Source organism: Oryx dammah, unplaced genomic scaffold (genome assembly GCF_014754425.2).
Source record: "Oryx dammah isolate SB20612 unplaced genomic scaffold, SCBI_Odam_1.1 HiC_scaffold_8, whole genome shotgun sequence".
Lineage (NCBI taxonomy): Eukaryota > Metazoa > Chordata > Mammalia > Artiodactyla > Bovidae > Oryx > Oryx dammah.
In genome coordinates this window covers 39,553,142-39,606,907 of record NW_024070192.1, presented here as the reverse complement: position 1 = coordinate 39,606,907, position 53,766 = coordinate 39,553,142, and the positions used below count along the sequence as shown (strand labels likewise).

The 53,766-nt window shown below is 38.6% G+C and overlaps 1 protein-coding gene and 1 long non-coding RNA gene across 3 annotated transcripts; one reads left to right on the top strand and one right to left on the bottom strand.

Annotated features, from left to right (window-relative positions):
• Positions 1 to 13,802: 13,802 nt before the first annotated feature.
• YWHAE (tyrosine 3-monooxygenase/tryptophan 5-monooxygenase activation protein epsilon) lies at positions 13,803 to 51,091 on the bottom strand. 2 transcript variants are annotated; one of them, XM_040243811.1, is made up of 7 exons: positions 48,132 to 48,318; positions 25,899 to 26,098; positions 22,292 to 22,398; positions 21,427 to 21,633; positions 19,231 to 19,367; positions 16,404 to 16,450; positions 13,805 to 14,816 (listed from the first exon to the last, which is right to left on the bottom strand). In XM_040243811.1, the coding sequence occupies exons 1-6, from the start codon at positions 48,193 to 48,195 to the stop codon at positions 16,443 to 16,445; spliced, it is 723 nt and encodes a 240-aa protein (XP_040099745.1). In that variant the 5' UTR covers positions 48,196 to 48,318; the 3' UTR covers positions 13,805 to 14,816; positions 16,404 to 16,442. The 2 variants fall into 2 exon arrangements, with proteins under 2 accessions (XP_040099744.1, XP_040099745.1); XM_040243810.1 differs by lacking the exon at positions 16,404 to 16,450 and having other exon boundaries at positions 13,803 to 14,816; positions 48,132 to 51,091.
• LOC120866235 lies at positions 24,637 to 31,271 on the top strand. The gene is made up of 3 exons (XR_005721617.1): positions 24,637 to 24,737; positions 30,020 to 30,023; positions 31,260 to 31,271. It is a non-coding gene; the product is annotated as an uncharacterized LOC120866235 (long non-coding RNA).
• Positions 51,092 to 53,766: the final 2,675 nt, after the last annotated feature.

Sequence of the window (53,766 nt, the reverse complement as noted above, 5' to 3'; positions counted from 1 at the left end):
CAAGGGAGGAGAGGTAGATGGGAACAGATGAGACAGGGGACTGGATCAAGGAGGACTTGCATTCTCGTGAGATGCGAGCTAAAGCCGGCTCACCTGTAAACCTGTGGTCTGCGATGATCAGGTCCAGTTTGGAGGTCCCTCTGGTGGTGGCATGCCATCAGATCCAGGGTTCAAGATAAGTATCCAGAGCAGTGGTGGCTGGGTCCTAACAAGAGCCATGTGAAGCATGGATTTTGTTCATTGCCTGTCTTAGCAACCACCTCTGTACTGGCCTAATTTTCCAGGCCTCCTGTCCATTCTCTGAAGTACCTGATACCTTCCCAGTGCATTCCTTTTCTGCTTACATTAACCAGAGTCAGATCCCATTATTTTCAACAAAGAAACCTGCCTGGTGCCTTGATGCAGTCTGATCATCTAAGTCTCAAGCATCACCCTTTGTGAGGCTTGTGTTGACAACCTCAGTCACTTTCCCCTGCATCATCCTGCTTTCTTTTCTTAACGGCACCTACCACCAAAGTTGCCTTGTGTATTTGTTCGGGCCTTTCTCCCTTCACTAACTTTCATGAGAGTAGAGGCCCCCGTCTGTCTCGTTCGCCCCAGTAACCCCAGAACAGGACTGAGCCCAGCGCAGACCTCTAATTAAAGTATTTGCTGAATGAATGGATGAAAGCTGCCACATGGACACTGTTCAGAAGGAGCCAGATCCATGTGTCTGGAGCAGGTGATTGTGATGATGTTGGGTCTGAGCCCAGGTGAGTATGCATGACTCCTGTTTAGCTCCACAGACTTCTGGGGTACAGATGACAAAGGACACCAGATACCAGTGTTCTCTGAGTAGAGAAAGGGAGAGAGTGAGAGAAGCAAAGCAGAAAGGAAGAATGGGAGGAGGGTCAAGGTGGTAGAATAAGAGCTCACCTCCCCCCACATCAAAAATACATCTACATGGGGAATAAACCTCACCAGAAACTAACAGGAAACTGGCAGGACTCCTGTACAACCAAGGCTGCAAGAAGAGTCCCACATAATCAGGAAGACTGGGAAGAAAAGCATTGGGTCAGGACCTGTGCCCTTGGAAGGGGACTAAGGGAAAGTGAGATGGCACAGGTGGATACTCACCTTGGGGAGTGGGCAGGTTGAATCACTGACTGGGCGTCCCAGTCCTCGGGTCTTTGGCAGAGGATGCAAGAGCCCGTGGTTGCACAGAGAATGACTGGGACAGATAGTAGGCTGGAGAGGCCTAGACTCCACTGGTGACGAGTGGGCAGTGCTGGCTCACCACCAGACAGAGCAGAAAGAGGTCTGCCCTAATAACTGCCACCTTGCCACAGCCCCTGATTCGAGCACTCCACACCACAGCCTGGCACTGAATCTCGGGGAGCCAGATCTTGGGAAGAGATTTGATGGAGGGACACAGAGGTGGCCAGGGGACATGGGCCACTGTAGGCACTTAAACAACACTGTGGAAGCAGCCCAGACTTCTGATGACGTCGCAGCCACTTCAGTCCTTGCAGCCACAACACCATGATTGCCAAGCCGGCCCCACCCACTCCATGCCACAGCCTTACACTAGAGCTGAGACCACAACCAGGTTAAAGACATCGCTGATCAGGTTTTGAGCAGGACTGCAGATGCTTACACACGCAGCCACTGACTGTAAGCACACTGACCCTACTTACTTCAGCACTCCCGTCCTTTGGGGGAAAGGTTGCAGGGCGGGGAGAAGGAAAAACACACACTTGAAGGGAACAGAGCCAGCTCCAGCCCAACCCTCAGGGCTTTCGCTCCAGCAGCCTGAGAGCAGGCAGGAAGTCTCTCCTCACACCTGCAGTCTCTGGCTCCTCCAACACCAGCCATGCCCACTATCAAGGTGACAGCTGTCAGCACATCCTCAGGACAGACAGGTTGGCATTCACATCAAGTTCAACCCTCACACCAAAGACAGCACACACTGTCCACACAGGGATGCTCCCACAGAAAAACTGCCCTTCAAGACCACAAAAAGTAACTGTTCCACCTAAATCCATAAAGACAGAGAAAGTTAAGTAAAACGAAAAGGCAGAGGAACTACTCTCAATCTAAAGAGTAAGAGAAAATCTTTTTTTAAAATTTTAATTGGAGGTTAATTACTTTACAATATTGTGGTGGTTTTTGCCATACATTCATTTGAATCAACCATGGGTGCGTATGTGTTCCCCATTCTGAACCCCCATCCCATCTCCCTCCCCATCCCATCCCTCAGGGTCATCCCAGTGCACCGGCCCTGAGCACCCTGTCTCATGCATTGAACCTGGCCTGGCGATCCGTTTCACCTATGATAATATACATGTTTCAATGCTATTCTCTCAAATCATCCCACCCTCACCTTTTCCCACAGAGTCCAAAAGTCTGTTCTTTACATCTGTGTCTCTTTCACTGTCTCGCATATAGGGTCATCATTATCTTTCTAAATTCCATATATATGAAGAGAAAATCCTTGAAGAAATAATGGAACAGAGATAATCAGTCTATATACAATGAATATAAAAGGTCAGTAATAAAAATGCTAACTGAATGAACAGAGTAGATCCAAGCACAGATCAGTTTAACAAGGGACTAGAAATTACAATAAAGACCCAATCAAAAATTGATAATGCAATCGCTGACATAAAAAACACTCTAGAAGCAATAAATAGCAGACACTGATACTTATGCAATGTATGACACAGAAGAATGCGTAAGTGGTCTGGAACACAGAATAATAGAAATTACCCAACCAGAACAGAAGAAAGGGGTCGGGGGGAGGGAAAGAAAGAGAAAACAACACACAAGATCTATGGGAAAATATAAACTGTGCCAACATTCACATTATAGGGATTCCAGAAAAAGAGAAAGGCATCAAAAGCGTCCTTGAAGAAATTATGGCTGAAAACTTCCTAAACCTAAAGGAAACATACCCAGGTACAGGAAGCACAGAGAATCCCAAACAAGATGACTCCAAACCAGCCCACACAAGGCATAAAGGGAGCAAGGAAAAAAAAGTCGTATACAAAGGAATCCCACAAAGCCATCAGATCATTTCTCGGGCAGAAACTTCACAGGCCAAAAGGAAGTGTAATTATATTTGTTTTAAACTGATAATCATTTAAGTTCAAACGCATTCTAAAAGATCTACATTTTTTTACTCCATTTTGTGTTTTTGATATCATTTTACCTCTTTATGCTTATCCTTTTACTGTTTATTGTAGTTGCTTTTACAGTTTTTTAAAAAATTTAAGTACTGGACGATTTAAGTGATATTTCATCCTTACTCCATGTTTGCTCTTCCTATTGGGATTTTCCCTTTCCTATAGATTCTTCTTTTCCATTTAGAGAAAACAACAAATTTCTTTAGGGTAGGTTTAGTATTACTGAATTCTTTTAGTTTTTGCTTGTTGGAGAAATTCTTTCCTTCTATTCTAAATGAAAATCTTGCTGGGTAGAGTACCCTACGTTGCAGGATTTTCTCTTTTAAGATTTTGACTATATTATGCCACTTCCTTTTGGTCTGTGAAGTTTCTGAACCCTAAAGTCTCCACCTAAAAAAGTTATTAGAATAAATGAATTCAGCAAGGTTGCTGGATACAAGAGTAATACATAGACATCTGTATATGTGGAATCTAAAAAGTAATACAAATAAATGTATATGCAAAACAAAAACAGAGAAAACCTGTGGTTACCAAGGCAGGGAGAGAAGGGAGAGGGACAAATCAGGAGTATGGGATTAACAGATACAAACTGCTATATATAAAATAGATAAGCAGTATCTTATATATACTGCATAGCACAGGGAATGAAATGCATTACTGTATAACCTATAATGGAATATAATCTGCAAAAACACCAAGCTACTATCCTGTACATCTGAAACACAATACTGTAAACCAACTAGATTTCAATTAAGAAAAAGAGTGAAAGGAGAAAAGAGAAAGCAGGAGGGCTAAGGAGAGTCAAGAAGGGGAAGGGTTGCACAAATAGGCCCATGAAGGGCCAAGGCGGCAGGCAGGGGTCAGGAAGGCCAGCTCCACTGCACATTCAGAGGCCAAGGGGAGGCGGCAGCCCAGGATGGGCAGAAAATGTGGATTTCCATGTTATCCAGTGGCCAGGAAGAGTGCTCTAAGAAGGGGCTGAGGAGGAATCTAGAAATAAATCACACCAGGAGGGACATGCCCACACATCCAGGGCCAGCAGCAATGGACAAAGGGAAGCAGACTCACAGGTGTGCAGCCAGGTTTGCAGTAAACAACCTGATCACTAAGATCCACTGGGGCATGGACAGGCCACTGCACTAGGCTCTTTATGGGACTATTAACAGGCCATCTCCCGGCCAGGAAAATGCCACAGAACAAGTCTGGATATGGGAAGATGGGGCACTAACTGGCAAGACTGATGAAAGGCTGAGAGACTGTTAAAGGCTCTGTGAAAGGGTTCTGAAGGGCAGGGACAGGTGAGGGGCAGGACGTAGGTCAACGTGGCCTCCCGGTAGTAGGACCATCTTCCATGGACACTGAAACCTACATAAGGACACTCTGGGAACAGTCCCCCAACTCTCTAGCACCAGCAGAGGTTACGGTGGACTCTGCTCTCTCCCTAAGTATTTCACCATGATAAAGGCAGCAGCCCCACACATCTGGCCCCCATAAGTCCTGAGTACACAAGAGGGGGCAAGAGAACTATTTGGAGGCAGGCAGTTCCGGTGCTATTTGAGTGTGAAGGGAGTCCTTGGGACTTCCTTGGAGATCCAGCAGTTAAGACTGCACACTTCCACTGCAGGGGGGCACAGATTCAATCTCTGGTCAGGAAATAACCACCCACAGTGTAGCATGGCGAAAAAAAAGGCAGAGGGGGTTCCCTAACGACTGTAGTACCAGAATTACAGGATCAGCAGCAATAACACATACAGAGATCTCAGTAAGATTTGCAGCCTGCTCTGCACGTTATACCCATCTAATCCCCTAATTATGTCTTGATCCTCATCTTACAGACAGGGAAACTGAGGAACAGAAGACAATGCTCAATTACGGGGTAAATGTCAGGTTCACCGATCCTTCTGTTATTTCCCTTCTTACTCTATTAAGCCCACTCAGTGAATTTTTATTTGATAATTTTTTTTTTTTTTTGGCTATGCTGTGCGTATTGCAGGATTTAAGTTCCCTGAGAATTTCCTAGCCATTTAAAAAACAAACAAACCAAAATTAGTTATTGAGCTTCCAACCTCTCCTTAAGAAAAGATTTAGAAGTGCAACTGCTCTTGTCCTCTTCTCTCCTTTGAATCTCATAATTTTTAAATTTCACTTATCTCCAGACTTTTAGCTATACCTCTTTGCATTGTTTTTATATGATGCTTGCCCTAAGTATTACCATTCTATGCTGTGCTATGCTTGGTCGCTCAGTCATGTCCGACTATTTGAGACCCCATGGACTATAGCCCGCGAGCCTCCTCTGGTCCACGAGGATTCTCCAGGCAAGAATACTGGAGGAGGTTGCCACGCCCTCCTCCAACATTATCTTCTCAACCCAGGGATCAAACCAGGTCTCCCACATTGCAGGTGGATTCTTTACCATCTGAGCCACCAGGGAAGCCCAAGAATACTGGAGTGGATAGCCTCTCTCTTCTCCAGGGGTTCTTCCTGACCCAGGAATCAAACTGGGGGTGTCCTGCATTGCAGGAAGATTCTTTACCAGCTGAGCTACCAGGGAAGTCCAAGTATTACCATATATATTCTCGATTTCTCAAGGTTCTTCTCAGAATATAACATCACTTCCAGTAAAATACAAGACATTTACAATCAAATGTACCAACTACCAACCCTTGACTCCCTCTTATGCTAGTTACCATATGTATGATATACCTACATATATTAATCCCACAATGCATTTAAAAATTTTTGCTTCAGACACTTGTAAGATATTTTAATTGAGAGAAATGTCTTTTACTTTTACCTTCACATTACCATGTCAAGTATTCTTCCATTCCTTCTTGAACATCTATTAAGAATGCCAACTGTTCTCTTGTCCTTAGCACCACGGAAGAGAAACTTTTGGCACTGTTAACATTTCATCATTCCAAAACTTTCAGGCTCATGAACATAAATGCAAAAAAAAAAAAAAAAAAAAAAACCTTAAAATTTTAGCAATTCAAATCCCTAAATATTTTTAAAGAACAACAGGGGTTTATCCCAGGAATGCAGGATTGGTTTAATATTTAAAAAGCAATTATTATTCATTATATTCATTACATTATAATTCATTATATTAATACACTAAAAGAAAACCCACATGACCATTTAAATAGAAGAAAAGGTACCTGACAAATAAAAACATTTCTGACAAAAAACTCTTGGCAAATGAGGAAAGTAATTAACTCCTCAAACTGATAGAGCATCTAAGAAAAGCTTGCAGCTAAAGTCATATTTAATGGTGTAAGAATGCTTTTCTCCATAAGATCAAAAACAATATAAATGTCTGCCTTTACCATTTCTATTCAACATTGTGCTGGAGGTTCCAGCCAGTTCAATCAGGAAGATAAATAAAAGCAGGAGAAAAAAACTTTCTATTAAGACAAGGTAATTATCTAGGAAGAAAATCTGATGAGTTATACAAAAACAACAAAATACCACTAACTAAATGAGTTTAGCAAGGCTGCAGTATGCAAAATCAATTCACAAATATCAATCTTATTTCTACATACTAGCAATGAGCAGTCAAAAATTGGATTTTAAAAAGCATACAAAAACAAAAACTCATACTTAGGAACAAATATGACAAAAGATGTGAAAGACTTGTACACTGAACAGTACAAAACACCGCTGGAATTTTAAAAGCTTAGAGTCTTCACAGATCAGAAGATTCAATATTGTTATTATAACAGACACCTCATTGAAGAAAATACACAGATGGCAAATAAGCATATAAAAAGATGCTCAACATTAGTCATTAGGAAAATAGAAATCAAAAACACCTATTAGAATAGAAAAATTAAAGAGTAAGCCAGCACTACAGTTCAATGAATAGTTAAAAGGAAACCTTCAACCTTTGGAGGTTGAAGGCTGTATTGATTGTCTTGGTTATGATGGTTTTATATGTGCGTAATATCCCCAAACTTCTCAAACTGTATAGTTTATATACTTAAGTCAAATAGAGCTGCTTTTTTATGGGAAAAAGCTCTCTTTCAAAAGTTTCCTAAAGACAGTCCAATACACATATAGAATATTTTCCTATTTTTATTTGGGATATTTTCTATCTATTCTCATTAACACTATATGCAAACAAGTTCCTATATTAGCATAAATGTTTTAACTTCACTTTTTTTTAAAAAACAGCAACATAGTACACACAGTAAGGCCACACAATTCAAGCCACATTGATGGGTGTTAAAGTTATTTCTAATTTGCTATTATAATGCCTAAGTGAACAATTTTGCATATATTTGTAAATAAGGATACACACACAAGCAAAGGGTGCATTCATTTAATACTTTTTGTCCAGTCTCAGGATCTACATAAATCTGTTAGAATTAATAAGTTAGTTTAGCAAGGTAATAAAATACAAGGTCAATATATAGGTAGCAACATCTGGAAAATCAAAAAGATTAAATATGACTTAAAATAACATGAAAAGAAATCAATATCTAGAAATAAGTCCAATAAAAGATATCAGACCTCCACACAGAAAACCACAAAACATGGAAATCTCCTGGTGGTCCAGTGGTTAGAACTTGGGGCTTTCACAGCCAGGCTTGGGTTCTATTTCCGATGGAGGAATCAAGACCCTGCAAGCTGTGTGGCACAATTAAAACAAAATACAACCCACAAAACACAGGAAAAAAACTAAAGCTCTAAATAAATGGAATAGACTGTGTTCATGGATTAAAGAACGTAATTGTGTGAAGATTGTGTGAATTCTCCCAGCTTTATTTACAGATTCAATAAAATCCTCATCAACATACCAGCAGGTTGTTGTTGCTGTTCTACTGAAATTACCAAGTTGATTCCAAGGTGTATATGGAAATGCAAAGAGCCAAGAATAACCAATACAATCTTAAACAACAAAAAATGGAGGACTGACATTACCTGATATTGAATTATTTTATACCTAGTGTTACACGGGCACTAGGAAAAGACCAATGGAACAATGTTGCTGGATCAGTTAAATATCCATATGAAAAATGTTTAACACCCTATTACCATGCACAAAATAGATTCTAGATGCTAATCTAGATATGACAGGTCAAAAGATTGCTTCTAGAAAAACAAGTTTAACAATCTTGAGGTAGAGAAGTATTTCTTAAATAGGACACATAAAGCATTTACATTACAGAAAAATACAGATATATTGGACTACATTAAAATTAAGAACTGCTCAAGACATCATTCAGTTCAGTTCAGTTCAGTCGCTCAGTCGTGTCTGACTTTGCGACCCCATGAATCGCAGCACTCCAGGCCTCCCTGTCCATCACCAACTCCCGGAGTTCACCCAAACTCACGTCCATTGAGTCAGTGATGCCATCCAGCCATCTCATCCTCTGTCGTCCCCTTCTCCTCCTGCCCTCAATCCCTCCCAGCATCAGAGTCTTTTCCAGTGAGTCAACTCTTCGCATGAGGTGGCCAAAGTATTGGAGTTTCAGCTTTAGCATCATTCCTTCCAAAGAACACCCAGGGCTGATCTCCTTCAGAATGGACTGGTTGGATCTCCTTGCAGTCCAAGGGACTCTCAAGAGTCTTCTCCAACACCACAGTTCAAAAGCATCAATTCTTCGGCGCTCAGCTTTCTTTATAGGCCAACTCTCACATCCACACTTGACCACTGGAAAAACCATAGCCTTGACTAGACGGACCTTTGTTGGCAAAGTAGTATCTCTGCTTTTGAATATGCTATCTAGGTTGGTCATAACTTTTCTTCCAAGGAGAAAGTGTCTTTTAATTTCATGGCTAAAGTCACCATCTGCAGTGATTTTGGAGCCCAAAAAAATAAAGTCTGACACTGTTTCCAGTTTCCCCATCTATTTCCCATGAAGTGATGGGACCACATGCCATGATCTTAGTTTTCTGAATGTTGAGCATTAAGATACTAAAAAAGCAGGGCACAGAAAGGGAGATGACGATAGTAACTATAAAGACACACTCTAAATATATAGGTATTTCCCCAAAAAATATAAAGATGCCCTACAAATCAATGACGACAACCTACAGAAAAATAGGCAAAGATATCCAAACGTCCGTAATCACATTAAAAAGTACTGTCTCATTAGTCGTCAGGAAAATAGAAATTAAACCCAGAATAAGGTATCACTACACATCCACCAGACGGCTACAACTAAAAACAGTGACTATACCAAATGCCAGGGAAGATTTAGAGCAAATCAGAGTCTCATACACTGCTGTAAAGCAGTAGTGTACTGTCAAAACAGTACAACCACTTTGGAAAACTGTTTTGTACTATCTACGAGGCTGAAGCTGTGGTTTTTCCAGTAGTCACATACGGACGTGAGTTAGACTATAAAGAAAGCAGAGCACCAAAGAACCGATGTTTTGGAAGTGGTGTTGGAAAAGACTCCTGAGAATCCCGAGCTCTGGGAGTTGGTGATGAACAGGGAAGCCTGGTGTGCTGCAATCCATGGGGTCGCAGAGTCGGACACGACTGAGTGACTGAACGGATGAGGCTGAACACATATATTCTGACACAGCAATTCCATTTTAAGATATTTATGCAACGTTAATTCACACACATACATATCAAAAGACATGCACAAAAGTCCACACCAACATTATTTGTACCACCTCAAAACTGAAAACTCCCATCCATAGAATAGGTAATGGTATACTAATGTAACAGAATACTATCATACATGGCCATGAAAATACACTATTACAGGCAATGATATGTACTCAACCCACAAACGTAATGTTGCGGGGGGTGGGGGGGAATAAGCCATTTCATTTATGTATGTCTAGCATTTACATTTAAGTTTCAAAACCAGGAAAAATTTATCAATAGCAATGATCCAGATACTGGTTCCATTTGTGGGGATAAGGGGGTAAATTAAGGAACGGGCATGAAGCAGACCTTTATGTTGGTCCTGTTATCATTAAACGGTGTGTTCCCTTTGTAAAAATTAAAATTCTAAGATGTATCCTCACAATGAAGTATTCTACAAATCTGATCTTTGCTAACTATAATCTTACTCAAGGTGAAATTGGCATCTCTTGTTTTGGCTTACATTTCCTTAATGATCGACGAATGATGTTAAGTGAAAAAAAAAAAAAAGTTTTTAAAGATTCCTAGAATTCTGCTAAGAGCAAATTCTGAGGGAATGCAGCAATTACTGTGGTCTGTTAAGGCTACAAATGAACCACTAATTAACGGAAAAGCCGCCTTAGGTGCTAAAACAAGGCCTACCCCAACTCTATAGCACCAGAATTCTAAACGGAGGAGTGTCTTAGTGGAAGACTCACAAACCATACAGGACAGAAGCACAAGTGCTGAGACTTTCAGCACAACTGAAAAAAGTGGTCACTAATAGCTTTAGACAGAGAAGAGTGCTCCTGGACATGACTCACAATGTATGGGTTATACAAGCACACATCCTTAACATCAACTGTGTGAGAAACAAATGCCTAAAACCCAGAACTTTTTCTTACCCGCCCCCCCCAAAAAAAAGACCACAGAAAACAGGTTATCTGCAAAACTCAGTCACAGCACTGCAGCAACTTGACAACCCACGATCACTACTTATTATCTATTTGGATCATGGCTCTACTTGTCCAAGCTAACTTATTTAAGTTGGGAAGAATGGCTCCACTTGTATTAAAAAAAAAAAAAAAAAAAAAACTTTTAAATTTCTAAGCTACTAGAAAAAAATTAATCTAGTCATTAACACTACAGCTTAATTCCTACTATAGCTTTTCAAAAAGGCATGTATCAGTTGCAAACCATATACTGATCTCAGAAATCAAAGTATATTTCAATAAAACATTAATAGCCTAAAAGAAAAAGAATGCTTAAGGGTTAAGAGCATGGGCTCTTCAGTCATACAAACCCAACTCTGAATTCTGTTTTACTACTACTATCCGTTTTCCTATTGGCAAAATGCAGATGGAAAACTAACCTGAGTCCTATGCACTACCTAATGGCAGTGCCTTGAACACAGCTGATACCCAGTCTTAGCTGTTAGCTGTCAGTTATCAATCACAAGTCTAGGATCTCAAAGAAATGAGAGCTACAAGACGACAGGGTTGAATTTTGCTGATCTGGGTTGGATCCATTATCACCACTTCCTCTAAAAGCTCACAATTCCTTTTCACTAGTGGCGGGGGCAACAGGGGGAAGGGGCAAGATAGGGGTAGGGAATTTAGAGGTACAACCTACATATGTATATGTATATGCGCTACGCTAAGTCGCTTCAGTCGTGTCAGACTCTGTGCGACCCTATGGACAGGAGCCCACCAGGCTCCTCTGTCCATGGGATTCTCCAGGCAAGAATACTGGAGTGGGTTGCCATTTCCTTCTCCAATATATATAGCCAACACTGTAACTACAGATGGGAGTATAACCTGTGACTATGTTGCACATCTGAAATTCATATTATAAATCAACTATACCTCAAACACAAAAAACCACTCCAATGGGGAAAAAGAAAACTTTAAATTCAAAGAAAAGCAATTCCTTTAGTGAAGCTTCCCAGAACTTTACCAGGGAACCCAACGAACATGTTTAAAATTTCAAAGATTCATCTTTATTGCAAACATTTAAGCATGCTCACCCCTCTGTCTTAGAATCAATAACATAGCAGCTAATTGGGTATTTTTGTTTTTTATAACTCACAAACAGCATTCATCTGGAGCAAGAGTGGCAGTGTTTATACTATTCCACCAATACGCCCTTACAACAATCTAACTTAAAATTCATTCTAGTCTAACTATGCAACAAAACTAGATTTTCTTTTCTGGCCACCCATCTCAATACCCAAGCAGGGGTATAAACCCATTGTTACTACTAAGATTTCAGAAAACTCTGGGTTTAAAACTTCATTTTTAAACCAAAAAATCAAAATGAAAAGATTAATCACATTCAAGTTTGTAATGGTCAAGTTCCTATTTAAATCAACTGATCCTCACAGATGACTAAACCAAGAACTGAAAAAAAAAAACAACACTGCACCTTCCCAGACCAGACACAGGAAGTGGAATGACACTGTCACACTTCTGCAGTCTCCACACTTGACTGCCTTCCAGTCTTTTGATAGGATCTTTCTGAAGACCTATAACCAAACAAAACTCTCCTTCTGATGTCTCTTCATTGTTTTCTTTGGATGGCAAGCTCTTTTCTCTCCATACCTAGACTGTCACGTCACTGAAAATGCTCACAGCATCCTGAATTTGCTGAATACATAGGCAACCAAGGAACTCTTACACTTAACAAGTTCATGTTGTCAACTCAACTGAACAGAGAATCACCTCCACAAACCAGACTATTTTGTAAGAAGATTACCTATTGGTTCATGTGAACTCTTCCAAGTCCAGGCATCCACACATTAGTGTGGGAGCAGCCTGCAAAACCCTGATTAGCAGCTTCTTTAAAAATCTGGAGGAAGGGTTTTATGAATTCCTCTAGTGTTGGACTGAAATGCAGCATACAGTTGGCAAAAATACTGCTGGAAAAAGAACAAATCATCTGATTAGCTCTTAGGGGTAGCTCCAGAGAGTGTAATTTGTATGTGATCATCCCCAACTATCTGATAAGAAAAACAACTCACAAAAATATGATTGTTCACTCTACATACTTAAATAGGAACTACTAGTACATCACTCATCTATTAATTTCCCAAGTCTTAACGACAAAGAACTTAAGTCCAAGAAACACTTTTGGTATATGTCATTTAGCAATGAATTGAGCACAGTGAAGCTGGTACTCTCATACGTTGCTGATGTGGCTATAATGTGGAATAACTTGAGGGAAGACACTGGGTTGGCCAAAAGGCTAATTCAGTAAAAATAAAAGACGTATTTTCACCAATAACTTTACTGATCAATGTAGTCACTAACAGAATCAATGTTTTGGCCAACCCTATAGTATTTACCAATTGCAAAGTTGTTTTCTAACACAGGGAATCTAGAAATGTATCACAGATACACAGGCAACTATTTAAGCAGACCATTAACAAAAATATTTACTGCAGCAGCATTTACAAATGCAAAGCTGGAAATAAGCTCAGTGTTCAAGAGTAGTCAACTCCACTCCCACCCCCGCCAAATCAGGAGTACATCAATGTGAGACAGTCACTCAAATGAGATCGACCTCAATGCCTGACATAAAATGATCTATATTAACTAAGGATCTGTACACACTGTTACATAAATTCTCTAAGATATTACTTACATCGAGTGTTTCTAATAAAGAGGACCACTGTACTACTATTTCACCATGTGTACGTGTACTACTGAGAATCTATTTAATTCTTCTCTATTCCTGCCACTCATTGGGGCAGGCTGAGAGTAACCCCAGCCTTCAGTTGTACAACTCCAAAAATCACATGTTATGATCCTTAAGTCATTCTGTATTATAAACAAACACTGGCACTTTAATGATTAAAATAAACATCACACTGTTACCTGATTTAGAGGACGGGATACTTGCACTATTTATACTCCCTGTTCTTCAGAACCAGGTTACATACAGGTAATTTTCCTCCCAGAAACATACATCATTTTTGGGAAACAAGTGATTTATGGAAGAAAAAAAAACAAAACAAGATCTTCTTCACATTCAGGCAAAAACTATAATCAATGTATTTAGACTAGAGATTTTATTATAGAAGGAAAAAGGATAGAGGCACAATAATGTTTGGCATTTTTAATTTAGGTTTGTTTTATTTAAGTTTAATGTTAATCCATGCTGTGTTTCAGTAAGAACAATACAGATTCTGTATCTGTGGCTCCAGTCAGATATCCAGTAGTACAAATTAGCTTCAAGTTACACATACTGAACAAAAGAGGTTGAGCGAGCGAAGGAGGGGAGGGGCGGGGCCCGGGGGAGAAGGGAGGAGAAGAAACGAAGAATTGAACACGCATGCAGGCTTTTCCATACCACCTTCAACGCTAACCTGCTTCAGAGGGAGAGTAAAAGTAGGCAAGAATGAGCAGCCACGGATTGTTGAACTGTTACCAGCACCATGCTTTTCAGCAACTTTTCAGCAGAGTTTGAAACACTTTTTTTACAGCAAAACCATTACAACAAACTCTCCAAAAAACCTTTTACCACCTCAAGCTAACATCCAATTAAGTTTAAACATTGGTATAAAATTCAATTTAAACAATTAGAAAAAGAGAAAATGATACCACATACACCAATATAATGTGATTAACCTTTCTCTTAGATGCTTGCATCACGTAAAATTCTAATGGCTTTCGAATGTAATTTCCATTTCTAATGGTGATCTTGCCACATCTGGCAGGAGACAATACAGTAATGCTGAAAAAGCCTCTATGCAGTCCTGTTAGTGTTCTTAAAGAACCTAAAAGCTGGGACCAGTAAAATCCACAGAAATTCACTCTTGCCTTTAAGAACTTTTGAAAACTGTTTAAAAAAAAAAAAAAAAAAAAAAACCAACAGGGCAGGAACCTAAATTCTGAGACCAAATGTAAAAGTCAGATTTGGTGGTTCTCAGTGACAATGGGGGAATTTCCAAGAGGGGTGGGATGGGAAGGTCTAGGGTGGTCAGAGATGGTTTCTCTTGTTGGCTTTTATGTCTCACTGATTTTCATCTTCCACATCCTGCAGCGCTTCTTTATTCTGCTCTTCACCTGCAAAGAAGAATGACAATTAATTTATAACCTACTAAACTAGGTTGCTGTGGGGACAGACAAAGGTATCATTCCAAGCATAAGACTCCTTATATTTGATACAACTGGTATAAACACAGACAGGCAAAGGACTTCTACCATCCTTGACACCTTAGATGCCTAAGCCAAGAGGTGCTGCTGGATCAAGGTCCTGAATGATCAACAGGATGAAAAAAAAAAATTGATGCATAGTAAAAGTCAATGTTTTTATGCTAAAAAAAGCTCTTAAGTAGACAGCCAAGGTAACCACATTATTAAAATGACTTTCAAGCTTTCATGTATATCTTGAGTCAAAATACTCTTTCTCAATAACCTCACCTCTTCAAGAACCGGGAGTATTTTATACATTTTTGCAAAATCTAATTGATCTGAAGGTTCATTGAGAACTGAGCAGTAAAATGATTCAAAGGAGTTGGGAGGATTCTGCTTTTGTAAATAAATATTTTACACACTTTGTATCTTGGACAATCACACCAAACCATAGACCAAATGTCTCACTCCAGAGTGGAACAGCATGCTCAAAGTAAATAAGACCATTGAGGTTATTAAAGAAGGGCATTTGGACCAGTTCTCTCATGCCACTTTTCTCTTCCCTTTGAACATGATTATTAATTAGCCTGAGGAATTTCAACTGCACTATGACATGCAATCGAAAGCCAGCCTATTCACCAGTCATCTACCTATTAATAAGCATAAGACAGCCATAATAAGGAAGCATGCAGGCTTTTGCCAAAAAATAAACAGATAAAAGTTACATTATTTTGTGCTGTAATAAATCATTAAGTCCTAAGTAGTTACTAGTTTGATCAAAATAAATGAAAAATCAATGAACTAATCCAACAATCATGATACTTCAGATAATTCATCCATTCATACTGCTTGTCAAATTACTTATTCAGAATGGACAAATGACACTAAGACCAGCTCCCTACAGACATAAAGCAAAACTCTGAGGAACACTTTTAAATGGTCTTGTCTTAAAGACCTTGATACTATAAATGCTGTCATTGCAGTAAGTTTTAGTCATTTCAACATTTCTTTCGTGATAAAAATGTTTGCCATTTATTGTTTTAAAAAAGTATTTAAGGTACATGAAGATTTTTTGACTCACATTTAGAAAGACATGCAAAGAAAAGACAAAACAACCATTTACTGAGGGAAGAAATGATGGATCACCCAATTGTTCTCCCAATGAACAATAATGTATTCAAACTTAAGAAATGATAAGAACATTCACACTCATTTTCAAGAGCAATACACTGCCAAAATACAGTTAACATACATCAATAGAGCACACTCTTAATTTACTTATAAGCAACCACTAGATTTGCCAAAAGTTCCAAGTAACTCTGGCGTAAAAACATTGTCAAAGAAGTCACACTCAACCAGAAGTAGACAGGGGTAGCAGATCATAAATGTCTTAAAAGGTTTTGCATCCTGGGATGTATAACAGGCAGTTTTTTAAGCAACAAGATGATGATATGCAGGCATGATTAGTGAAGAACCAAAACTAAAAGCAGAATTCACTGTGCCATGATAATGACTTACAAAGTAGAGTTTTTAGGAAAGGAAGAGTTGGATTTTCCTTTAGGAATCTATATTGTAAGGAGAAAGGGAGGGAGAACAATCATATGAAAGCAACATTACAAGAAAAATAAACCAAGAGCAGGACAAAGGAAAACATCAATGATTTACAGGAATCAGATTTCAGAATCTTACTTTGTATGAACTTCCCTCTAAGAAATAATCTGTTCCTTTTTAAGAGGATGAAATATCCTCTTAAAAGGTATACAGAAGGGGGAAAACGTTTCCTCAGATATGTATTTCCTTGCCCAGTTTCTGGGTTGGGAAGGGAGAAGGGAACAAGCAGAGAGAACACATTTCCTCTCTATGAACATGTGTATTAAACAGTCCTCTGATCATAGGTTAAAAGAAAAAGGACTGAAATTGCTTGATGAGAAAAAGTGGTGCTCCCTTTAAAGAATTATGTTTGAACACACCCAGACAGACATTAACATTCTGCAGGCAAAAAGAATACAAGCATGTATAAGTAAAGGTTTGTGAACAACATAAATTTCATAGATTTCTTTGTTTAGAAACCCTCAATTCAAATGGCTTTTTACACCACTTTTCATTTAAAGTAAAAGAGGAGAAAACAATCTAAATAATCCTTAAACTAAGTGCAAGTAACATCCTAACTTCATAACCCAAATTCTTCTACATTCAGCATTGATTCTAAATCACAAAACCAACTTAACATGTAATACCTTACACCTTTTAGCAAAACTGGCAAAAAATTTTCTAGTATCAACAATTTGTAATTTCCGACAGTTTGTTTATTTTGCTAAGATTTCAACAGACTACTTGAATTTTTCAAGATAAACTACGTTTCATAATTCCAAATATTTTGTAACACACCTCTTAAAGGAAAATTAATCTGTCTCAATGAAATTTAATTGGTCGATCTACGAAGTCATAAGGAATTGATGCAACTAAATTTCACTAGTTTAAGTGTTTAAGATTAAAGAGAAATCTACCCTAAAATATAATTAAACATTTGTACAAAGAACATTCCCAACTATGAAAACATAGTAAGTTGAAAGATATTTTTAAATAATCCATTTAATAAGACATGCTTGATAACCAAGAAAAAGAGTATCTTTGATTCTGTATAAATGGAATCACAATCTACCTTAAGTGATTCTTGGTTATGAGTGATAACAGAAAATCAGACCTTTTTTATTTTTGGAATCTAACAACTTTATAAAAGGTGACATCTGTACCAAATAATGTGTCCAAAAGAAAAATCACTTTTCAAAATCACCTTTTTTGTTGTTGGTATTTTTCACCCTCAAAAAATATCCCGAGAGATCAAAGAGGTATAGCTTACTTTAGGTCAATACCGCTTACCAAACTCTCCACATGCTTTTTCCTTTTATCCCCTCAAACAGGCAGAGAGATATTAGTCTTCTCTGAGCTGGGGGTGACTATGAAGAGTCCACAGCTATCTGGCCATTCTTCTTAGTAGTTATTGTTAGAATACAATAGAATTTAAAGCTGGAAGGAACCCCAGTCATTAGTTCAGAGATGGTTTAGTTGGTTTTGAGTCCCACAGACTGATAGTGGTTGCCTGCAGTGCTGTGCTGACAAAAAGTAATCTGTGACTCCATCTGGCTTTGTTGGTGAAGTGCGCAAGTAAGTCACATGCACCACAAATCTCAAGCCAAAGCTAGTCAAGTTCTAAATAGTTCACAGAGCTACTGCACTTTAGCAGCAGAGTCCCCTAATTCTCACTTACCATAAGATAATTCTAAAATCTGACTCTGTCCTTTCACTGCCAATCTACATTTCCTGACATCCATTTTCAGAGACATCTTTAAAAAGTTATGTTTCCAAATACAATATATGTTGGTCTGACCAAGAGAAACTACATCTAGCCTCAAGGAATACAAAACATGCTTCAGTTTGGGTAATACTCTTTTAAAGGATTTGTAACTAAAAATGACAAATGTTATTTCCACTCCCTGTATCACCAGAGCCAGTTACAAACACTCTTATAATTATCATGTCACACGAGTTTGTGTCCATCTCCCCGTCCAGTTCCCCCACCCTTTCAATGATCTATCATGGGTAGAAACAATTCTTTAGAAATGAGTAGAATAAAATATTCTTTAAAATCAATAAATGTGACAAATTGGGTCCTTTACATCTGGAATAATCATTAAGCACCTACCCTACTCCCAACCACAAGATTAAATTTTATAAAATGCTGTAGTAACTATTTACAACTGCAATATTAGAAAACAAAGAGACTGTATCAGATCTCTTAAATAAGGATCTGTATGAGCAGGGTGTTTCATCTGTTGTACAGAATAGAGAGGGAAATTAGTCTTTTTTTAGATAAAAGATTTCCACACAGAAAAGATACCATAAATATCTACTTATAACCATCTAAGTTTTAAAATGAGGATTGCCACTCAGCCAAAACAGTGACAACAATAGTAAAATATAATTAACCTTAGACCCCTAAAATTGAATCTGAGGAATGGTAAATATGAACTGCTTCCTCGCCATTTTTCAAAACTGATAGAACAGAAAACTAAGTTTAGCCCATGTTATGACAGGTAAATCTTTAAATCTTTGATTATTAACAAAAGATCTCCTTTTCCAAACAGGCCTTTTACATTATTATCTTACAGACCAAAATGTAAGGCTGTACTTTGATACCATTTCCTGAAAAGGTAGTAATTAAAATTTGATAGTTTGGAGGGTAGGCTGAGTCTAAATTATAGCATAACGTAAAGAAATCCCAATTTTCTAAGAGTAAATAGATCCAACAACTGAAAGAGACACATTTTAACTTCAGTCTCCTTACCATCACCCTGCATGTCTGAAGTCCATAGTGTCAGATTATCACGTAACAACTGCATGATAAGTGTAGAGTCCTTATAGCTTTCTTCACTCAGCGTGTCCAGTTCTGCAATTGCATCATCAAAAGCTGCTTTTGCCAACCTACAAGAATTCACATAATGTATTATAAAAATAAGTCTGAAATAAACTAAACAAGTCCAAAAACAGATTCCAGAAATGACAGTTAAATCTGTGTCTTTTCTTTAGTTATCACTACTAGACACTATTAGACACTGAATGCTTGGCACTGCAATGCTTTAGGCACTGAAAACATGTGTCACTAATGAAACGCCTTTTTAAATTTTGTAATCCAGCAACTGTGGAACTAGTGAAACTTCTGTTGGAGTTCCACTTATTACTATGCTTTTGACAAGCAGACCCAATCCCATCCAAGCCACCATCAAAATATATGCATGTGAAAGGTATTTCCAAATTCTAGTCACTTTAACTTTATTTAATAAAGTTTTAATGCAAAAAGAAAAAATTCTGGGACAGTATCTCACAATTTAATCCAATAAAAAAATGAATGTTAACAGAGCAAGAAAGGCAAAAAACCCACAAAAATGTCTTCATATAAGCCATTTACTACAGTTAAGAAACAAAATTCACCTTTACTTTTTGAGTACTGTGTACTATGTACATCAAGTGATGCTGGGAACAGGTAGGAAAAAGAGAAAGGAGACATAATATGAGTCCACAATGAACTTTTTAAAAACACCTAAAATAGAGGGAGTGACATAAATAGCTACTGTAACATGAAAATGAAGTGCCAACCTAGAGAAAGTACTTCAGGGACCCAAGAGGGTAAGCAAAATAGGAAGCTTATTTGAACAATCATATTTGAATAATCTTAACGGGTAGAAAAAGCACAAGTGGCATACTTCACATTAAAGCAGAAGCACGGAAAGGACTTAGGTTGAAGCTGTGTGTGCAACGGCTAGACTAGAGAATGGCAATCAAAGAGCCAACCAATACTATCCCTGAACAGCGATAGCTTCTTCAGTTAAGATACATTACCTGCTTGGACTCACTCAACTAGCTATTTAGAAAGTTTTTAGATGAATTAATATTGACTTTTCATTCAAAAGAATCCACCTGACAGCTGGAAAATCTCTTTCAGGGAATATCTGATTCCTACATACCCAAGAACACCGAGGTTACTTTGTAACACGTACTCCTATTGTATGATTTATCTAAAATAGGCAAATTCATAGACAGAGATTATCAGAAAATCAGACAGAGGTGTATATAGTGTTATTGTTTAGTGGTAAGTTTGTTTCAGGTAATAAAAAAGCTTTAGAAATAGATGCAACAGACAATACTGTGGGTGTACTTAATGTCTGCCCACTCCAGGACTCTTGCCTGGAGAATCCCATGGACAAAGGAAACTGGGGGGCTTCCCCGGTGGCTTAGTGGTAAAGAATCTGCCTGCAGTGCAGGAGGAGACCTGAGTTCAATCCCTGGGTTGCGAAGATGCCCTGGAATAGGAAATGACAACCCATTCCAGTATTCTTGCCTGGAAAATTCCATCGACAGAGGAGCTACTGTCCATGGGGTCACAGAGTCGGACATGATTGAGCACACATGCACACCCACTCAGTGTCACTGAACTGCACATTTAAACACAAAATGATAAACTTCATGCCATATATACTTAAGAAATAAAAAACCATGTACATATATTCCTTAAATTTATGTATCAAAATTGGGAATAACCTGAAGTATAAATGGGGTAACACTTTTAAGTACATCAATAAGATGGCAAACTTTACAACAGAAAACACAACACAGTATGCATCCTAAGAGCGTAACTGTATTGAACAGGAGACAAAGACTGAAAGCTAATATACAAAAATAAAGATAATTCTATTATGAAAATCCCTCATTCCTTACTCCTACTCTGTAACAAGATTCTTTTCACTCTACCAATCAAATTTTTCCTCATCACATAATTATCCTAACTACTATCCTAGTGAACTGAAATAGGTCTATCTTTGTATCATCCCAAACAGTTGTGTTAAGAGCCAAAATTCTTCATTACAGGGCCAAGTCAAGGAAGGAAGCCCCAGGGAACAAGACAGAAAAACAAGTAGCTATTTTTTGGGGGGTAACTTTTTTCATTTCCACAGTCAAGAGTTTTTTTTGCTCTTTAGAGACTTACCTGCAGGCACGGTCAGGGGAGTTAAGAATTTCATAGTAGAATACAGAAAAATTGAGAGCAAGACCTAAGCGAATAGGATGTGTTGGTGGAAGTTCTGTCATTGCAATATCACTAGCAGCTTTATAAGCCACTAGGCTGTTCTCCGCAGCCTCCTTCCTGTCATTTCCTGTGGCAAATTCAGCCAGATACCTGTGGTAGTCCCCTTTCCTAAAGCAAAACAACACAACGACAACAAAAAACAGAATTAATGCTTTTAAAAATAAGTTGTTAAAAAATTTTCTCTATTACATAAAATCAAGTTGTGATAAAAAACATGAAACAACAGATGTATATATTTCAATAATTCAAAAACTTTCAGGAATGACTCAGATTTCACATTTCCAAATATAAGCAAAATCCTAGAGAAATTAACTGAAAACATTAAAAAAAATCAACAAATTTTATCACTTGATAGACTGGAATTAAACATAGAAAGTGGTTACAAGGAACAGCACAACAGTTTGTTAATGAAAAAAAAAAAAAAACTACATAAAATGTTAAGACTGAACTGTGTAAGGCATTGCTTATAGCTAGGCGGATATCCCCCACACAAATGAATATATAAACAGGTTAACATAAAATCTAGTACATTTTTTACAGCAATTGTCTGACCATCTTAAATGCAGTAATACTGATTGTTCTTAGCAGTGAATTTGCAAATGAGTATTCAAAAACTAAGTCTTGAGAATCACTCCTCTTTTAACTATCCTTCCAACATTAAATAAAATGTTGAAAAATCTATATGAAAAATCGATGATTCTAAGACAGCCAACATTTAATCTGATTTATTTCATCTGATTATCTTCCCTTCTAGTATAGAACCTACATTTTATAATAGAAAACCTTGGACTCGCCAGTGTTAGCTGCTGGAATGAGGTGTTTGTCCAGTACATCCAGAATGTCACAACAAATTAACTTTAGCTCAGTCTCAACCTGAAAAATAAAAAAGTCAAAAATGATTTAAGAAATTACACAAATTATCACATTCTATCTCTGGTTTTAGAGAAGAGAACCATATTAAAGAGAACATATATATCCCTCTCCAAACCTCCTTTTTCCACTCTTGATACAAAAGCAGAGAAAACCTGTCTCCAGTTTGTGTAAAGTATTTCTTCCTACATGCCATTAGTTAAGTGATTGGGCGGGGGGAGGGGGGGCGCCCACAACTCACAGTTCAGCTATAGAAGACTGTGATTACTACTTACTGAATGCAACATATTAACTAGCTTTTTTTAAAAAACTAGCTTTTGTCTCCACTTACACAGGAAAACAAAGATCACCATAGTTGACCAAAGATAACTAACTTAAAGAACTTAGAAGCAGGGATTTCCCTGATGGTCCAGTGGTTAAGACTCTGTGCTCCCAATTCAGGGGACCTGGGTTTGATCCCTGGTCAGGGAACTAGATCTCACATGTGACAACTAAGTGTTCACATGCTGTAACTAAAGATCCCACATGCCCTAACGAAGACATGGTACAGCCAAATAAAGTTTAAAAAAAAAAAAAAAAAAAAAAGAACTTAGAAGCAGAGTGAAAACCTGAACCCAAGTAGGCTGCATGGCTAGGCTCACAGTTTCTAAGGGATGGAATAAAAACTCAAAGCCAGGCATTCTGCCTCCGGGACTCACATTCCTTAACCACTATTATAGTGAAAGTGAAGTCGCTCAGTCGTGTCCAACTCTTTGGGACCCCATGGACTTTAGCCTACCAGGCTTCTCCGTCCATGGGATTTTCCAGGCAAGAATACTGGAGTGGGTTACCATTTCCTTCTCCAGGGGATCTTCCCGACCCAGGGATCGAACCCAGGTCTCCCGCACTGGAGGCAGGCACTTTAACCTCTGAGCCACCAGGGAAGCCCAACCACTATTATGCTCAACTGTAAATCACCTTACTGATAGATCCATAACCAGCTACGACATCAAAAGTCCACAGACTGAAGTAAACACTGCCACTCATTTCAATTCGTTTATCATGCCAAAAACACATACTACCTCTTAACACACATACACATTCTGCTCTCAGTTTTGTTACTACAATGTCTTCCCCGGTAAAGAATCTGCCTGCAATGCAAGAGTCCCAGGTTTGATCCCTGGGTCAGGAAGATGCCCTGGAGAAGGGACTGAAATCCACTCCAGTATTCCTGCCTGGAGAATTCTGTGGACAGAGGAGCCTTAAGGGCCACAGTCCACGGGGTCACAAAGGGACACAGCTGAGTGAATAATACTCTCACTCTTTCACAATGACATTGTTTAACCTTTCCAAATTCATTTTGTGCCCTCTGCAACCTTCTTTCCATTGTAAATAATTCTTCCACTAATCTTCTATAATCTTACTGAGTCTAAGTAAAACCAGCTCTCTCCTGAATGAACTACCTTCTTTATGGCTTTTCAAGTAGAGGTAGATTGCTCTAAGAGGAGGATGATTTCTGAATTCAGACTCAAGTCCTCACTGACTCAGGATGACTGTTTTAATACTCCAAACCCTTCCTCCCTTGGAAGCTCCTCCACTATGTTTTAAAATATCAATTTCTGTCATCAATAGATCTCTGCAAGCCCTTCACCCACATTCACTAGTATCTACAGCTTACCTCTCCAATTCCTGGTATCACACACCAAGGCATTATCATGTTCCTTTCAATGTAGTTCTTGATCTCAACTCCATGACCTTTATTTGTGCACTCTTAACTGTGTTATTCTAGCCTGGAATTTTTAAGTTCCAATATTTTACTACTGGATTACAACTTCTTTTTTCAGTTCCTTTACTCCTGTTATTTATACTTAGAGACACATCAAGACCTCTCTTGACTCTTTCATCTTCTCCCAATTTATCAGTTCCTCTCTTTGCTTCCTGCTTCCTTTCCTTCTTACCCCAAATCCCACAATCTAGCACACAGACTTCTCCCTTCAGCACTCTCAACCTCCTCATCTCCTCATCCCTCTGAAACACCAACCTGAACACTGACAATCTACGTTCTTTGTTCCAATGTGTTTGAAGGTAATGGTCACACTGGTACCAGCTCCCCACTTTCTATGTGATCCCAGGTATGTTAATCACTCAGAACACCATTTTTATCTAGGAACTAGAATAATATCTACCCTTTACAGGGTCATTTAAAGATTAAATACAGTAACTTGCACACATATTTTGTAATTTAGAAATATCTCATGTAAGTCAGCAAATGCTGTTTCCCCTTTCCCTCTATCCGCCAAATTCACTCCATGCTAACTTTGTGACAGTTTTTTTAATTTCTCCCACTGTACTTTTAAAAGTGTGTTTAGAATCAGTTTCTCAACACTCAACAGTGCGGGGGCTACTCTATGCCTAACAGGATGCTTAGCAGTAACCTCATCTCTACCCACTAAAGTTGTGACAACCAAAAATGTTTCTACCAAATGTCCTCTGAGGAGCAAAGTCACTTAGAGACACTTCTGGTTTGAGAACCAGTGCACTAGATTAAACTTTCTTGACCAAAAGCCACAGCAAGAAAAACGTTACATATCAGCATAAACTCACATATAATATCTGAGACAATAAATTTACCAATATCTGACACCCTCTGATATTTTCTATTCTATTATAAAAACAATGATTAGACCTATCTTCCGTAAGGATATTAACTGTCTCATTTTTGTACCCATATTACCTATCAACTCATGTACATAACAGGCACATGAATATTGGTTAAGCTGTCCAGAATGGTAATTTCAAGTTACTCAATGAAGTATTTTGTAGTCACCACAATAGAAACAATGATTAAATTAGTTGTCTACTTGTGTGGTGCTCTCTGCAGCTTTCAGGAAAAAAATGTCTTCTCCTCTCTCCTAAAATACTGTATAGCCTATAATTCTCAACCCAGATGAGTAAAAGATGCAAATCCAGTAAAATATAAAATATACACTACACAGGTATACAACAATGTGTGTACTAGGCTATGGTCTAAACAGTCCTAACACCTCAGATATCATTCTTTGGGCTTCCCTCACAGCTCAGTCGGTAAAGAATCTGTCTGCAATGCAAGAGACCTGGGTTCGATTCCTGGGTTGGAAAGATCCCCTGGAGAAGGAAATGGCAATCCACTCCAGTATTCTTGCCTGGAAAATCCCATAGACAGAGGAGCCTGGTGGGCTACAGTCCATGGGGTCGCAAAGAGTCGGACACGACTGAGCGACTAAACCACAGGATATGACAAGATATGTCTAGGATATGCAGGCCACCCAGTAACTCAGACAGTAAAGAATCTGCCTGCAATAGAGGAGACCCAGGTTCAATCCCTGGGTTGGGAAGATCATCTGGAGAAGCGAATGGCAACCCACTCCAGTATTCTAGCCTGGAGAAGCCCATGGACAGAGGAGTCTGGTGGGCTACAGTCCATGGGGTCATAAAGGAGTCAGACACAACTGAGCGACTCTTAACACTAGGATGTAACATCTCACCATTTGCCGATATTCCCGAATCATTTTTAGTTTGTCTTCTCCTCCCTTGTTTTCTTCTTTCTGTTCAATGCTGCTGATTATTCTCCAGGAAGCTCTTCTAGCTCCAATCACATTTTTATATGCAACAGATAGGAGGTTTCTTTCTTCAACTGTCAACTCCACATCCATCCCTGCTACTTTCTTCATTGACTCCACCATTTCTATAAGTGAAAAGAAAAATCAGACCTTAGAAACTAAGTTTTGTTAAAACATCCCTATCACAGTAAATCTTTTTCTGTCCAGCTAATGTAAAACAAAAGACACATTTTTTAGCAAAATATTACTTTCACAATCATCAAACTAGCATGAGCAAAAAAACTAAAAAACATGTAAAAGACAAAGTAAATTAAGAGCTCAGAACAAGAGGATCTAGAATATAAATTGTATGGAACCAAAATGACTTCATATAGTACCAAGTATAATTTAGTATGGCTTGGAGGCATCTCTCTCATGTAAGTAAGACAATTAGGCATGTACACCTACCCATTTCCTAGTAAAAGTAATTCAGCTGGCCATTTAGGACAAAAGTTTTAAATTTACAGGCTCTAAAATGCATTTTTCAAGAAAAGTGATAGAAAATGCATTTTCTCTCAAATTATTTCCCAACTAAATAATACTGAATATCTACCTCCCCCTCAAAAAAAGTCATGGGAGGAAAGGGCATTATTTATATAGCAAACATATAGTGAGCATTTTCGTTAGTCACAAACTTATCTTTGGATTTTCCAATCCTTCTTCCTCTAGAAGGGGACTGTCCACCACTTATGAATTCATTCATTTGGGTGGTTTTTACTTGTTACCACTAGATGGCGAGCAAACAAAGGGGCCCAGATAAACATTGGGAGATCTTGAGTACAGGGGAAAAAAATGTGATAAAATGCATGTGAATGCAAAGGAAGAACCAAAATCCCCTCAAGAAACACTAACTGAACAAATATATTAATGAAGGGACTTCCCTGGTGGTCCAGTGACTAAGACTCTGTGCTCCCAATGCAGGGGGCCCGGGTTTGATCCTTCATCAGGGAACTAAGATCTGACACGGGCAAAGAAATAAATACAAAGAAATGTTGCAAAGAATTAAACAAATATATTAATTAAAACTATGGTTTTGAAAATGACTAAATGTTGTTACCACCATGTGACTCTCCAACTTTACAGAGTAAGAACTTCTGGTAATGAGACACAAGGATCTGCATTTTACAAACATCCTTAGCATACATTCTATGCATAACAAATACATAATAATTATATGATGAAGATGGTGACTTTATGAAACACTGCTTAATGATATGCTAAATTATGTGTAATCCCACAAAATGATGTTTCCAAAAATTATATTTCCAGGAAGTATATCAGGGAGTTAATACAGGAAGTTAACACAAATATTAAGATGGTATGATCTCTAGAAAACAGTGCAGTAGTTTCTTACACCATAAAACTATACACATGTCCAGAGCAACTCTATTCATCATATTCAAAAGCTGAAAACAACCCAAGTGTCTATCCATACAATGGAATACTACTCAAGAATAAAATACTACTGATACAAGTAACAGCATGGATGAATTTAAAAAACACCATGCTAACTGAAAAAAGCCAGACCTAAATGGACTACGAGTCCACTTAAATCGAGTTAAGAGAAAAAACTGTAAAACTATAAAAGGAAGTGGCTATCAAGACATGGGGGTGAAGCGAGGGGCTGATGAGCAAAGGAGTACAAAGGAAATTTTGGGGAAATAGAATTGTTCTATGGTGGTTACACAACTGAACACATTTACTAAAACAGTTTTATGTGTAAAGTAGTATATTATAAAATCTTACCTCAATACCGCTGAATTTTTTAAGGCAATTCTGAAGCTTTAAAAAAAATATCAGAGCATATATGGTAATAAGACCATTAATTCATTTGTGGGAGCCTGAGAGCATTCATCTGAAACATCCAATTTTTTTAACCACAGCCATGGAAAAATGACTGTGGCAGTGTTTAGGAGTAAAGGGGGTATCATTTCAAGCTCACTGCCACACTAGTTCTCCAACAAAGCAATTTAAAAAGTAACCTAGGGCTAAGGTAAAGGTAAAAGCTAAGGTTACTAGGTAAGGAATCCACCTGCCAACGTAGGAGACACTGGTTAGACCTTGTGTGCCCCAACTATGGAGCCTGTGCTCTAGAGCCGGGAAGCCACAACTGCCAAGCTCTCTCACTCCAACTACTGAAGCCCAAGCACCCTACAGCCCATGCTCTGCAACAAGGGAAGTCACCAAAATAGAAGCGCAAGCACCACAAACTAGAGTAGCCCCTTCTCCCCCAACTAGAGAAAAGCCTGTGTAGCAACAAAGACCTAGAACAGCCAAAATATATAAATTTTTAAATAAAATTAAATAAAAAGTAACCTAGCTACACCAACACAGGACGATAATTCTTTTAAATTACAGAGCTTTACAACATTATATATAGAAAAACATTACTAAAATATCTAAAAATTGGGATTCCCCTGTTAACTCAGCAGTAAAGAACCCACCTGCAATGCAGGAGATGCAGGTTCAATCCCTGGGCTGGGAAGATTTCCCTGGAGAAGGAAATAGCAACCCACTCCAGTATTCTTGCCTGGAAAATCCAAAGGACAGAGGAGCCTGGTGGGCTACAGTCCATGAGTTCGCAGAGATGGACATGACTGAGCAACTAAACAACTATATATATCTATGCCACACTTTATTCACCCGTTCAGTTGATGTACTTTTGTACAATGACTTCCCACTTTTTAGCTATTATGAATAATGCTCCTATAAACATTTATGTAAGAATGCACACAAGTCTCTTGAAAACATACTTAAAGACGGAAACTATAAATAGGGTCAGCAAGTGAGGATGATTCTAATATCTCCATAATCTCAGCAACACTGTTTCCTTTTTTTTTTTTAAGTCATCCTAGTGGGCATCAAGAGGTATCTCAGATTTTGATTTGCATTTCCTTAATGATTAATGATGCTGAGTATCTTTTCATATGCTAACTGGCTATTTGTGCATGCTCTTTGGAAAATATCCTTTCGATGCTTTGTCAGTTTTTGAGTTACCTCCTTTTTAATTACTGAGTTTAAAAGCAGGGAATCCCTGGTGGTCCAGTGGTTAAGACTCCAAGCTCCCAATGCAGGGGACCTGGGTTCAATCCCTAGTTAGGGAACCAGATCCCACATGCTGCAACTAAAAAAAAAAACAAACAAAACCCACATGCCACAACTAAGACCCAGGGCAGTCAAATAAATTTAGTTACTTTTTAAAAGCCCAACACTACTCATAGCTCTTTGCCTTCAGAAATGTCTCCATTCCAGGAGGAATAAGACTAAGGGTAGTATGAATAAGAAGAGGAAAGAGCTTCATGATGCTGCTAAAAGTCTTACAACCAGTGCTTTCTATCAATTTGTGCAAATTATGACTATAGTGAAATTCTCATAACACTGGTGTCGTCCTTAACACCTTTTAACACTTAGCATCCGTTTAACAGCAGCAATAGAAACATAATCCTAACTACAATACACCCCCACCAAACCATGTGAAAACCCTATTTATCCAAAATTCTAGACTAGTCACACCCTTAAAACCTCCAACAGCAGAGGATTAACACTAGTTGTATTCACATAAACTTCTCAAACACAATTAGCATTTCATGAAATCACCTGTGCAGCAACTATTTTTATCAATGAGATCTCAGCACTTCTTGCATGAAGGGAGGCTGTCAAATCTCTCTGCAGCAGATATGTTCCCAATTTATGAACCAGAGAACAGCAATTTCATGATCAAATCACTATTTGTGGAGGCAGAGTTGGGTACATGAGGGGACTCTTGTATAATTCCTGGGAGTCCTGATAGTTGGAGGGACAATGGGTACCTGACTGAAAATCCCCACTGTTATAGAAACTCTGAAATATGTAATCCTCACAACTCAAAGGACATCTAAACCAAATACTAAGCTTGTTTTGTTCCAGGTCATTTCTCCTTCATTGAGTAACAGCCTAGTCCATTACACTGAACCAGCTTGCCTCTGTTTGTTACTGACTACCCTGCTGTGTTCACTAAACCACTTCAGTTGTGTCCAGTTCTTTGTGACCCCATGGACTGTAGCCCTCCAGGTTCCTCTGTCCACGGGATTATCCCTGCAAGAATACTGGAATGGGTTGCCATTTCCTCCTCCAGGGGATCTTCCCAACCCTGGGATCGAACTCTTGTCTCTTATGTCTCCTGCCTTGCCAGGCAAGTTCTTTACCACTAGCACCTCCTGGGAAGCAGTAAAACGCCTATACTACATTCAAATAATATTCCCAATTAACAAGTCTATGGAGAGACTCATAGTATTACATGATCTGATCTTGAATCCTGTACATGAAATGACTAAAGAAGACCAAAACTCTTTCATAATACAAAGTCAAGGCATCTGGGTATATTCTGAGAACTTGGTATTCCGTATTCTAGAAGCCTTATGGATTCATCTGCTATAGATTATCCAGAAGAGGCACAAAGTATGTGAATGTGAAGGCTACAGACTTGTCTTTTATATGGAAAAGTGACAGGCTGGTGAAAAAAAAAAGGAGGGGGCAGGAAATAAACCCATCAAAGCAATCTGTAACAGAGGATAGAAAAGTGTCATTTTAAATAATAACCAGATTTGATTTCCAATCAAGAGCACCTTAGGGTATAGGGTATGTTTACAGAAACAGTCAAGAGGGGAAAAAACCCAGCTCTTCCTTTTATCTATTTAAAAGACTAAGATGACCTACCACTTCACACCCCTTAGGATGGCCACTATTAAGAAACCAGAAAACAGGTGTTGGCAAGAATGTGGAGAAATTGGACCCCGTGTCCTATTAGTGGACATGTAAAATGGTACAGTTGCTGTGTAAACATGTATGGTGGCTCCTTGGAAATTTCTGAATAGAATTACCACATGACCCAGTAACTCCCCCTCTGGGTAAATACCGAAAAGAACTGAAAGCAGGGTCTTAAAGGGATATATTTGGGTATTTTTATAGCAGCATTATTCACAATAGTTAAAACGTGGACGCAACCAAGTGTCCATCAATGAATCCATCAATGAATTAATAGATAAGCAAAACATAGTATACACTTGCAATGGACTATTAAAAAGGAAATTCTGCAATATGCTACAACAGAGATGAACATTGAGAACAGTATGCTAAGTGAAAGAAACCAGTCACAAAAGACAAATATTGTACAATTCCACTTATATGAAATACTTAAATTAGTTATAAAGTATAATATTAGTTGCCAGAGGCTGAAGGGAGAAAGTGAAGTTACTGTTTAATGGATAGTTTCCACTTTACAAATGAAAAGAATTATAGGGGTGGATAGTAATGGCTACACAAAAATATGAATGTATTTATTTACCACCACTGAACTATACATTTAAAAATAATCAACATGGTAAATTTTGTTATTTTGTGTATTTTCTTTCTCTCTCACACATACACTAGCCCACACACACAATGAAGATAAACTAAGTAGCTCTGTCCCAAACTCTGTAGTCCCCCTTTCTCAATGAAAAGTAATCCAAATGACAGACATGATGATAATAGCAGAATTTCAATTAACTGGGGAGTGGTGAAAAGAAATGCCTCCATAGACCCAACATGAGAATAAACTTAAGACAATAAATTTATTTCTAGCTTACATGAAGGCAAGCTTCCCAAATCACTATGTCAAATGGAAAGAATGCAAAGTTATCGTGATGCAGAACTATCATGGGGAAAGCCAGAGGGGAAAAAAGCAAAGTACCTCTGCAAATTGTAAAACTCTGTAAAATTCACCTTGTTGTAATGATAAAAATCACCTCAGTAAAAATCTCTCTAGACCAATTTTTAATTATCAGGCATGGCTGTTTGAAATTATTAGTCTGGGATCTATCAGAATGTATTTTGTATGTATATATCTGAACTAACAGAGAGGCGTTTACGCCCCCAAGACACATTAATATTTCTATTACAGAGAGTACTTTTTCAAAAGAGAAAGATCTATTGTTAAATTAGAAGTAGCTGTGTAGGATCTGTACTTTTCAATATAATGCCACCATTTCCCCCTATTTAGCTTTTTTACTTTACCACACGACTATTATCTTACAGACACTTTACAAAATAAAAATCTGGAATAAGGATAATACAATAAAGAGAATCACCAACAGAAAAGCCATTCTTTACTAAATGAGAACAGCAAGAGGGAGAGAATAAATATCTCAAGTAATTTCCAAACTGCTGAGAAAAAGTTTTGTTTTGTTTGGCTCTGCCGCATGGTGTGTGATCTTAGTTCCCCGACCAGGGATCAAACCCACACTCCTGCTGTCTTAACCACTGGACCGGAAAGAAGCCCCCAGTGTCAAACAGTTTAAACAGTTTAGAACATTCTCATCTTATGATTATCAGGGAAAGGTAGGATATATGAAGATAAATGGCTCTTGTACCATACACAGAAAAAAAAATTTGTGTCATCTGGGCTAAAAGAGGGAAAGAGAACACCAGCAAAGGAAAATCTGACGTCTGCGTTAGGGGGAGGGAGAAGTTCCCAAATGAATAAAAAGCAGAAAACCAGACTTGTATCAGCAACAATATTTAGAGAGTAGCTACACTGAGGACAAAGAAAGAACTAAAAAGCCTAAGATGAAAGAGCTCTAGTTGGCCAAAGAACTTAATGTGATGAATGTCTCCCTTAAAATCTCATTACTTAGCTCTGAAGAGATATGGTTTAGAAATTAAGGAATGAAAAGAAGGAACTCCACCACAGACTCAGTTTGCACAAAAGAGGGGAGTGTTATACCCTTTAATTATTCATCCACATTGAGGCATGCCACAAATGCAAAATGCTTTTCATATTACAGCATGTACATACTTAACCTAACAGCCAAAGGATGATTTTATTCATCTTTAGAGAATCCGGCATATAATCTTGAGACAGATCAGCCTCCCCTAAAACTTTGGAAAGCAGAGAGGCCTGGATGTAATCTATTTAACATCTCAAAACTGAAAGTACAAAGAGAAAGTCAACATGTTTTCACACGAACTGCAATTGATAATTCTGTATTCCCAAAGGATAGAGCAGGTGTGCTTGGGAACCAAATTATTCTCCAAGTCTCAGAGCCTTGACACAACCAAAGGTTTCCTTCTCACTCAAATGTTTGGGCGAGGCCACCATCTTTAAGCTGTACCATTTGATACTTCAGGCTTCACTTCAGCCTTGGTACTTCAGTCCAAGAAGCAAGGGGAGAAACAGAAGAAATCAGGAAAGGGTGTGTCACTACCTCTATACAGTTAGACAGACAAAAATTTCTGCTCATGTTTCACTGGCCAAAACAACTCACATGACCTCACTGCTCAAGTACAAGAGGCTGGAAGAAGCGGGGAGGGCACACCACAGTGACTCAATATAGCTTTAAAAAAAAGCCAATGAAACCACATTAAGATTTTTTAAAAACTGTCAAATCAGACATTACTTATAAAAGCATAGATATGCATTGGAATTACAGGCAATTAATTAATGCAGATAACAAATTTTGCCTATGGTTAATGACAACAGAGGCAACAACTTAAAATTTCCCTAGTTAAATTGTTACTGTATTTGATAAAAAGAAGTTTCAAGTGTGTTGGGAAAAAATTTCCAAGGTACTAAATCTAAGAGGAATTTACCATATACTGCAGATCTTTAAGTAAGAGTCACAGAAAATGACCAATTTACATAAGAAGCAGTCTTCACTCAGATACTTCTGATCTCATGAAACCAATGACAGTATTTCTATAGAAAGTTACCTTTGTGAGAGGTTTCCCTGGTGGTCCATTGGTTAAGAATCGTCTTGCAATCCAAGGGACACAGGTTCAATCCCTGGCCTGGGAAGATCCAACATGCTCGGAACCCACTAAGCTCGTGTGTCACAACTACTAAGTCCAGGTGCTACAACTACTGAGGCCTGTTTGCCCAGAGCCTGTGCTCCACAAAAGAAGCTACTACAGTGAAAAGAGTAGCCCCCACTCTTCACAACTAAAGAAAGCTTGCACTCAGCAACAAAGATCCACCACAGCCAAAAACATAAATCTGTTTTTTTAAAGGAAGTTATTTATGTGAATGTCCAGGTATCATGCTGTTTTCAGATGATCTGATGGACTCATGACTTCTGTGAAGTTTCTATGATTCATTTCTTAGTAGCAATGACCATTAATATTTAGGAATATACAGAGAGCCATATTTTTTCTAAAACTATCCTTTTCCTGTGTCACAGTGACAAATACACTACTGGCACCAACAATTATGTACCATAAAGCATAGAAAAGAAATCTGATTTGGGTAATTTTAAGGACAGGTATTATCAGCTAACCATCAAACAAATTCAGTATTATCCCTAGGGAACATGGTTTTTGACAGAGCTATATTTTCATAAACCCATCAGATTAAGCTGGTTACAAAATATATTCTCAGAAAAAAAAATATATATATATATATATTCTCAGAAAGTAAAAGTGACTTATATTGGCAATTGAACATTAAAAATCCCTGCTGAATTTGACAATTTAGTTTTACCACTAATAATTCGGCTACGTCACAAAGTCTGTGATACATCACTTTAAACGGTTTTTTGCAGTTTTACGAGTGTGCTTCCAAATCACTAAAGAGTTCTATGTGGTGTCAAAACACAACTTAAGATTTTACATTACTCAAAATAGTAACTCAGTCCATTGTAAAATTCTTAACTGGGAACTCCCTGGCAGTCCAGTGGTTAGGACTCCATGCTTTAACTGTCAAGGGGCTGGGTTTGATCTCTGGTTGGGAAACTAAGATCACAAACCACATGTTGCAGCCAAAAAAAAAAATCTTTTAATTCCAATAGTTAATGTGGAAAAGATCTAAAAACACAATAAGAAGCTAATGTGTGTAGTTTTAGGAGTCGTCTTCTATCACTGACATGTTCCTAGAGAAATAAAAAGCTACAGTAATCACTAGTTATCTTTCATTAAAACTGACCAAAATATCGACACATATCTTACACGTATTAAGAAAAAAGTAATCTGAGTAAACAGTTTGGTCAAGATTTGGAAGCCAATCCTGGGATTTTTCTTTAAACAAAAGTTCAAATGGCTTAAAGCAGACAGAATTAAAAATGTGACATCTACAAGTTCATTTTGTGTTGAGTACCAGGAAACAAGCAGGATGCTGAAAACAAAACAGGGGGTCTGGGAAGCCTCTCAAAGGGGTCTTATTTTATACTAGTTATCATTTTTACTATTCTTGTCATAGCTACACATAATTTTGACCTACGTCACTTAACCTTTATGAACCTGTTTCCTCACCTACAATTTGGAAGATAGTCACCACTTACTGGGTTATGAAGGTTAAAACGAGATTGCATCATTAACTCCCTGGCACCTAATAGGAACTCAATAACATGTTAAAATCCATTTGTTTGCCTCTTGTTAAGATTTAAAAACAAAAAGGAATCCAAGAAGATGTAAGCACTTGGAGTGTTGACAAAGCACTTGACACAGTAATGAGCTAAATAAAGAACACAGAACTTAGTCTTAATGGCATCTAGAATGGAGAATCCTTTCCAAATGGTTTTCAATTTACTTCACTCAGATCCACCAGAGGAATCACTATCTTCATAAACAATAAGACTTTAAACTTCAAATGACTCCTCAATCCATGGGCTGCAGAATGTATGTTGTGTCAGCAGGCATGAAAACACCGTTAATTTCATCGTATATCTCCATCAGAGCTCTTGGGTGACCAGGTGCATTGTCAATGAGCAGCAATATGTTGAAAGGAATCTGTTTTCTTAAGCAGTAGGTCTCAACAGTGGGCTTAAAATATTCAATAAAGCATGTCGTAAATAGACATGCTAAACATCCAGGCTTTTTTGTTCCATTTATAGAGTGAAGGCAGAGAAGATTTAGCATGATTTTTACAGGCCCTAGGGTTTTCAGAAATCAAGAAATGAGCACTGGCTTCAACTTCAAATCACCAGCTGCATTTGTCCCTAATAAGCATATCAGCCTGTCCTTTGACGTCAGGCACTGACTTCTCTCTTTTTCCAGTAGAAGGCTATGAGACATGTTTGACACTGGTCTTCAAAGTTCTTTCACAGTAATTCAGTAACAACTGCCCACAGAGGTAGTTAGCCTGATAATACATTTTATTGGCTATCAGCTGGCCCTCAGGTTCTAACTGATGTTTCCTTCACCAACAGAGTAAATCACTGGCTCCTAAATCTTTTGTTTCGGGGTCCACTTCTTGAGAAACTCAAACTAAGAAGCTGCAGTTGAAGAACATCATCTATAATCCTTGATACAGGAAGTGCAGTCTGCAGACAAGTAACATCAGGCATCAGCTGGCTTATGAAAAAGCAGAATCCCATCCACCATCACAACCCTCTGGTTATCATCTTTACTTAAAAGAAGACCTCTGGGTGATTTGTGTACCAATTAATGTAAAATTCAATGGTCTATAAGGATTACTCTTTCAAATTTGCAGAGACCTACTTTATGACTGCATAATGCATTTTTATAAATGTTTCATTTGTGCTTGAAAATAATGTATATTCTCTTACAGCTGGGTATATATTTTCTTTTATGTCCTTTCATTCAAGCTTGTTAACTGTGTTCAAAGCTTCTATACTTGTTTTTGTCTGCCTGACTTACCATTTACTAAGAGACGTTTACTGAAACCTCCCAATACAGTAATAGGTTTGTCAACTTCTTCCCATAGTTCTGTCAATTTTTACTATATACACTTCGGAGCATTACGTGCATTGTTTTATACTCTTGCTGAATTAAACTTTCTATCATTACAAAAAATACACACAGAACTTAAATCTAGTAAGTAAAGCCTCTTGTATAATCTGGCTTCATTTTTTTTCTTTCTGGCCCAGACATTTCCATTCTTAGGCCTCATATGCTTCACCCCATATCGTACCTTTGATGATACATCTGAAGCATTCCCCCTCTCCCACCATCCAAATCTTATCCACCCCAATGAGTACCTCATCTATTAAAACTAAGAAAACTAAAAGTGAAAGTGAAGTTGTGTCCGACTCTTTGCAACCCTATGGACTGTAGCCCACCAGACTCCTCCATCTATGGAATTTTCCAGGCAAGAGTACTGGAGTGGGTTGCCATTTCCTTCTCCAGGAGGAAAACTAAACTCCTAGTAAACTCCTTTATATTAGGTATCATAAATTATTTTATCATTCACAAGGGTGAACATTCCTAAGAAAAGTTAAATAAATACCTATTGATTAAAAAGTACAATGAAAGAAAAAGAAGTACAAGAATGGATATATAGGAGAAATCTTTAGGAATATCTGTGAAGAGGAAGAAGCGAACTCCTAATCCTATGAACTAATCAAAACACAGTATGAAAATACAGAGGCAGATACAGGGGAAAGTGACAGAAATCAATAAACTACATTAAATTAAGGGGAAAAAATAGAGGTCCATCCATAAGGTATGCAGTGCCACTCAAAAATAAGAATTGACAATTTTTTTTTTAAAACTAGACAAAAAACTATGCAGTATTGCCACAGAAATTTCTCATATTCTCAAACTCAGGGTGTATATATATATATTTATATTATATTTAATTATAATTATATTAATATGATTATAATATTTAACTCTGGAAAAATGGCTGAGAAAGTCTCTAAGAAGTGAGCTCTACAAAGTCATCTAGTCAAATCCAACTATATACCTGAAGTCTGTATTACAGTTGAGTACCCATCAAATGCCTTAAATTTTTAACTTTAAGTTATGAAAGTTTATGGGAGACTAGAAAAAAAAACAGGACAAGCTTACATATAGTTCCATTATATATCAAATGCCGTAAGAAGCATTCTCAGTGACTCTAATTCAGCAACATGTTTGAAAAATGATCTATTCCAGTGGTTCTCAACCCTGGCTGTACAGTAAAATCTCTTAAGAAATGTTTCCTTCCATAAAGGTAGACTGACAAAGGTGAACAAATGAGAAATTTTAAAATTTTCATGTTAGACTGGTTGAAATGGTCCAATTTTTATTTTAAAAACTTTTATATTCAAAATGTTTTGTTGAGGGAAAAAGGCACATGGCTGAACAAAACTTTTCAATGAAAGAATGTAGCATATTATGTATATATACTACAAATACATGTTTTAGGAAACTTTTTACACATCTCTGAAACCCAGATTTTTCTTAATCAATGGTACGTCATGATGTAGTTAGCATCTTTATTACTTTATGTAAATAAAGTAATACATCTTTTACAGTTGTAAAAGATAAAGGAAGAAGGACCATATTAACAGTATATATTAACTGTTGGAAAGAGGAAAAACTGACTTGAGTTAGCAACTGGTCTAAACCCAAGGTCAAAAGACCCACCTGAAAAGCCATCAACCAAAAAAATACATAAAGAGAAACGTTGTATCATTAAGTTCCTAGAGCTTCTAAGCTTTAGTCTCATATCAAGAATTTATAAACATGCTCAACACTGTTTAATTTCTTGATTCCTTGATTAAATAAAATACCACGTGAACATACTCAATGGCCAGATGAAAAAGCTAGGGGATTGACGAATAAGCACTAGTTAAGACTCCAAAGCTAGAAAGAAACAAAGACTCTCACAATGGGTAATGAGAAAGGAGACACCTCTTTAAAATATAAAACAATAAGAAAAATTATTAATAAATGGAATTCTACTGATTACACTTAAGGAATCATACTATATAATCTAATAAACCCAAACAGTTTCTTACAACTGAATTTTACTGTGTAGTGAAACACTGAGACCAATTCTTTTCTGGAAAGAACAATGAGGGTAGAGTCTTTCTAGATTCTCTTTATCCCTGACAACTAGCAAAAAAAAGATGAAATTCCATTCATGTTATTTGCGGGGAAAAGCAGGATTTTATACATCTCTTCTCCAAAACGATCAAAATACCCAGAGTCCCTATGTTGCATAGTTCCTAGAGAACCATGTGACAGTGCTGCATTGAAAGAACCGCAAATGCAACAAATCTGAATCCATTATCCTGAGGAAAAACCAGACCTAGAAAGGGGTAATAGATAAAATCAGTTCAAGTAAAAAAAGCAAAACCAATCTCTGAGGGAAAATATTCAGACACTCCCTCACTAATCCTGGTGCTTCCTTAAAAGTTGATGTCACGTGGGGTATATTGAGACCTCACCTTGCAAGCCTTCCACTCACACTACGATAAATTATATAAAATAAATATAATTAAGTGAACAAGTAGCTCAGCTGGCTGGAGTAAAACCGAAAGTTACAGACACAATCCCCAGCTGAAATTAATTTGTTTCATAGCTACTTTCGTCTCTCTCCACTAGAAAATATACTCAAACCTACATACTATATTCTGTCTTCTTCCTATATGAAAGGTAACAGAATTAAACCAAAAGACTGTTCAAAGCAACCTCTGAGTCATAAAATTAAAATGTAAGGAACAAAATAGAGCAGCTGGCTTGAACTAATGTTTACATACCTATAAATATGAAAGTGAGTGGAATATCAGCTTGGAAATGAAAAGACCAGCTGAATCCCAGTGATCCCCTACTGCTGTCACTTTTCCTAAGGTTCTTAATCTTTATCTGTAAAATGGGTAGTACCTTCTCTGCAGGGTTGTTTTTGAGGACTGAGATAATGGTAAGCACCTGCAATAGCTGCCAATAAATGACAGATGGTATTAATAAAGGATTTTACTATCACAGTCTACGAAAATAATTTTTGAGGAAAACTTTTGTTAATACCACTTAACTGTAATTAATTAATGAAAAAATGTAGCTTTCTACAAAAGTCTTTGATATGGGACAGGAACCAGCACCAGATATAATGATGCCTTACAATTATACCAAACACCAGTGTTGTTATTGACTAACTCAAATTAACTCTTAATTACATATGCTAACAGAAGAGTAATTCTAAGAAGCATTTATATAGGGACTTCACTGGTTGTCCAGTGGTTAAGAATCTGCCTTGCAATGCAGGGACACAGGTTTGATGCCCGGTTGGGGAACTAAAATTCCACACATGCCACGGAGCAACTATGCCCATGTGCCTTAACAACGGAAGCCACAACTACAGTCCTCTCACTCTGACAAAAGGTCCCGCATGACACAAAGATCCCATCCTGAGTGCTGCAACCAAGACCTGTCTCGGCCAAATAAATATTTTAAAAAATAAAAGCATTTATACATTCACAGCAAAATAACCCCCTTGAAAGGACTTTTTGTCTATTTTGTTTACTGATGAATCCCAAGTGCCTAGTACATACTCTGAATACTAAGGCTTTTCAAAACACAGTAATCTTGACACTCAAATGTGTACCATTTTTCTTATTCACGCACCAGCCTAAACAGAGGAGCCTCTCACTCTAAAATTAATTTTTATCTTCTCTTAAAAAAAGAGTAAAAAATTTCTAGCCTCGGGAATTCCCCTTTCACTGCCAAGGGCCTAGATTTGATCCCTGGTTGGGGAACTAAGATCTGATAAGCCATGCAACCGGTCCAGTAAGAAAAAACTTACCCTTTAAAAAATTTTAAACATTCCTAATTAGTTTCTGGTAGGTAGAAAAACAAGACATCCTTTTACAACAATTTTACAATTTTGACTGCAGAAAGGTTCTCTCCCCCATTAGTCTCAATATTGATGAAGGGGGAAAAACATCCCTCTTACTCTACTCAAAACAGATTTCTCCTCTCAGAATTTAAGAAGATATTCCCTCAGGCATGCATAACATGTCTATCTGTAGCAGAACCAAAAAGATGAGGTGAAGAGGAGGTAGAGGTAGAAAGAGAAAGACTGGGGAAGTAAATGACCAAAGGTACACATGGGAGGGGAGGAAAAAAAGAGCTCAAAGTCTAAATCTTTCCGTAACTTCTGCAAAATTTCACACAAATCTTAACTTTCATAGTAATGTATTTTTACTTTATTTGGCTGCCCCGGGTCTTAGATGTACCACGTAGGATCTTTAGTTGTGGCATGTGGGATTTGGTTCCTTGGCCAGGAACTGAACCAATGCCCCCAGCATGGGAGCTCAGGGTCTTAACTACTGGACCACCAGGAAGTTCCCAGAGTTAACTGGGGTGGGGGGGAAGGAGTCTACTCTGCATCAAAAAATTTTGTAATAATACCTTTTGACAAACTTATAGAAGCAAAATCGTAACTGTCCTACATGATATTTTTATAGTCAAAGGGCATATGTTTTGAAATTTTCATGGTAATCCTATCAAAATGTTTACTAATTTATAATTTAGCCCATTATGGGCAAAGTAATTAATCACACAATCTCTTCAACAGGACACATTTCTACAACACAAAAGAAGTCACAACAGCCATTCAAAGTCCTAATGTATCTTCAAATAGCTAACCACCAAGGATTTAGTAGTATTAATTCATAGCTTTCTTTTATCAGAACCCATTCACTGCCCAAGGCTTACACTAAGCCTTTAGAATCACTTCACATGAAACTGGTAATAATTTTTCCTAGTCAGTAACCTGAGACTGTTAACATACAAATATTTTTAACCCTGATCTTTTTTTTTTTTTTTAACTATGGAACCTTTCATCCCAAACCCTACACAAGAGGTATTGTATTTGCTAGGGAGATCAGTATATCCTCCTGGATATTAACCTGAAATTAATATCAAAGAACTGCCAGGAAGTCCCTCTTACTTCCCCGGCAGTCCACTGGTAGGGGGCACAGGTTCCATCTTTGGTTGGGTAACAATCGCGCATGCATGACAGGGCCAAAAAAGAACTACATGTCAGCTCATAATGGCCAAAGAATAGATTTATATCACTTGAGAATAAATCTGGACACCTTCATCTTCTGGATATGCAATTTTACAGAAGAATTAAGATTAAGGATTTTATTTTGGAAACCTTTATACAAATATAACTTGGACACCAAATCCATGAGAATACATTTGCTAAGTATAACTCAAGAAGGGTAATTCTCTAATACCTATGTATGTAGTTCTGCAGCAAAACCATTCACATCATCTCTGCCAATGGGTAATACAAAGTCTTCACAATTAATACTACTACCTTTTAATTAGACACTGTAGTGTTCAAAACCCCACAAGTTCATAACACCCTGTAGCAAGCAAGGTAGACACTATTAATTTCCGTTCTACAGATGGGGAATTCAGAATGATTCCAAGGCCTCTGCACTATACCACATCTGCCAAAGTATGAAAGTCATAACTCTCATAGTAATGTGTCTCCTTGAAATTTTACACAAAGAGTTTAACAAACACATTTCATACTGCTTTAGCTAGGTAAAATCCTGCCCTAATCACAAATCAATAACCAATCCACCCAGCTACTGTAATGGACCACTGGAAGAGGGACAATAAATTCAAGATTAAATTTCAAAAAAGATAAATCAGCATAATGATCATGCTTTCTAAACTATTCAGGATCTGGTGTTCTAAACATAACAGTCATGACAAGACTCAGGTGAAGACTTTAAAAATGTTATTTGGGTGACTTCCCTGGTAGTCCAGTGGCTAAGGCTCTATGCTCCCAATGCTGAGGGCCTGGGTTTAATCCCTGGCCAAGGAACCAGATTCCACATGTTGCAGCTAGGAGTTCGCATGCTGTAACTAAAGATCCCCTCTTCCACAACTAAGACCTAGTACAAACAAATAATTTTTTTTAATGTTCTTTGGAGAAAGTTCTGAACATAAGAGACGCTGCTGCTAACACCTAAGGCAAGTATTTTTATACACAAGTCTAGCTCAGAGTAGACATATAAAACCAACACACTTGGCTTTGACACTATCAGTCAAATTGACTAGTTGGTATGCCAGCAAGCTTTATTTTCAGCAACTACCATATCCATGACTTTTCTAGCTCCTATCTGGGGGAAAGGGGACTGAGAGGAAGAAAGCTTTCACTTTGCCTTTCATTTGTCAAATGTTCTGCCAAATGATAACTTCACTGGAAAGAAAACCAATATTATGGGGGTTCAGATCTAAGATCTTGGTGGTAGAGGGATGGACAAAGCTTCGGGAACTTTCTCAATGAGACAACTAGCAGCGCAGCAAGAAATGGTCTTAAGTAGGATGATCATGGGATTCCCAAGTGGCTCAGTGGTAAAGAATGCACTTGCCAAGGCAGGAGACACAAGAGATCTGGAGTTCAATCCCTGGGTAGGGAAGAAATCCTGAAGGAGGAATTAGCAACCCATTCTAGTATTCTGGCCAAGAAAATCCCATAGACAGAGAAGCCTGATGGGTTACAGTCCCTAGTATACCAAAAGAGTTGGACACAACTGAGTGCACACATGCATGCATACACACACATATACAGAAATGCACACAGGATGATCACAGGTCAAGTTTGCAGCTCAAGACAACCCATTTCAGCACAATTATGAATTTGCATCCCTTCCTTCTCAAGGTATCTTGATTTGGATTATAAATTATGATGACCCTTTTATTATTATGGCAGTTGTTATCACAACTTGGTAAACTTATATGAACTTCTGAAACTGTTCCTAGGAGTGACCCGCATGAATATTTCATGAGCTCAAACAGTAAAAGTTATTTGAACCAAGTTGTCAACTTCGATGTATCAGTATGTAACTCTATCAAACTGTTAACTGACCATTTCAAAACAGTAAATATATAATTTTGTTTCTGTTTCCCACTACCCCTTAACAGATTCTGTTTGACAGCTAACTAAGCTACTATTTGGAACATTTGTGAATCATTTGTCAACCTCTCTGCCCTGAGATTTCTGACTGTGTCATTAATTTAAGGGTTGCATCCATTGACTAGGGTGAGGGGCAGACACCTTTTAAAAGTACTTTATAGAAATGCATGGCACTAAGCTATATCCCAGTAGAGACATTGTGATAAACCAAAAAATTTTTAATACCAACACTTAAATTACCTACAATCTCTCACTGTAGTTTCATTCACTGTGCCTTGTTTTTGAAAGAAAACAAAAGGTTACAATGGATATTAGTCAAGTCACAGATACCAAGACATATTATGTGAAGTAACTGCTTAAAAAAAAAGAATACTCCCTTCCCCCACAAGGCACCACCTGATTTAGTTTCACATAGGTCTTTTGTGAGTGGCTCAGGAGAAATAAGAGTACTGGCTGGTCTAAAGGTCAGACAGACAAGTTCTGGCTTTGCTTTATACTTGCCAACTAGTCATGTGATATAGAAAAAAAAATTTTTTTTAATCACTAAATCTCAAAATTCTCTTTCGTGGACCATAAAATAGAAGTAACATTACCTACATCAGTATTACATGAATTACAAAGTTTAAAATTTTAACCTTTATCCTATGCCTATCATTACTGTTTAAATACACACACTTTACTGATATATAAGGCTGAAAACTTCTGCGAAATAGGCCTTACAGACCTTCAAAGGAAAAAAAAAGATGCTTTCAGATCAACTTCTTAAAGTATTTGAAACTGATTTGTAAAATTAGATACATTAATTTACTATGATAAAATTTCACTTGCTTTATCAGGTTAAAGTCAAGAAATTTTTAAAATATTTCATATTTCCTTGACCAACCTATTAAACAACTATGAAAAGACTGCTTGTTTGTATGGGCTTTCAGTGGGTTTGCTTGTACTAAAATCCAAAATTCGCTCAGTTTAATTGTGTTCTTCCTCATGCTAGAATTCAAATTGAGACCTTTTCATACAAAGGTGAAAAGAGTGCCTAGAAATGCCCACAGTAAGAATTTACCCTATCACCATCTCTAACTGCAAAGATTCATAATTTCATTCTATCCCATAGTTTTGTAAACCAACAAAATAGACTGAAGTAATGTCCAATATGCACAATACTGTCTTGTGCACAAACAAAACTACATATAATGTACGTGCACAAAAGTATCACAAAAGAGCAACTACTTTAAATACAAAAACCAAAAGTAGGAGGAATTTTCTAACTGCATTATCCAACTCTGTTTATGATTAAGTAGGAAGAAAAAACATATTCAATAAAGTTAGTTGAAACAGCAACAACAAAAATTACTTATAGTCAAAGGATTGATAATTAGCCTGTGCTTTTAAACTCATTACTAATTTACCCACCCTTTCTCCCTAACAAGCTGGACATTAAGGAGTTGATTGAAAAACTGCACCCCACCCCACAGAATAAGTCAGAGATGGGGGTCTGGTGTCTTAAAAGGGGTGCTCTCAAGCACTCAGAATACACACACTCCTGGTATTGCAGTCACAGACTGAATCAAACCTAACCCATCAAAATTTTACCCCTACCTCATGTGGAGCTAATCATCACAGGGAGAAGAGAAGTGAGGAAAGGACAAAGCCAGCAACTACCCCACAACCCAAATAGTAGTTTATGCGGACCCCTCTATTCTCAAAAAATGTAAAAAGTACTCATTTCCCCACCACTATCCCTCAAATGGTTCATTTACATGATGCGAAGTTAAGACTTCAGGAATGCTAAAAAATGACCCGCTTAATATGGCTATGAATGATATAAAAACTATCCCTGACACTACTGTTGTTACGTAACAGAAGGCTAGATTCAATCTTGAAAGTCGACCGTCTCAGCCCCAAACTTCTGTATTTTTTCTGTCTGCAATTTCAAACTGTCCTTTTCCTGAAGGCAGCTTAGTTCGTCCTCCAGTACCATTAAACAGTCTCTATCAATCGATTCCAATTCTCCAAAAAGTGTAGTATTAGGTTCAACATAATGTGCAAAATAAAAACATAAAGTACTGCAGAAACAAGAAAAGGCAGTATTTATACCGAACTCCTCCAAATCAAATCATCAAATGTATTTTTCACCTTCCCCATACTTGATAAATTGTTTGATAACTAAAACCATGGAATCATTTTTTGTTACCACAAACAAAACTGAATTATTACAACCAATTAAGGAATGGACACAGGTACAGACTGATTCCTAATCACTGTCTTCCTCTTCCTTTCCAATGAATCCCTTCCAATTTTGTGCCCCAAAATGAAAGGAGTTCCGCTACCCCTGGTAGATCTTATACCCCGCCCCCCGCCACCTTTTGACCCTGAAGGACACCTCTAACATTTGATCAACGGTAAGGGTGTGGCTCTACAGTCCTGTGCTGAATAAGCAATTAAGCCTTTGGTCCAAAACGCTCAACACTCAATTCCAAAATATGATTTCACACTGAACTGTCACTCACTTGGAAGCTACAACCACAAGCTTCCAAACAGTTTTAAAACAAGTTCTTTAAAAAAAAAAAAAACACTTTCCTTTCTGGCGATCACAGCAGTTTTACTCAGAGACTAAATCCCTACAGAAGAGAAAACATTCCAATATAATTTCGAGTTTCTTCCCAAGGGCAGTGATAGATTAAGAGGTGAACTTATTTGGGGCAAGAGGAGAAGAAAAAAACTTTCATTACAAGTACACCTACAGTTGTTTTGACTTTTAAATACCGAAATAAAGACAAATCTGACCTTGAGCTGTACTTCCCCATATCCCCCTACGCCTCCTAACAAGAATCTTCTTCAATACAAAGAGCAATTTAAGGATTTATGAAACGAAATTTAGAGATCTTTACTAAATTTGGAGTTCGAGGTCTTTCCTAATTTTCAAATTCCCGAATCCTAATGAATGACACACATGGACTAGCCCTAAGGCTATTCACGTGACCAAAGGCATTCAAGGAAAGTCCCCACGCAGCATTTTGAAGTGGCTTAATTCAAGATCAATGACACCTGAATCCAGCCGTATCTCATCCCACAACAGCATTAAAAACATAAAAACCATATATATGATTTTTTGTTTTGATAATGCTAGTTTAACGGATGTGGAGTCAATTCAAGTACAAAGGTACAAAATGGGGGGAGGTGGACCCAAGTCGGGAGGGGCAATTTAAAAAAGCAGCAGTTTGGGACTGACCGAACAGACACAAGGGCCATCTCAATAAAGTCCTGAAAAATGACTATGGCACCTTTAAAAACAAAGGAGCAATGAAAGGAGAAAAATTGTTCAAATCTATACATAAAACCGTTTATTAAAAATGGAGGGAAGAAAACAGGATCTGCCGAGATCCCTTACGTTCTTAATAGAAAAACCCAAGTCGCTGCTGAGTACCTTGGAACTGGTAAAGATCCCCAACGAAGGAAGAACACACATTCTAAGCCAGGGGAGTCAACCGAAATAGCCACTAAATGTTACTTGAAAACACTTTATTTTTCACCAGGTCATGCCATTTGTCATAATGCTGCGTATGAACAGGAAAGTCACCATTTTTAAATACCGGTGGACTGAAGTACAGGCATGGAAAAGGCACCGAGAACGAGCCAGGGGCTCCTTGTTTCCTGTTCCACGTTCTACAGTTTACGGAAAATGCTTACAGAAACTTCGAGCTCTCCGGGCTAAGTCTGAGGAGAAAGAGCGTGAGGGACGTTTCTCTAGAGCTCCCTAGAAAAAGGCGAGATTGAACGGGAAACCTAAAAAACGCCACTACAAGGTGTGCCGGCCTAAGGGAAGGAAATCCGATCGTAGCATCTCAGCTGGCCTCCGCCCAAGGATGAACTGCAGTGATTCCCACTCTCCCCCTCCTCCCCCCACCCCCGGCTAAGGCTGCCCCCCACCACCAGCCCGGAGAAGCCCTCGGCTCGGAAGGGTCCTCCTTTGTGAGACTCCACAGCCGCCGCCCCACATTGGGCCTCCGGGGAAAAGCCACCGCCCCCACCCGCCATATTTCCCTGAAAGGCGCCCGCGCTCCAGCTCCCGGTTGCTACTCTCCCCCATGTGGCGGGTGTTTCTTCCTTCATCACGCCACCCAATTGTTCACAACGTCCCAAAACCGGCCCAGAAGCTCCCCTGGGGATTGCTCGCCCGGAGACAGCACCCGCCATCTCCTCCCCCTCCCCCGCCCCAGGACTCGCCCTCCCCCCAGCCGCCATTTTACAACCAACTCCTCCACCCCATGGCCTTGGCCTCCTAGCTCTCCTGTGTCTGCAGATGAGGACGCCCAAGGGGTCAAATTCCTGGGCCTGGAGCCTCCTACCGCTCTGGGAGTCCACAGGCTGTTTCCTGCTTCCCGAATCCACGTCCCGGGGCCGGGCTCGGCGATGATGCCGCCATTTTGTCTCCCGCTCCCGGCCTCTGTGGGCGGCGGCAGAGGGTCCGAGAATTCCAGCCCCCCGTTGCCCCCCCAACTCACCGTCGTATCGCTCAGCCTGCTCGGCCAGCTTCGCCTGGTACACCAGATCCTCCCGATCATCCATAGCGGCAGCGGCTCCGGCAGGGTCTGCGCGACGGATGGAAGCGGATAGCGTCTCCGACTCTCAGCCTCTCGCTCCGCGACCGGGCAGGAAAAATGGCGGCGCCTCAATCCGGGACTTCCGCCTGCGCACGCGGACAACTGCTCAGCTCTATGGCAACCGCTCCCTGGCAACTGGCGCGGGGGGCGGGTCCGGGTGCTCCGCGCCTGAGGAGGTTGGAACCAGCTAGACGCCCCTCCTCCGAGAGCTCAGCGGCCGCTTGAGGCGGGAACTGCTTCTGCGGGGAGGGAGAGCGCCCCGAGGGAACGAGGGAGGCCAGGTGAGGCCGGCCTGGACCGCTCCAGAAGACAGTGAGCGGCAGAGCCTGGACTGCGGGCAGAGAAACCAGGGGCTGTGAAGGTTTTTGTAATGACAAGCCATCCTCTCTGAAACTGACTCCTCCTGTTTTCTCAGCCAACCTCAGTCCTGGACCTCATTCAGGGCCCTGCTGTAGCTGATAAGGGAAGGTCCAGTTTTCACACTTCACCTTCACACTTTGCAGTCTTTTTCTGTTCCTCTCCCTTGGCCTTCTTTTTTCCCCCATAGGCCCGCCATGGGGTAGGAACAGAGAAGTTCTTAGAAAAGTCTGGTCTGGAGTCCAAGGTGCAGAAGAGTAGGGCCGAGATCAGAATGAGATCCAGGAGGCAGGAATGGGAAAGAATCCATTGGTCTGTACTGCTTCCCAGTGGATTCCTAGCACCTTGTACTGAATACAGTATGCGGTATGCTGCAAGACTAAAGCTCAGGTAATTAGAACGTAAAATGTGTGGTAAAGTCTGCAATAAATGTAGAATAAGGAGACTTCCCTGGTGGTCCAGTGGCTAAGACTCCACACTTCCTGTGCAGGGACCCCGTGTTCCATCCCTAGTCAGGGACCTAGATCCCACATAGGACAATTAAGATCCGTGGCAGCCAAATATGTTAAAAAAAAAATTTGTTTTTATTGTGGAATGAAAAGGTTGGAACTAAATTATGAAGAACCTTGGATGGCAAGCTGAGAGGTTTGCACTCCAGTGGGCACAAGGAAGCTATTTTTTGATGATTTTGCATGGAGGATGACACCATCATAATTATTCTTTAAGATGATTATTAAATATTGTATAGCAGTGATTAAAGAACAGGATAAATTATCAGGCTATTACATTAATACCACTGAAAGGTCATAGATGATAGCAGTGAAAACAGGAAGGAAAGGACAAATAGGAATAGTACTTCAGAGGGAAACCACAGGAGTTTGTAGCTAATCAGATGTGAAGATATTAGGAAGGGAAAAATATTAAAATTAACCTTCTACCTTCCCACCCTGAGTCATTGGGATAATAAGTGGCAGTACCATTAACCAAAAAATAAGAGACTTAGACTTCTCTGATGGTACAGTGGATAAGAATCCACCCACCAACAGGGGACAAAGGTTCAATCCCTGGTCTAGGAAGATTCCACATGCTACGGAGTAACTAAGCTCATGAGCCACAACTACTGAGCCCACGCTTTAGAGCTCATGATATGCAAGTAGAGAAGGCACCACAATGTGAAGATGGTATACCAAAACAGAAGAGTAGCCCCCTACTTGCCCCAACTAGAGAAAGCCCTCGAACAGCAATGAAGACCCAGCTCAACCAAAAAAAAAAAAAAGGAATGCTAGGAAAATTTACTGATAGAATGCAGAGGAAGACGAGTTCCTTTTATTACATGTTGGTTCTAAGGTTCTCAAAGATCACTCAAGTAGAAATAACAGGCATGGAATTGGAAAGGGGGACTGGCATTTCAAGCTGGAGGAAGGCTACAGATGGAAGCAGCTAGAGAATGTGTGGAGGAGGAACAGGACAAACAAAACCTTGAAGAATGCTTGCTTTTAAGTGATAGAAGAAATCAGAAGCCAGCAAAGTTCGGCTCCTTAAGCCCCTTCACTTTTGTCTTATAAGATGTCCACAGTGAATGATTAAGATCTGGACTCTAGCCCTAATTCTATAACTAAATCGATATGTGACCATCAGAAAGTTATTTCCACCTCTGAGCTTTATATCAATCTGCAAAGTTAACTGGAGACCTTATGTTAGGCTACAAAACAAGTCTTAACATTTAAAAGACTGAAACCACACAAAGTCTCATATTGAAACTAGAAATCAATAAGAGAAGGAAAACGAGGAAAATTTCAAAGATGTACAGAAATTAAATAACATTCTGTTAACTGACGGGCCAAAAAAGAAATCACAAGGAAAATTAGAAAATACCTTGAAATGAATAAAAATGAAAATACAATATACCAAAAAGTATGAAATGCAGCAAAAATTATGAGAAGATGGAAATTTATAGCTGTAAATGTCTAACTTAGAAAGAAGGATCTATAAATGAAATGGGAGCACTGAACATGAAAAAGTGAAACTAGATAAAAGTTAATCACATAGTCCAGTTGCTAGTTTATGTTTTCCAATTTTTTATGTTGTCAAGCCTTTATCAAGTGAAGAAAAGCTTTTGTGTATATACATATATAAATATTATGTAAAAAATACGTATTTTAGAAAATTTATGAATTTTTGCCTAGCTAAAAAATTTAGGACATTTTTATTCCACTTGTTTCACTATGAATAGAATGCTAGATTTCTAATTTTAAAAACATACGCAACAAGCAACAAAGGATTACTGAATAGCACAGGGAACTATAGTCAGTATCTTGTAATAACCTATAATGGAAAATAATCTGAAAAATAATGTGTATAACTGAATCACTTTGCTGTGCACCTGAAACATTGTAAGTCAACAGTATTTCAATAAAATATATAAAGAAAAAAAGATCTAAAAGAAATGAAAGATGTCACATAGTAGGTAGCCTGAGTCATTGGTCCTACCTTCACATACTTCAAAGCTTTATTAAAAATATCTGGATCCCCATGAAGCCCTGCTGTACCCAAGTTTACCAGGAGATCTGGGTAGGAATGGAGTTGATGGGCTTCATCATTTATAAAATCAGGAGTACTGATAAAAGAAAGCTTTGAAATCTTCTAGTTCAGCGCCTACTCTTGGTCATCTTTAACCAGCTTTACTTGGAAAGAACATCAGTCTGGTTGTAGATTTTAGCAAGCTGCGTCAAATGGGAACCTGTGCTGTCCTGCCGGCATGAATAAATGCACCTGTGAGATGCACACTGCCTGCACAGGTGTTCCTGCCTTAGCCCCGTGCCCATCGTGCTCTGAACACACCTTTGTGATGCAGCAGGTCTCACTGAGCCATCCCATCCTTAGGGAACCTGAGGGACTGAGAAGTAAATATCTCAATTAGCAGGCAGGAGTTAGGGATCAGATCTAGGCACTCACCTCTGGTGTTCAATAAATATGCTAAAGGTGGGGGATAAATGGGAATTTCGATTTGGAATTTATAGATACTACTATATGCAAAATAGATAAGGACCTACTGTATAGCACCGAGAACTATAATATCTTGTAATAACCTATAATGGAAAAGAGTTTGAATATATATTAAAGTTATATATATATATAATTGACTTGGCTTTGCTGTACACCTGAAATATTGCACATCAATTATACTTGTTAAAAATATATTTGTTGCAACTACCCTGGTGGTCCAGTGGTTAAGACTGCCTGCTCCCAATGCAGAGGGCATGGGCTCAATCCCTGGTCAGGTAACTAAGGTCCCGCATACCACACGGTGCAGCATATGTGCATGATAGTGACCTAAATAAATGGAAGACAATCTGTGTTCCTGGATTAGAAGATAACGGTATTGTTCAGATAACTACTACACAAAGTGATCTACAGAGTCAATGCAATCTCTATCAAAATCCCAATGGCATTTTTTGCAGAAATGAAGTGAAACAGCTGGATTTGCTGACCTTAAGAAATCTCTCCACAGGCTTCTCTGGTGGCTCAGTGATAGAGAACTCACCTACCAATTTAGGAGCAGCAAGTTCGATCCCTGGGCCAGGAAGATTACCTGGAGAAAGAAATGTCAGCCCACTTCAGTATTCTTGCTTGGGAAATCCCATGGGCAGAAGAGCCTGGTGGACTACAGTCCATGGGGTTGCAGAAGAGTTGGATACTACTTAGGACTATACAACAAGAAATTGCTCCCAGACACGTCAGAGCAGCTAAGGTGATGGGCTCTTCTTCCTTGGGTTCCACGGCTCCTTATCACCTGTGCAATGGGAATCGATTACTCAACTTCTTTACACCTCAGTTTTCTCCCCTGTAAAATGGCAATGGTATTTCCCTCACGCTAATAAGAACTAAGTGGGAGATTGGAAAAAAGAAAAATGATACTCAATGAATGTTAGCTATACTTAATGTTTATATGGCTCAACCTTGAGTGAGAACCAGAAGTTAGTGTCATAAAATATAAGTGAAAAGAGTTCAAAAATAAGGGGTGGTGGTCAAATGACATTTTGCAAAATCAAGATTAGCACTGAGAAAAAGCCACTGGATATAGCAATGAGGTCATTACTGACCTTCATTCAAGAACAGTTTCAAAAGGGTGTTGGAAGCCAGACTGCATTTGGTTGAAGTACAAAGACAATAAAGTGGAAGCTGTAAGTGTAGGGTTCTCTTGAGAATAACTGCGAAAGGGTACAAGGCGATTATTTAATTGAGGTGATGACCCCAATGGGGTGGCCAAATAACTGACTGAGTAGGTTCCAGGTCTGCAAAACTCACCCCACCTTACAAAGCCATGTGTGCTGCCAAGCTGACCACAGAACACGCCGAGATTAGGAGTCACATCTTTTTAACCACTGGGTCTTCTCCCCTGAACAGTTTCCCATGACTGACTAAAGTCTATATGAAGGTGACACTTCAAAAACTGCTGAAAAGGCAGAAATCTTAAACTTTAGATTGATTCTCTGATCATACTGCCTGTTCTCTCAACTAACAGAACTAAAAGGGACAAAAACTGTTGACAGGGCAACAAAAATATAAAGAGAAACACTTCTGATATAGCACCTGGGATTATAAACAGATAAAAAAAAATTCATGGTTCTCTACTGAGGGTGGCCCCCAAGGTATGGCACTGCACTTCTCATGCTGCTGTGGTGATGGGCACTCAACCAACATCACCAGGTCAATCGATCACACCCCTAAATAGAAGTATCCCAGTTTTATTGAAAAGTCTGCTTTAATAGAAATAAGACCTGTGGTAGTGTACTAACCACCACAAGAAGGAAATGAGACGTTAAAAAATATGATTAGTCATTGCCTCCAGGAGCTTGAAGTTTAGGACTTATTTTCTTTTTAAAGGTATGGTGTTTTTATTTGTAAAAATAAGTTACTTTTATTTTATACTTTTTTTACGTTAATTTTTACCATATACACACACATATATAATCTTTACATTTTGATATAATAAATAGAATCAACTTTACAGTTTAAATCCGATGAAAAATTGTCACAATATATGGTTAAGTATAAAAACCAAGAAATACAATCACGTGTTTAGTATTATTGCATTAGTAAAAATACAGTCATACTTGGAACAAAGATTAGAAAAATACATTAAAAGACTGCTAAAATAAATTTTGTTTAGGGATTA

Excerpts from the sequence above, each read along its gene's own strand:
- YWHAE (XM_040243810.1), bottom strand. The coding sequence starts at position 48,195 with ATGGATGATCGGGAGGATCTGGTGTACCAGGCGAAGCTGGCCGAGCAG. Across the intron at positions 26,099-48,131 it reads GCAGGCTGAGCGATACGACG|AAATGGTGGAGTCAATGAAG; the intron begins GTGAGTTGGGGG and ends TTTCACTTATAG. Across the intron at positions 22,399-25,898 it reads TTCGGGAATATCGGCAAATG|GTTGAGACTGAGCTAAAGTT; the intron begins GTGAGATGTTAC and ends TTTATTTTTCAG.